This window comes from Benincasa hispida, chromosome 1 (assembly GCF_009727055.1).
Source record: "Benincasa hispida cultivar B227 chromosome 1, ASM972705v1, whole genome shotgun sequence".
NCBI lineage: Eukaryota > Viridiplantae > Streptophyta > Magnoliopsida > Cucurbitales > Cucurbitaceae > Benincasa > Benincasa hispida.
The window spans coordinates 30,908,817-30,980,323 of NC_052349.1; the positions used below are offsets into that span (position 1 = coordinate 30,908,817).

General features: G+C 34.2%; 6 protein-coding genes across 9 annotated transcripts; 5 read left to right on the forward strand and 1 right to left on the reverse strand.

The window, feature by feature from the left end:
* The first annotated feature begins 12,337 nt into the window (after positions 1-12,337).
* LOC120083979 (exonuclease mut-7 homolog) lies at positions 12,338-17,482 on the forward strand. Of its 2 annotated transcripts, none has more exons than XM_039039889.1 (8): positions 12,338-13,073; positions 13,215-13,301; positions 13,560-13,680; positions 14,767-15,209; positions 15,449-15,525; positions 15,634-15,769; positions 16,334-16,537; positions 17,023-17,482. In XM_039039889.1, exons 1-8 carry the CDS (start codon positions 12,666-12,668, stop codon positions 17,080-17,082), a joined length of 1,536 nt encoding a protein of 511 aa, XP_038895817.1. In that variant the 5' UTR covers positions 12,338-12,665; the 3' UTR covers positions 17,083-17,482. The 2 variants fall into 2 exon arrangements, with proteins under 2 accessions (XP_038895817.1, XP_038895816.1); XM_039039888.1 differs by having other exon boundaries at positions 12,345-13,073; positions 13,170-13,301.
* A 144-nt stretch (positions 17,483-17,626) lies between these two features.
* Positions 17,627-20,394, forward strand: LOC120083988 (dof zinc finger protein DOF4.6-like). The gene is made up of 2 exons (XM_039039895.1): positions 17,627-19,108; positions 19,205-20,394. Exons 1-2 carry the CDS (start codon positions 19,085-19,087, stop codon positions 19,853-19,855), a joined length of 675 nt encoding a protein of 224 aa, XP_038895823.1. The 5' UTR covers positions 17,627-19,084; the 3' UTR covers positions 19,856-20,394.
* Positions 20,395-38,430: 18,036 nt separating this feature from the next.
* On the forward strand, positions 38,431-43,650 carry LOC120085617 (RNA-binding protein 2-like). 3 transcript variants are annotated; one of them, XM_039041697.1, is made up of 7 exons: positions 38,437-38,768; positions 39,672-39,793; positions 39,888-40,122; positions 40,214-40,275; positions 40,370-40,451; positions 41,814-41,934; positions 42,054-42,428. In XM_039041697.1, the coding sequence occupies exons 1-6, from the start codon at positions 38,675-38,677 to the stop codon at positions 41,915-41,917; spliced, it is 699 nt and encodes a 232-aa protein (XP_038897625.1). In that variant the 5' UTR covers positions 38,437-38,674; the 3' UTR covers positions 41,918-41,934; positions 42,054-42,428. The 3 variants fall into 3 exon arrangements, with proteins under 3 accessions (XP_038897633.1, XP_038897644.1, XP_038897625.1); XM_039041705.1 differs by lacking the exons at positions 41,814-41,934; positions 42,054-42,428 and adding an exon at positions 40,539-41,807 and having other exon boundaries at positions 38,431-38,768; XM_039041716.1 differs by lacking the exons at positions 41,814-41,934; positions 42,054-42,428 and adding an exon at positions 42,936-43,650 and having other exon boundaries at positions 38,432-38,768.
* Positions 43,651-44,886: 1,236 nt separating this feature from the next.
* On the forward strand, positions 44,887-47,578 carry LOC120074048. Its single transcript, XM_039027029.1, has 3 exons — positions 44,887-45,175; positions 46,386-46,545; positions 46,889-47,578. The coding sequence occupies exons 1-3, from the start codon at positions 45,097-45,099 to the stop codon at positions 47,142-47,144; spliced, it is 495 nt and encodes a 164-aa protein (XP_038882957.1). The 5' UTR covers positions 44,887-45,096; the 3' UTR covers positions 47,145-47,578.
* A 248-nt stretch (positions 47,579-47,826) lies between these two features.
* Positions 47,827-50,071, forward strand: LOC120074038 (rhodanese-like domain-containing protein 14, chloroplastic). The gene is made up of 6 exons (XM_039027020.1): positions 47,827-48,184; positions 48,302-48,348; positions 48,639-48,731; positions 48,938-49,076; positions 49,172-49,274; positions 49,597-50,071. The coding sequence occupies exons 1-6, from the start codon at positions 47,968-47,970 to the stop codon at positions 49,709-49,711; spliced, it is 714 nt and encodes a 237-aa protein (XP_038882948.1). The 5' UTR covers positions 47,827-47,967; the 3' UTR covers positions 49,712-50,071.
* Positions 50,072-50,196: 125 nt separating this feature from the next.
* LOC120074030 (ATPase family AAA domain-containing protein 1-B-like) lies at positions 50,197-54,600 on the reverse strand. Its single transcript, XM_039027008.1, has 5 exons — positions 54,214-54,600; positions 53,451-53,751; positions 51,242-51,400; positions 50,768-51,063; positions 50,197-50,576 (listed from the first exon to the last, which is right to left on the reverse strand). Exons 1-5 carry the CDS (start codon positions 54,409-54,411, stop codon positions 50,376-50,378), a joined length of 1,155 nt encoding a protein of 384 aa, XP_038882936.1. The 5' UTR covers positions 54,412-54,600; the 3' UTR covers positions 50,197-50,375.
* Positions 54,601-71,507: the final 16,907 nt, after the last annotated feature.

Sequence of the window (71,507 nt, forward strand, 5' to 3'; positions counted from 1 at the left end):
GTAAATATACTCTCTCTTTTAATGTGGATAAATTGTTATTCATAAAGATGGTGTTTTTATTTGCATAGCAAATTTGGAATCGAATTTATATGTGCTAAGGTCGTTAGCCATTAATTCCCTCCATAATACTAAATTGTTCAGAACTGCTGTAAATCAATCAAAACGTCGATGAATTTCTCTAAAAGAAAATGCCTAACTTTGGTATCTTCGTTTAGGGCACATCAATCTCAATGGGATTGAGAGATTGGTGACTAATGGACTTCTAAGTTAATTAGAAGAAAATTCTTTACCAGCGTGCGAATCTTGCCTTGAGGGTAAGATGACTAGACAACCTTTTACTGGAAAAGGTCATAGAGCCAAGGATCCTCTTAAGTTAGTACATTCTGACCTTTGTGGTCCTATGAATGTGTGAGCTTGAGGTGGCTATGAGTATTTATCAGTTTCACTGATGATTACTCCAGGTACGGGTATGTTTATCTTATGCAACAGAAGTCTGAATCCTTTGAAAAGTTCAAAGAGTTCAAGGCTGAAGTGAAAATGCATTAGATAGACGGATTAAAACACTTCGATCGGATCGAGGTGGAGAGTTTTTGGACTCAGCATTCCAGGACAATTTGATAGAGCATGGAATCGTTTCCCAACTCTCAGCACCAGGTACACCTCAGCAGAATGGTGTGGCAAAGAGGAGAAATAGGACCTTGTTAGACATGGTTCGCTCAATGATGAGTACACTTCCTTATCGGACTCGTTTTGGGGTTTCGCAGAGGAGACTGCGGTATACATACTCAACTGTGTTCCCTCCAAGAGTGTTGCAAGAACACCTCTGGAGTTGTGGAATGGGAGTAAAGCTAGTTTACGTCACTTCCGCATTTGAGGTTACCCTGCACATGTGCTTGAGGCTAATCCCAAGAAGTTGGAACCACGGTCGAGGTTATGCCATTTTGTAGGATACCCCAAAGGTACACGAGGGGTTATTTTTATGATCCGACGGAAAATATGGTGTTTGTTTCAAAAAACGCTACTTTTCTAGAGGAGGATCATATAAGGGAGCACAGTCCACGAAGCAAAGTCGTGTTGCGTGAGCTTTCTAATGAAACTACTAAACTTCAACAAGAGTTGTTAAAGAGCCTGCTATATCAGTAAGAGTTGTTGATGGGAGTTCATCCAGTAGGTCAGTTCCACCTCAAAAGTTGAGGGAACCTCGACATAGTGGGAGGGTTGCGGACCCACCCGATCGCTATCTAGATTTCACAGAAATCCTTGCTATGGTAGCAGATGGCGACGTTGAGGATCCGTTGTCTTAAAAGAAGGAAATAGAGGATGTTGACTGGGGTGAATGGGTCAAGGCCATGGATCTTGAGATAAAGTCGATGTACTTCAACTCCGTATGTGATCTTGTAAATCAACGAACTGAATCGGTCCATTTATTGACTGAAACAGGCATCTCGATCTTGGAACATTCGAATTGATACTGCGATCAAGTCGTATGGCTTTGGCAAAAACGTTGATGAACCTTATATCTACAAGAAGATCATCAATGCTTCAGTAGTCTTCTTAATGTTGTATGTAGACGATATCCCACTCATTAGGAATGATGTAGGTCTACCGACTGCAGTTAAGAACCGGCTAGTGACCCAATTCCAAATGAAAGATTTGGGAGAGGCTCGGTTTGTTCTAGGTATACAGATCTTTCGGAGTCATAAGAACACAGTACTAGCACTGTCTTAGGCATCGTACATTGACAAGAAGTTGCTCAAGTACTCGATGCTAGCACTTTGTCTAAGGACATGTGTAATAAGACACCTCAAGAGGTTAAGAAGATGAGTCGGTAGGTATATGTCTAACCCATACCATTTTAATGTTGTTGACCCGTTTACGAAGGCTCTCACGACTATAGTGTTTGAGAGACACCTACGGAGCATGGATCTACAGGATTGTCTACGGGTGGACTAGGGCAAGTGGGAGATTTTCTTGTACTGGGCTTTTATGCCCTAGTTTATTGTTTTGTACTAGAATTTTGTACACCCCACTTCGCTTTAGGAAAAGTGGGAGATTTTTGGGGTTGATGCCCTAAAGTTTCGTGTCATGTAGTTTGTATACAATTTGTACGAATGCATGTTTTGTTAATATATGATATTTACTTCACATCTTGTATTTTTGATCATTTGCTTATTTTATTTGCTTTACCACAAAACAATAAACATAAAATCCCTGGTTATCTGTATGTGACTCAAGCATGTATGTGGTGACATACAAGTGGATCATGTCTTGAGTGATAACCAAAATAGTCTATAGTATATGGATATATAAGGGAAATCTTATCCTTGTAATGTTATGGATGCGGCCCACTTTATGGAATGGTCATAACTGTTGTGACTTGTCACAGATGGTCTGATCCTGATCATTCGTGTTAAGAACATACGAGCGGGGACGTCCTATACAAAAAGTTTGTATTAGACCTGACCATGAAGTGTCAACGTCTTGTTATATAACACCGTTCATGACAGAGACTTCACTTCACCGTTCATGACAGACACCGTTCATAACACCTCAATCCTAAGTGAGATAGGAACCCCTGCCATTGAGGGCGGTCCTTTGATTTGTGTGGGTGCGAGTGGCTAGGTCGCCGATTCAAAACTACCATTTTGGGGATTCGACTGATTTGGGAGTTGGGAACTCAGCTACACAAAATGAAATTCACTCCTTCCCTGAGGCAGAGGTAAGTAGATAGATTGCTCCCTTAAGGGCTGATTCCGGGGCTTAAACGATGTGATGCCACACACCTTCTCTTGGCCCGAGAGGTGTTCACACATAGTTGGACTATGTTGTATTGTTCATTAAAGAAATCAGTGGTACTTAAGGAGTGAGATGTAACTACTGGGACAAAACGATAATTTGGCCCAACTGTACTTACGAGCATCTGTGAAGGGTCATCGTACTCATGATTGGTTATATCCAATGGAGACATAAATATATCTGTCGTAAAAAAAGTTTAGTTGTTGGCTTTAGTTGAATGCCTAACAGTTAATGGATGGTAGAACTCATGGCTAAAGAGTTTAATCATCTATTCACGGACCGTTAGAGCTTCGAGCCATAGGTCCATTAGGTCCCCTGGGTAGCTTGGATAAAGTCGATAACCAGTGTTTTGGTTAATTTGAAATGTTCAAATTGACAAGAGAAAGTTCGATTATATATGATATAATTGGACTAGTTAATTATATATGATATAATTGGCTAAATGTATGAGATACATTATTTTGGAAGAAATTAGATATTAATATGATTTATATCAAGAAGAGGAGAAAATACTATAGTAGATATGTGATATCAAACTATATGATAAAAATATAATATGATTATATTTATTATTAATTAGTTGGTTAATTATATGATAATTAATAAAAAATTCACGTTCAGACGTGAGTTAATGGGGCAGCATTGGTTATTGTAACCGATTAATTAAAATGAAAATAGTTTTCATTTTGATCAATCGCCCAAAAGAATTCGCAAGCGCGCGCTGGTGAAAAGATAAAACGATCACTTAAGATTTTCGAGAGCCTATACGATAGTTGCCTCGTGCCGAAACGATCATCCACCTTGCGCCTAAACGATCGCATACTTGTTCTTACATGATCGCATAGCTTCTCTAAACGATCGTATAGTGGGTCGATTTATCTAAATGATCGTATACCTTTTCCTCAATGATCGTTCAGTAAATCCTACATGATCGTGTAGCTCCTCCTAAACGATAAGCATTTATGTTATGCGATAGCATCTTTTTCCCTCGCACTTGCTTATCGCCTACACGATTCGTGTTTCCTCCTTCCTCTACCAAATTCACCAAAGACCACGCTTTGGGTTCTCACTCCGAGAATACCCGAGGCTCTTTTCTGGTGGTGTCGTCTCTATGGCGTTCGTGTTCGTGCGGTTGTTCGTGTTGCTTTTGTTGATGTTGCTACTGGGCATTGGTAGATCACTTGGAGGTTTTCACTGCTTTGAGTGTTGAAGTTTGAAGAACATCTTCAACTGGTATGACACTCTTTCCCTTGTTATTTTGTTGTTCATAGCATGCCATTAATTAAGATTTGTTTGCATAACTGTATGATTTGAATATATAATATGTATTTTGGCCATTGTAAGATCAGAGCGATCCGAACGTGCTCATGGAACTCTTCGGTAAGAGATCCTTCAATTCACACACTGGCAAGGAGTTTTCTTCTAAACTCTTTAGAAGTCCACTATTCACCAATTGCTCAATCTTTGGTCTTTGGTCTTTTAGCTGTTGTTGTTGTCAATTCAATTCACACACTGGCAAGGAGTTTTCTTCAATTCACACTGCCATAGATGAGTTTTCCCTTGGGAGATACCTTTGGTCTTTTAGCTGTTGTTGTCGTATTGAACATTTTAGTGTTAAACAAGACTTTTATGCCTAACGATCTTAGTACATATAAGTTACTTTCCATTGAACCAAAACCAATCTCCAACCCATTCTTGAAAATAAACACTTTATTCTTAGAAAAGGAGACGGTATACCCTTGTTCATAGAGACAAGAAACCGAGATTAAGTTCCTCTTAATATGAGGAACTACAAAAATATTATCCAGTAACAGATAACAAATAACTTCAACCTGCCTACAGCAACAGCTGAAACAACCTCACCAGTACTAACTCGAAGAATCATCTCTTCTTGTGGCAACATTTGCCAGGAACTGAATCCTTAGTAAGAGGAACTGACATGGTTGGTGGCTCCCAAATCATGGATCCAGGCAGAAACATCATTCTCTACCAAACACGTCTCTAAGACCAATAAATCACATTTACTGTCTTTCCTCCTCTTTTGGAGAGTAGTGGGATCAGTATTGGACCAACTGACACGATTAGTTTTGTCATCCATCCCTTTGTGCTCGAAAAGTAAAAACTGACGTTCAAACAAATCTTGCAATGAGTATATGATCTCGCATGCAATGACCATGTTCTCAACCCTTTTGGCCAAAACATCAGGTATGCTAGCCAAAACGTGAAGTCAGGCCAATGAATTAGCCTTCACTCACACCTTATATGTATTACGAACACTTCACGGTGCATCAAGGGTCGGGACTTGAGGAAATTCCTCAATCATGGCAAATTCGAGGTCGTTTACCATGAAATATGTGTTACACGACTCTTTCCACTGTATGAAATCAATCATATTAAAGGCACTAAACGGAAATACAAACAAGTTGCTGAAAAACAAAAACACATTGACCTACATTAGGTTTTAAGCAAATACCCGTTGAAAAAAAATATACAACATCCAATAAGGTTAAGCAAAACTAACATGGACCCCATGTGACATCTAGTTTCACAATGATGCTTCAAAGGTTTAAGATAAAAACCGCCAAAGGGAGGTTGATTATCCCTCCTCTGAATTGAGAAATTCTCAACCAGTCATTAATACCAGAACAACTTTTGTTCCTATAACGACTAGCCATCATTGATTTGGTCAAGAGATCATTAACTTACTTAATAATCTTCTGTAAGTGTGACCCGCCATTTTAGGCCTAGAGATTCGCCCCAAACAGCCAATCCGAAGGGAAAAATCCAATTGGGGAAAAACGTAAAGCGACCCTATCCATTTCTGGAGTTCACCTGGATCTTGACCAATTGCACAAAATCCATTCGAAGGGGGATACTCCTAAGGCGCCATGAGGGAGTACAGAATGATCTCACGGTATGAACCAATGACAGAGACCGTAGGACATGTTGATACACATCCTTCACCTACTTACTATAAATACTCTCTCTATCCACCTTGATATTGACTCATGAAAACACCATTCGAAAGGGAATGCTCCCAGGGCACCACGAGGCCAAGCATGAATCTCACGGTATGAACATTCAGGGAGAAGTGTGAGTGGAATCATTGACATATCAGATACATCTTTTCCTCCCACTGAATATTTTATAACCTAGAGTTTAGTTTACATAGAAAAAAAAAACACGGCTAAGGATTTTAATTTAGTGACTTTTTAGGTTTGCCCAAGAGTAACGTTTACCTTGGATAGTTAAACAAATTTTGATCATCATCTATTAAACTCTTTAACGGATTCTTTGACCAATTTTCGCATGCTTGTAGAAAATCTATCTAATTCACCTTTCCAGGTAGGTTCCTAAGTAGAGGTGTTCCGTTTCTATCAGCTTAAGAACCCCAGCCTAGATAGAACCTTCCTTAGACAAAAGGCCCCTTATGGATAGATTTAAAACAATTTTAATCTTTTATGCTAATCAATTTAATCCTATTAAACCAATTTAAAAATATTAATGTAGGTTACTAATCTCATTTGAACCTTTGAACTTAGGTCTATCTCAATCCAATTTTAAAACCCTTTTAAAAACATGAGTGCACCTTAAGTCCGTATGCAACTCTTTCTTATTGATTTTGTTCTAATTTCCTTTATAACACTTATAACGGAAACAACCAAAACCACAACGTAAAGTTAACACATACAAGGCATTCATAACGCTTATAAATAGCCTAAGTATCATGTTCAATGCATTGTTCATTCATTGCTACCTTTTTATATAACTTTTATACAAACAAGCAATGAATCAAGCACAACATGCTTCCATTCACCCTTGTACTATAACACTTATAATATAAAGATGATGCATGATAATGCTCACTGCATGCACAAATATAACTCTTATACTTCATGATGCATGCACATGCTTTCATGTAATTTTTTCATGCTAGATTATAACACTTATAATACATGATGCATGAATAATTGCACAACCTAAGGTGTGTTTAAACTATATGTCAAACACTTTGCTATATAAACACCATGCATCACACATATAATAAAAAAATGTTGATGTACCGGGTAAAATTACCTCAAATCCTCAAAACTAAAGCTAACTATTACAAAACAAGGAGCCTCCGGTTCAAACAGGCGAACCGGGTCTTGAATCGTCTGGGCGAAGCAATGCGTCTCCACTCATCGTGCACCAAACACTTCGTGATCGTCTACACGAAAGAACAAACGCTTTGCTCAATCGTCTACCTACGCTTCCAGAGCTAAACAATTGTTTAGTAGCGATCGTGTACCTTTTACTATGCGATGAAGCACGAGGTACGCAATCATCTAGTGCACCGTGCACAATGCAAGCCTTATACAATCATCTAAATGACTACGATGCGATGAAGCATGATCGTTGAGCGAGCGCCTTTGTATAAACGATGAACATCATATGCTCCCACTACGATCGTCTACCTCCAGCGTCTATGTGATCGGGCAACCAATGCTATGTGGTAGAGTAAACGATTTACGCTAAACGATCTTTTAGTAATACTACATGATCGTATAGAAAAATCTACATGATCGTTTAGTTAAATCCCAACGATCATTTACATGTGGTTACACGACACGACCAACTTTTGGTCTTCTTCTTTGCTGAGAACCACATCTCCATGCTTCAAAACTTCATCATAAACGACTCGACTAACTCAAACTCTTTGAATTACAGACTCGATAGCATGTTAATTACGCCAAAAAACACAGGGGTCCTTACAAAATCAACACTTTGTAATTTAAAGAAAGCTTTAAATAGAGGCAATTAAACCCGTAAACATTCATCAACCCTATCCACAAACGCATTTAACAATTAAATACAAATGTAGAAAACTCACCACGACTGTAAAAGAAGTTCAAAATAGAAGTGAAATTTGGAATATCAGAACAACCTGGCTCTATTACCAATTGAAGCAAATCGAACATGAGGATTTCCCTGAGCAGCGGAAGGATCTTTCCAAATTTCATTCATATATGAACATACACAATTATATTCACAAATGGAAACAACAGGCTATGCGCAAAATAGAAATTACAGCATGCTCTACTAAATGATCAAGAGATAGAACTAACAAACCTTTGAAGATTCATCTTTAAGATCCCTTGATTACGAACGCTCGATCACAGCAACATGAAAACACACGAACGCTTGTACACTATGACTACTACACAACACGATCACAGAAAACTCGAACAAAATGATCTCCAAGATCACGAACACCCCGACCACCACGAACGGCCTCCACAGAACCTCGACTGTGTCGAGTTGAGTATGACACCACCAAAAAGGTTACCTTCGTATTCTCGGTGTGAGAATCTAGAATGTGGGCTCTGTGTGGACTTGGTTAGAGGCAAAGATCGGAGGAGAACAATCGTGTAAACGAGTGAGCAAGTGGGAGATGTCAAAGTCTATCGTATAGAACGATGCCCAATCATTTATCAAATGCTATGCGATCGTTTAGCTAATCGTCCAGCTGAGTGTCTATTATGTAGAAACACTTAACAATCGTCTAGTCTCTCCAAGCTGTCATTTAGTAAATCTGATTTACTTGACAACTTTTTCGTGAGAGCTTTCTGAGAATGGAATTCTCAAATCAATATTCACTAAATTTAGGAAAACATTTTTTTATTATCTACAGTTACCATGAAACCACCAATAACCTCCCACTCAATTAGTTATTAGAGAAAAAGAGATAATTATCCAATAATTAATATTATTATAAATATAAATGATAACCAACTTACCATATTATATTTATAACCTATAGTTTTAATATTTCATCTCATGAAACATATAAACCATAACTCTTGTTCTATTTTATGGCACTTAATGTAAATCTCATTTACATTAACCCTCCACTTGATGTATCTCATACACCACACCGATCATATCATATATAATTGAATTACCTCTTGCCAATTTGAACATTTCAAATCAACACCAAGAAGTGATCCTCAACATGAATCCATTGAGCTACCAAGGGGACCTTATGGATCTGTAGCTCGAAGCTCTAACGGTATGTGAATAACTAATTAAACTCTTTAGTCATGGGATTCACCATCCGTTAACTACCAGGCACTTCACTAAAGACCGACAGCTGAACTCTTCTTACTATAAATATATTATGTGCCCATCTTAACCAATCAACAGTGCGACAACCCTTCACAGATTGCTCGTAAGTATAGCTCGGCCAATAACTGTTATGTCCCTGTAGTTACATCTAACTCCTTAAGTCCCACTGATCCTTCTAATGAATATAAGTCATAGTCTTACTATGACTGAGTCATCTCTTGCAAAGAGAAGCTGTGGCCACTATGTTCAAGCCTCGAAATCAGCCCTTAAGGGAGCAATTTATCTACTTACCCCTGCTTCAGAGAAGAAGTAAATTCCATCTTGTATAACTGAGTTCCCAGCTCCCAAATCAGACAAGTCCCCAAAAAGGTAGGCATGTTGAGTTGGCAGTTTGGCCACTCTCACCCATATTAATCAAAGAACCGCCCTCAAAGGCAGGAGTCCTAAAACACTAAGGATTGAGGTCATATCACCTATGGTCATTTATGTGAGATGTAAGTCTCCAGTATCAATAGTGTTATATACAGAGACGAATCATTTCGTGGTCCGGTCTTATACAAACTCTTTGTATAGGACACTCCCGCTCGCATGTCTCCACATGAATGGTTAGGATCTACCATCTGTAGTAGTTTACAATACTTGTAAACTCCTACAAAGCGAGTCATATCCGTAGTTTCACAAGGATCAAGTATCCCACATTAATCCTTATACTACATGTTGGGTTTTATGTCCTAAAACTTATAGTTTTGTAAACATTAGAACTTATTCTGAGAATTTGTTATAGTTATTATTGAAAATATTGTTTTTTAGAAATCCAATAAATCTAAGTCCCTTGACTATTATATGTGTACTTGAACTTTATGTGGAGACATATAAGTGGATCAGGTTCGAGTGAATAGTTAAAATGATCTATAGTATATGAATAAGGTTGGGTACCTTATTCTGGTAACACTATTGGATGCGGCCTACTCTGTAGTTGTTACAAAGAGTTGTAAAGTGCTACACACGAAGTGATCCTAATTCGTACATGTTGAGACATGAGGAGTGTGGGTGTCCTGTGCAAATGAGTTTTGTGCAAGATCGGACCACGAAACCTGTCACTCTTACTTTATAACGTCGTTTACTGTTTGAGACTGACTATTTCAAAGCGATGACCTAGGTAACTTAATCTTAATCCTGAGCTAACTATGAACTCCTGTTTGTTCGGAATTATCCTTTGATCTGCAAACAGTGAGAGTAGACCAGTTTCCTCTACTCAATAAGCTTACCATTTTGGGGATAAGACCGGATGAATAACTGGGAACATAGGGTACAAGAGGGAATTCACTCCTACCTGATTAGGGTTAGTAGTGAGGTTATTCCCTTCAAGTTCTGATTCTGGGTCTTGAACAAGAGGTCTCACCCTCTCATTGGCCTGAGAGAGAATCAATTTGATGATTGGATCACAAATCAATTGTTCATTAGGGGATTGGTGGAATTTAAGGAACAAGGAAATTTCGGGAGTAAAACGGAGATTCGACCCAGCCATTATTACGAGCAACCTGTGAAGGGTTAACTTACTAATCATGGTTATATCGAGTCGACATAATATATCTACAGTGAGGGGAGTTCAGCTATGGGCTTTAGTGGAATCACCCATTAGTTAACGAATGAGGGTTAGATCGGTCTAATAAGTTCAACTGATTAATCTCGGATCGTTAGAGCCCATGATCTGTAGGTCCACGAGGTCCCCCTATTAGCTCATAAATGGATAAGCTCTAGAATAGCGTGATAAGTTAATTTGAAGTGTTCAAATTAGAATTAAATGAATTTGGAAAAATATGATTTAAATATTTGAAGATGGAATTGTGTTAAAAATTAATTTAATATTTGATATTAAATTAATTAGAATTATTTAAATTGTTTAAATGATTATTTATTAATTTTATTAAAGAAAATCAATTTTGTAAAATTAATAATATTTTCAGTTTTATTAAATAAAAATAATTTTTGATAAAATAGAAAAGAAAAGAAAAACACAAAGTTGGAAAAATTGTTTTTCCATTTACTTCATGAACTAGCTCACCAACAACCCACTTTAACTCTTCATTAACTTCAAGCATGAGGTGCATCTCATGTAGCAAACTTCTTTGCAAATGTCTGCAATATATAGAAGATTTTGGAGTTTTTTGAAGGGGAGCAACCGAACAGAAATTTTGAGAAAAATTTGAGAGAAGAAGGGTGTTATTCTACATGGTTATTGCTATGAGCTTCTTCAAATTCTCTTAATTCCAGCTTATTTTGAGTCTCACTACTCAATCTTGAGTTCCAAGAGGATAGTAGGGAAGATCTTGGGGTGGTTTACAACAAGATCCGTAGGAGATTTGCAGCTGAATCGAAGCTTAGAGGAAGTTCTTCAAAGGTATGTCATGAAACCCATTTTTTTCTGTTGAAGCATGTTTTCTTTTCTGCCAAAATTAATGAACTGAGTGCTAATGAATCCTAGTTTCTTCCGCTGCACATTAGTACCTTCCAACACTACATACCTATTTAGGTTATCGCTTAAGGCATGATCCACTTGTATATCTCATATACATACTTGAGTTTACATACAATAACCATAAAGCTTTGTTTATTGGATATGAGTAAATGCCAGAATGAAATAACATTTATTTTATTCATAAATAATGTGTTAATTACAAACAACGAGACTCTGGGAGAATTAGGACACCAATCCCAACACGCACATCTCACTCTCTCTTATCTTACTCTAGCCCATCTCGCTTTCGTTCATCTCGCTCTAGCCCATCTCACTCTCGCAAAATTCGTCCACTATCTTGTCTAACTCTAACTATATCTTCTTCATCCTCAACTAATGCAGAACACATTGAAACCCAAAATAAAAAATAGACTCGACTGATTAAACCTCAAAATTAGTTATGAACGTGACGACCGATCAAACGAAACCAACCTAAACACACGCATCACAACATGCAGGACAAAAATCAAATTCACTTACCCAGTAGAGAACTTCGATTACGGTAGTAGATGGACGATGGTTTTACAGAGCGAGATTGAACGATACTTGCACGAGAATTTTGAGTGTGGGACGACGGTTGAGTTTGAGCGCATGAGTATCATATAGACCAGAGAGGCATTTTTATAATCTCATACCGTGATGAGATAAGCAGAGGGTCAATTGACAGTTCTATAAAAAAAATGGGGTCATTTGGCATTATGGGCCGAAATATTAGGTCATCGACCTAAATTTCCCTCCTCCGAGTGGGTAGGAGTTGAATGTGGACGTATCTTGGAGTGATTCTCTCAACTCAAGAGGTCTTAGGTAGGTGGTTCGTGATTCCCTTCGATTTTCCTTTAGTGTTGGCTTCTTGAGAGTTCCATCCTTTCTGAACATATATGTTCTTGAAGCTTGAGCGGTCTATGAGGATTTTTGGTGATACTTTATGCTGTTTTCAAAGAGATCGAGTAAAATTGATTTTACTGGATTCGAATGCCCTCAACGTGATAAAGTTATTGAATGGAGAAGATTATGACTTTATTGAAATTTATAAAACCATGGATGATAATAATTCTATTGCGCATCGCCTTGTTTGGGTTGTTTTTGGGCTGGAGGGGATGTTGTTTTGTGTGAGTTTTCTTCTATGGAAGACTTTGGGAGGTTCTTTAGGTTTATGAGTTCCTAAGGTGTTCACGCGGTATCTCTTTGAAAAATAATAAAAAGAAAAAAAAAAAGTATAAAAGTAAGCCGAATTTGACGTTAGATGTGGCTTCTTATGGATTCCCAGAACGCCCGGCCTTCCTTTGAAATCCATATTGTCTCTTCTATCGACTCTCCCGAGTTCACTCAGCTAACTCACGCACTGACTCGCTCTCAGCTTATTGCCCTCGACGCCGAGTGGAAGCCCCTTCGAACTCCTGATCAACATTCTTCATTCCCCAGAGTCTCGCTTCTCCAGATAGCTTGCCAATTCTACTCCGAGCACCGGAATGATTCCGTGGTTTTTCTGCTCGACCTGCTCTCTGTTCCTTTATCCTCAGTTTGGGATTTGTTAAGGGATGTGTTTGTTTCTCCCCATGTTTTGAAACTGGGTTTTCGATTTAAGCAAGATTTGGTTTACCTGTCCACTACTTTCAGCTCCTATGGCGGCGGCCTCTCTGGTCTTGATCGTGTAAGTGTTTAAATCTGGATTAAAATTTTGTTTTGTTTGAGTTCCGGTGTTTCAAGTACAGGATTTTAAGTTTTCTCCTTAAATCTATTGTTTTAGATTGAACCCTTTATGGATATTACGAGCATTTATAATCATCTTCAGTATAAGCAAAAGGGAAGAAAGTTGCATAAGCAATCTAAGAGTCTTGCAGCTATCTGCAGTGAAGTACTGGGATTCTCTCTTTCGAAGGTTTGACGTTCTTTAACATACTTCAAATTACCTTTTCTATTACGTTTAGACTTTTTACACTTCCCATATATGGTCTTGTTTGTAAATTCAGTGATGTCCTATAACCAAATCATTCAATTGCTGTTCTAGTAGGCTGTTTTGGTGGGTTTTTTTTTTAGCTTTCTCTTGAATCTTTCCAATGAGCTAAGGCTCTTCCTCAAGTCAATATGACGAAGTACTTTTGTACTAATTGTGAACCTTGATTTATATCTTCTTTAGGAGCTTCAATGTAGTGATTGGTCATTTCGTCCCCTCACAGAAGAGCAGATAGCATACGCAGCCATGGATGCCCACTGCTTGCTTGAAATATTTAATGTCTTCTACTCCAAGGTTCTTAAAGGTCTGTCGTGTCTGAACCTTGGGATTTCTAGAAGTAGAACAAATGTTAGATTTCTTGGTGATCCATAATGCTTTTATCTATTAGAAAAACCTGAAAGAAAATGATTTCTTGAGTTTCCATGTTGATATTCCCCACTGAGCTCAGTGGACCTCTAACTCCGGAAAAAAATAATCTAGGAAGTCTATAGTGTCTGCGCCCTTCATGTCTATTGGATTCGATGGGCTTCTGGTTAGCAGTGTTTTGCTCTTTTTTCATGATTTTAAAATTAAAAAACACAAATGAAAGAAGAAAAGAGTCTTTTTTCCTCTTTGGTCCAAATTATATTAATAGCTATCAGTTCTCTCGAACATTTTCTTGTGCTTCAAAACTCCACTACCATTGGTGACCAATTATTTTGTTTTTGTCAAACTCTGAATTCATTGCCATAGACGTCTGCAAATTTGATTGTCAAATCTTGTGAATCATCCTTGCAATGCTCTCACGCCAATAGCCCATGTACGTCACGTAAAAGGAGCCAGATAGAAGATTCATATTGTTTACCATATTATAGGAAAACAGAAACATTATTTACTATATTAAACAAGTCAGTCTATTTGGAAACCTCTGTAGTTATAATACTAACCTGGTCAATTATTGTTTTGTAAGTCTATGACTGGCTCATGCATATAAATACCATATTCACGATGAGCTAAGGCTATTGAAGTATGACTCTACTATTTTCAGCTGTTCATTAACAAAAACAAAAATCTAAGGTTTTAGCTACAACTCTTACAAGTAGCCTTGGTTTCATTAAACCATTGGACTAGATTTACTGATGAAAGGAGTTGAAGGGTAGAGCAATCTTGGTAGTTACAGCTTAGTATGCGCATTGGTTCCCTTCAACTTCCTTCCTTGAGCAAACCTGTATATGAGAATTGGTTAGAATTTTCTACTATTTATTTTACTGCTTCCTAGATTTTGCAGGTTTTTACTCCCCCACCCGTCCCAAGTATAAATGATGACAAAGTAAATAACTTGTTATTGTTTGTTGGATCTTCAACTATCCTATTGATTATGAAATTTGTGATTCTTAATTCTAATTTCCAGGAGATGTTCTAAGGAATGTTTCTGCAGTTCCTTCCACTGAAATGAATATTGGGTTGAAAGTGATTCTGGAAAAGCAAGATGCGCATGAGAAGATATTAAGGACCAAAGTTTCTGAAGCCTCTAACATTATCAGAGCTACTGCATCTGATTTTCCACAGAGTATGGCTAATATAAGGGGAAATTGTTCTGCATCATCGAGTATAAATTGTATGCATATGGATGAAGATCTTCAGAAAATTGTCAAGAGCTACGGTGAAAAAATTATGTTGAAAGAGTCGGACAAAAAGCCTAGGACCTCCAAAAGAAAAGGCAAGAGATCATCGACTATGAAAGTGGTTTGCAGTGAAAAGAAAATTGTGTGTGTTGAAGATTGGCAGGGCCCTCCACCATGGGATTCATCCTTCGGGGGTGATGGATGCCCTAAATTTCTATGTGATGTTATGGTAAATATTTAGGTTTCCTCTTTTCTCCTTGAAGCTTGTAGGTTTTATTTTCTTAAATGCTATCAAGTTTGCAACACAAGCAGAAACTAAAAATTAGAGCTCTTATAAATTCTGAATCATCGAATAAAGCACTTCTAGTAAAAGGTGTTTGTGGTCAATATCTTGCTTTAGTGAGTGTTTGGTAGGCCAAAGTATAAGGGACAAGAACAATTCTAATAAATGATAAATGTTTACTCCAGGTTGAAGGTCTTGCAAAACACCTACGTTGTGTTGGGATTGATGCTGCAGTTCCATTTTCCAAAAAGCCGGACTCTAGGTTCAAAATTATTAACAGTTTTAATGGATTACATTTTGCAGATTAATTTGTTAGTTATCCATGTGGATATTGTCCATGCAGTCAATTGAAGTTCTTTATCATATGCAGGGAATTAATTGATCAAGCTTGCAAGGAGAAGAGAGTACTCTTGACTAGGGATGCTAAACTGTTGAGACATGAGTATTTGTTATGTAATCAAATATACAGAGTTAAAAGTCTTCTAAAGAACGAACAGTTACTCGAGGTATAGATGCTAATTATTTATAATTATGGGCTATGGGAGTCAAAAGCATTTGTTCATTAATGGACCAATCTTGGTGGAGATCTTGGAAACAATTTTAAGGAAGAACTAAGCCTTTTGAACGTTCCTTAAATTCCTGGATTACATTCTTTGAATAATAATTCAAATTGCCATATCACCATGTCTTTTTACGTCAAATGTGGGTTCCTACGTTTCAAATTTGGTGGAGATTTATAGGTTGAAAGAATTTTGGAGATGAGAATGAAAAAGGAACTTTTAATGAGATCAATGAAGTAATAAAAATTTCTTTAGAACCTAGGGACTTGGGAGTATCTATGTCTTAGCTGTAGCAGTTGAAAGCCTACGATACTTATTGCAAAACTTTGATTTCTATTCTAACCCTTTCTGAATTGATAATAGATATATTTTTCCCTTCTAGCGAATAGACACACTTATATAGCTCTGAACTGTTAATTTAGCTTTGCACTGTAAAACAAAATCAATTCTCCAGTTAGGTTATTTTGCAGAGGCCCATTCTAATTCCCCTATCATTTAAATCTGTTGTAGGTTATTGAAACTTTCAATTTGAAAATTAGTGAGGATCAGCTGATGTCTAGATGTACCAAATGCAATGGAAGGTTTATTCAAAAGTCCCTTACAACGGAGGAGGCTGTGCAGGCAGCGAAGGGTTTCCAAAAAATTCCGAGCTGTTTGTTTGACAGGAATTTAGAGTTCTGGCAGTGCATGGACTGTCACCAACTATACTGGGAGGTAATCTTTTACAGTGTGTTCTGCAATGAGGAAAACTTTTGAGTGGGGAGGTCTTCATGCACTAAGAAACTATTTGTAACATATTCTTTTTGAGGTTTAACAATTTTAGCTATGCAATACCAGCCGACAAAATATTGAACTTTCCATAAAGGGACCGATTGAGGCAAAGAAAAGAACACTAAGGGCAGAGAATGGGACTGCACTAAAAATACCCAAACAAAACAATAAAGTATAAGACTGACTTGGCTTATTTTTTGACTTAATGTCCCCAACTATTAATGTCTCACCGGATAAAGAGCTCATTCTGCATTCTTTAGTTGCATCCTACGCTTCTTTTACATTTAGAAGTGAAAAGGGTAATTGGAATTTCACTTCAATATGCACTTGGATAATTTGCATTTTGAAGTTATTAACTTATTAGCATTCTTATCATTTATTGTGGCCTGTGAGTTCTAGTATATCTAACGTCCTTCGTATTTTTACAGGGGATACAATATCGCAATGCAATCCAGAAGTTCATTGATGTTTGCAAATTGAATGACTAGTTTAAAGTGAATGATCATCATGAACAAAGAATCTAAGCCTTCAGCTTCATCATTCTGTATATGATCAACTATCACACCACTTGGCTATGGAGACATTGATAATTCCGTCAAGTACTCCTGGTGGGAAATGTCAGGTGCAGACAATGAGGATCAAGTGACTGGTTTTCTGGTAAATCATTGGACCATGAGTTTCTCCTTCTAGTTCCAAATTTTGATACCTCATCAGATTGTTTTTTGTTATTTATGTAATTCTTTTTCTTAATGTAATTAATTAGCTTTCGACTTTCTTCACTGGAATCTCTCTTTTCATGAGTTCTTGATGGTGAAGGCTGGATTGTATATTATACATTGCATATTACAGAAGGCATACTAGAAACCTTACTTCTTGACCAAGCCTAAATACAACCTACACATTGCTTACAACCACTTCCTTTTGGAAAAGAACATATCGCTTTATTTCCCATAAAAGCCAAAGTTTACTATTTCCTCTTCATTTGTTGTCATGATGGATGTAAGAGAAGATGATTGCCTCTATTACATAGGAAGTTGAATCATGAAAGCACATAGGTTTAACTTCATTGGTCTGCTTTTTCTACATTAATCAGAGTCTACAAGTTAGAAAGGCTAGATTATGATTTAAAAGATAGGGGGGTAATCTTTCATTTTCAATGGCTGATTTTCAGCACCTGATTGAGTGGGAAACTTAAAGCTGAAGTTTAAATCCTTCATTGTCAATGGTTGATTCTTGGAAGGGTCCCACCTGCTAATTCTGCTTAGTGGGTGGGTCCACTTATACTTGATTTTAGACTACAGAGTCTCTGTCTTGGAAAGATTGCAATGTTTATAAGGGGAATGGCTTCTGGGTTGAGCCACAGGAGGCCTAATAGTTGTGCCATATTTGTCAATAAGCTTTCTTATGTGACCATCTTTTTACTCTGTTGATCCTGCAACTAAAATTTTAGCCATGAAAAAGACTATTGACCTTTGTCACGGGCAATGACATGATCAACATTGCTCATTTTCACCCCTAGCAAACACCTATGAAACAAAACCACTCAATAAAAATTTCGATAGTTCTATTTTTTTCAAACTCTCATTAGATACTGACAGTATTGCTTTATGATAATATAATGTCACCTTATGTGCGTAGACGTTCCTCCATAAAATTCATATTGTGACAAGTACATTAGCTGATATAAATTGTCAAATGATCTATAGTTTTAATTGTCACGATTTTGCTCTTGGCAAAAATTTGGATTTTTAAATATTATGTAGTCTGGTTTTAATTATTGCAACCAATTATTAAACAGTAGACGAATCATTGCCCTCCCATATTATTATTACTTTAATTCCAAGTTACACTGTTTGATAGTTATGAAAACAACTATATGCAAAATAATACATACAAACAAACATCATAATTGCCAAAATGAGTATAGTTCAACTAACATAGTGTTTGTACCATGAACCTTGACGTTATAGGCTCGATTTCCGTCCCATATGTTGTAAAACAGAAGAACAGAAGAACAAAAGTCATAACTAATAAGGGCATGGTCATATATTTATAGGTTCAATACAATACTTAGGTACAAAATAACTAATACAATGAAGGGAAGTTTATTAATTATAAACATAACATTAAAACATATAGGTAAACCCCCTTTGTGAGAATATAATTTATTGTACAATCTCAAATGTATATACAAGAAGAAAATCCTTCAAGGGCTTTCTACTCTTGTAGTATGATGAAATGAAGACCAAAAAGAACTTTCCCTTGAGAAGAAAGAGTTTCCAGAACATAGTCTAAGCATATAATGACAAAGAAAGGTCACTTGAGACAATAATAAAAGCTCTCTACTTTCTGCCTCCTACTGTTGGCCGACACATAATAAAGAGCAGCACAAAGGGCTCTGCTGGATCTTGCTTTTGGACCATCTGCTAGAATTAAAGCAAGAAAACTGGTCTTTGCTCTTTGCTGATCTCCTTCATAACTCTTTCTCTAATGGATTCTTCTCACTGGCCTCAGGTATGTCTCATTGAACCCTTCTCTCTTTTTCTAGTCTCTCTCTCAATGGTCAGTTAGCTGTGTTTGTGTTGTTGTGATGAATATTGGAAGATGCAGGTTGAAGTTAAAAACATGGAATTAGAAGAAGAGGGAATAAAGGCAGTTGTGGAAAGAAAAGAAAAGGCTAGGAAAGACCAAATATTGAACTGTCCAAGATGCAATTCCAACAATACAAAGTTCTGTTACTACAACAATTACAGCCTCGCACAGCCAAGATACTTTTGCAAGTCTTGTAGAAGATATTGGACAGCAGGTGGGTCTTTGAGGAACATTCCAGTAGGTGGGGCTTCCAGGAAGAACAAGAGACCTTCAGCTAATTTTTCATCACCTCCTTCAAAGAACAATCAAAAGAATTATAATAATGGTGACGATGATGATCATCAGGACATCTCTCAATTAAATATCAATACTACTTCTTGTTCTTCAACTGCTGCTAATACTGCCACTTCTTGTTGTTGGCTGTCATCTGATGATACTCATGTGAATAATCAAATAATGCTGAGAAGTAGTGGAATAATGTCTCAAAGAGAGCTGATTCCTTTTATTCCAATGCCTACACCAGCTCCTCAACAGCCCACTGCTGCTGCTACTGCTTTGGAGGATTTTAAGCAACTTTCAACCATCATTTCTACTGATCAAAATGGAGGAACCAAATTGGGGGATGTTCCTGCTTTTTGGAATGGAATTTTTGGTGGAGGTTCATGGTAACTTCTTCACAAAAATAAGCTACAGGTGAATTAAATCTATATATGTATGTAAATTTGGGGTGATTTTATATTCTCATTGGATTTTTAGTAAAACACACCCACACACACAAATATCATCTGTTTACTTTTCATTTCTTGGCTTAAGAATTGAAAGGGAAAAGATATATAACTTTTTTTTATACTGGATTTTTAGAAACTAAAAAGGGGTCATTTTGAAGATGTTAATGATCATAGTGGGTGTGTTTTAATTATTTTGTTTTTATAGTACAGAAATCAAAACCAAAACAAAAGGGGTTTGAATATCCCTATAGACAGCCAAGGTTACCCATGATAGATGATCTTCTCTTCCTAAGAGGCCTTGATTCTCTCTTTAATTATGTGTGTTATATTTGTGTTTGGGGATACTTTTAATTTTTATTAAGCAGTTAATATTTGTGTCTAATTAGCTTCAAGAGATTGCTGTATGAAAATACATAAGGTTTGAAAAGAGAAAATAAAAAACAGAGAAATTAGAAAATAAAATCTTGTCCTTTTAATTAATAATCTACTTTTGATCTCCACCTATGGTATAATATTATGGTGTCAAACGTTTTTTTATTCCAAGTCATTTTGCAGAAAATTTGTATAACTATTGTACTTAACGAGTCTGCAATTAATTTTGAATTTCCATTTGTAGGCTTAACATCTCTCCCTCTATATACATAAATGGATAAAACAATTTCTTAGATATTTATGAAATTATGTTAGTTTGACATGTGAGAGGCTTCTGTCTGAAGAGATGATTATGAAATCATCTAAAATTTTGAGAGAATGTCTTTATTCTATTCCTTTGTCATATAGTAGAAATTGTTTAAAAATTGTCCCCAGTGTGGTGAAAAGTTATGATGTTTTGAAAATTGTTTCCACACGTTGCTTAAACTAATTTTTGTTTGAAGTACCCATGAGGGTGTCTTAACCATAATCTTAAATTTACATTTGATATGTCGTTATTTTCATTGATATTTTTATGTTTTTATGGATTTGATATCAACATGAAAGATTCGATATTTTGATTATATTGTAGAAAAGTCTACGAAGCATAAAAATAAACAACAGATTATCACTAATGTAAATATAATATAAATAAGGATTTTCAAATAAAGGAAAATGAACCAAATTATTTATAAATATAATAAAATATTACTATCTATCCGTGCAGTCTATAACTCATTAGGTGTCTATTACGGTCTTTCGTGGTCTATAACGGATAGATAGTGACATTTTGCTATATTTGAAAATATTTTTAGTAGTTTTATAATTTAAAACAATTATTCTATAAATAATAGACATGTTAACTTGTTTAAAGATTATAAAAATATGTATTTACAAATTTAAATTTATTTTTTGTTTTTAAAATTTTTCGAAAATATCCATTGATATTGATATCTTCATCAAAATTTTCGTAAAATTAAGAATCGATGTATTCGTCGATATCACCATTTTAAATTGTGGTCTTAACCACTAATCTCAAGAGAAGATATCTTAATATTGAGCTATGTTTATATATTGAGGATTAAAATAACAGTTTTAGTTTAATTTTGGAAGGAAAAAAAAACCGATCAATTTTTACCACTAAACTTATTAAGTTGTAATAATTTTCATCCTACATATTCAAGACTATCTATGACACTATGTTGGAATTAGAAACTTCGTGTTTCGGATGTAGGGGTTGTAAGATAGAATATCTCAATAAACGTGCAAAAGAGAGTGAAAAACAAAGTTTCTCGATAATTATGCCAACTTCATTAATGAATACTAGAGTTATTTAACATCCATCTACGAAATTGATGAGCCAAACACCCCTCACAATATTATTGTTAGTTTATAAAATTAACGCTTTTCACCTCTACTTTGTTAGTTATTTTTTATCAATATTTTCAAAAATCAAGCCAAATTCTAAAAATTAAAAAAATAATTTTTAAAATACTTAATTTTGTTTTTGGAGTTTGGCTAATAATTCAATTCTTGAATTAAGAAATATGAAAAACATTGTAAGGGATGGAGAGGAAATAGACTTTAACTTTTAAAAAGTAAAAAGTTACCAAAAGACTTAAGGGTCCGTTTGGATTTATACATTTGAAAAACTATTTTGAATGATTGTCAAATATTTCAGTTTTTTTCAAAATGATTTATTTTTTAAAATTAAACACGTAAAAATATATTTCAAACACACCCTAAGTTAATTAAATGTTTGATACTTTATCATAATTCATAACTACCTATGTATACATCCACTTGAAATCCATTATATATTTTAAAGTATGAATGGCATGAGCTCAAAGTTTTCCATCCTAGAAAAAAGAATCAAATTTTATAAACTCAGGAATGAAATGTAAAATATTTACTTCTTCCTTTCAAATGTCAACATGGCAAAAGTCCTTTCAACATTAACAAATCAAAACTATCAATGCTTCAAAATTCACTAGCTAGGCTTGAATGGCCACAAAATGATGATGGCAGGCGTAATAACACATAACCCCTTCAATCAAACATCATATGTTAGGCCTTTGCTTCAATGACTATGCCATCCAAGTATGTTCACACAAATATATTCAATTCAAACATTCTTATTTTTTTATTATAAATATGTTAAATTAGGTGTAATGTAGATGCTCATTATTAGTGTCCATTGGTCATATGTCACTTATCCATTACCTCATGTGTTGTCCATGTGTTTCAAGATTACACACTATTAGTGTCCATATAATTCACCTCCTACTTGTCAAATTGCCTATAAATAGTAACATTTTGTAGGTCCTAAAGACACACACATAATGGTGATCGATCCAATAAGATTGAGAAAGTGGAGAAATCTATACTTTGTTATTTTATTTACTTTTTGTTATTTCTTTATTTTATGTATTTATATATTATATTATATTTAACTTATCATATATTATTATTGTATCATATTTTCTCCATATTCATATTCTCGTTGTGCGTTGTTGTGCTCCTCAAATTCACAACATGTTATCAGCACGAGCTCCTATCGTTTTCCTCGTTAAAGGTATGTCGGTTGTTTCCTCTTCGTTGTAATTAATAAATTTAACGTTATTTTGCATATTTAATATCTATTAAATTTCAAATATAAATACAATACTTTATGATAGTGCTACCATGACAAATCTCACAAAATTAGAATTTATTGCCCTTGATATTAACGAAAATAGTTATTTGTCATGGGTACTTGATGCCAAAAATCCACTGGATGCTATGAATCTTGGAGAGGACATTAAAGAACAAAGTACAACATCCACTCAGGACAAAACAAAAGCTACGCTTTTCTTCGTCATCATTTCCGCGAGGGATTGAAAATGAAGTATCTTACGATAAAAGATTCTTGTATCTTGTGGAAAATTTTGAGATAGAGGTATGATTATAAAAAACAATTATTCTTCATATGGTGAGCGTGAAAAATTTTGAGAGAGACGTATGATCATACCAAGATAGTGACATATATGACACATCCCATATGACAAATTTGGATGTGGCAAGCTTATTTGAATCTCCTGAAGAGAAAATCAGCAGAATCGATGGAACATCAGGTGTTTCCTTTGACTTTGAAAGTATCTAAACTTGATGTTGTTTTTTTTATTCATCTCTATGTTTTTCTTCCTCTTAGTAGATGTTAACATTTGTATATTCCAAATGTTATTTTTCTTATCGTAATTATTTTCTTTTAATGAATAAACCTAGATCATTTTCATATGTTGGGTGACTAAAAAATGAATAAAGAAGATCTATGTTTAGTAGATAGTGCAACTACACATACAATATACAAGTAGAAAATATTTTTCCAAACGGACAATACTGAAAGCAAAACTCAATACAATATCAGGTTCTGCAAACCTAATTGAAGGGTTTGGAACAAAATTTTGCCTAGAGGAACAAAATTTACAATTGATAATGCATTGTTCTCTAGTCAATCAAAGAGAAGTCTACTTAGTTTTAATGATATATTTTGCAATAATTATCATATTGAGACCGATAGAAAGAATAATATGGGGTATCTTCATATCATATTTACTATCTCATGAAAAATATATACTAGAAGAGTTGTCTGCTTTATCTTTTGGATTATATTATACCCATACACGAGTAATTGAAACATATGCAATAATGAACCTAAAGTTCATGAATCCAGACATATTTACAATTTAGCATGACAAATTAGGTCATCCATGGTCTATAAAGATGAAAAGAATTATTGTGTATTCAAATGGACATCCATTGAAGAGCCAGATGATTCTTGAATCTAATGAATTATCATGTGATGCTTGCTCTCAAGGCAAATTAATCATTAGACCATTACCAGTCAAAGTGGGGACTAAATCCTCTACATTTTTAGAATGAATTTATGGTGATATTGTGGATCTATTAACTCACCAAGTGGATCATTTAGATATTTTATGGTATTAATAGACATATCCAGCAGATGGTCACATGTGTGCTTATTATCAAGTCAAAATCTTGCATTTGCAAGAATATTTGCTCAAATAATTGATTTAAAAGCACAATTTCCTGATTATACAATTAAGACCATTCGTCTTGATAATGTTAGTGAATTTACATCCCAAGCTTTTGATGATTATTGTATGTCAATTGGATTAAGTGTTGAACATCTTGTAGCTCATGTTCATACACAAAATGGTTTAACATAATCAATCATAAAACATTTGTAGTTAATTACTAGACCATTGCTTATGAGAGCTAAGCTTCCTACATCTCTATGGGGATGTTCTGTTTTGCATACGACGTCACTTGTACGCATTAGGCCAGTATCTTATCATAAGTACTCGCCATTACAATTAGCTATTGCCATGAGCCAAATATTTTCCATCTGAGAATTTTTGGATGTGCACTATATGTTCCAATTGCTCCACCGCAACATACTAAGATGGGTCATTAAAAGAGGTTAAGATTATATATTGGATACGATTCCCCATTAATTACCAAATATCTTGAATCCTTGACGGGTGATGTATTTACTGCACGATTTGCTAATTTTGATTTTAATGAAACAAATTTTCCAACATTAGGGGGAGGAATTAAGAAGTTGGAAAAAAATATTACATAGAATGCATCATTATTGTCTTATTTAGATCCCCTAAACTTGAAGTTCAAAAGCTAATTCATTTGCAAAATATAGCAAATGAGTTACCAAATGCATTTATAGGTGCAAAGAAAGTAACTAAGTCACACATATTAGCTGCAAATGTTCCATCAAAAAATGATATCCTAATATAGCAAATTGTCACTAATGAATCTGGAACACGCCAGAAGCGTGGTAGACCAGTGGGTCCCAAAGATAAAAATTCTCAAAAAAGAAAAATAATTAATAGTCAATAAGACTTAGTTGAGGATGTAAATACTCATGAAGAAATTCATGACATGACTAATGAGGAAGGTGAAATACATAAAGATAATAACGAGATTTCAATAAACTATGTCATGACAAGAAAAAGATGGAACGGAACTCATATAGTTATTGACAACATTTTTGCGTATAATGTTGCTCTTGATATTATATATGAAAATGAGAATTCTAAACCAAAATCTGCTGAAGAATGTCGACATAGAAAAGACTGGCTTCGGCAGAAAGAAGCAATTGAGGCAGAATTAAACTCACTTTCAAAATGTCAGATTTTTGGACCAGTAATCCAATACAAATGGTTATTTGTGAGGAAAAGAAATGAAAATAATGAGGTCATAAGATATAAAGTAAGACTAGTTGCACAAGGTTTTTCACAAAGACCTGATATTGATTATGAAGAGACGTATTCTTCAGTGGTGGATGCAATTACACTAAAGATATTTAATTGATCGGATTGTATATAAAAGTTTGGATATGCATCTTATGGATGTAGTCACAACATATTTATATAGATCTCTTGATAATGATATTTATATGAAAATCTCAAAAGGATTTAAGGTACCAGAAATATATAAATCAAATTCCCAGGAATTGTATTCAATAAAATTACAGAGGTCGCTATATGAATTGAAACAATCAAGACGAATGTAGTACAATCGCCTGAGTGGATACTTGTTGAAAGAAAGATATCAAAACAATCCAACATATCCATGTATTTTTATAAAAAATTCACAGTCAAGATTTGCTTTTATAACTGTATATGTTGATAACTTAAATATAATTGGAATTCCTGAAAAGCTTTCAAAAGAAATAGAACATCTTAAGAAAGAATTTGAGATGAAAGATCTCGAAAAAATAAAGAAATTTCTTGACTTGAAAATTGAGCATTTAATAGATGAGATATGTGTTTATCCAATGGAAGTTCGTTCATTAGATGTGAAGAAGGATATATTTTGACCTCGAGATGATAATGAAGAACTTCTTGGTCCTGAAGTACCATATCTTAGTGCAATTGAGCACTTATGTATCTTGCTAGTAATACAAGACCAGATATTGCATTTTTAGTCAATTTATTTGCTAGATATAATTCTTCTTCAACTAGAAGACATTGGAATGGAATTAAGCGAATACTCCATTATCTTCAAGGAATGACTGATATGGATTTTAAAAAAAAAAATAAAAAAAATCAAATTTTGATCTAGTTGGTTATGCAGATTTTGGATATTTATCTGAACTACACAGAGCTAAATCTGAAACGGGTTATCTATTCACATGTGGAGGTAGGGATGAATATCCATTTACCCCGTGGGGACCCGCCTCGAATGGGGCGGAGAATCTCCAATTAGACTGGGAATAGAAGAGAGAGCGGGGATGATTTATTCCCCTAATTGGCTAAACGAGGACGGGGATGGGGATTATATTCTCTGTCCCCGTCCCCGCTGATGTTCCTCGTCTCGCCTCGATGAATATATTATATAATTAATTTATATAAAATAATATTCTTATATTATTAGTATTTATTATTATTATTATTTTATCTATATACTTTTTACAAAAAGTTGTATAAAAAAATAGTTATTTTCTAATTTTCATTTCAACTTTTCGTACTTTAATACATTTATAAATTTGTTTTAACATTTAAGACTTTCTACCTTAAGTCATAAATGTTGTAGTATTTAAACGGAAAGTTTGACTATGATATTGTAATATTTAAATTTTAACAGAATTAAATTATATTTAACACAATATTTTTATAATTAATTTTTATATTATTTTCTTTGAATAAAAAATTTATTGAAATAACTTATTTAATATTTACAATTTTATTTGGTTGAGAAAACAAAATTGTCAAAAATGAATATATTAAGAAAACAAACAGTGAAGTTTTTCCCACAGGGAATCCCCGTCCCGATCCCCGTGGGGAATTTCGCGGGGATGGAGAATCAAATAGGGGGGCAAGGATGGGGACGGAGAAGCCTTCCCCATCCCCGTCCCGCTCCGTGGACATCTCTATGTGGAGGAACTGTTGTATTATGACGGTCAGTGAAACAGACCATAACGGCTACTTCCTCAAATCATGTTGAAATTCTTGCAATTCACGAGACTAGTTGAGAATGTGTATGACTAAGATCAATGATTCAGTAGATTTGCGAAACATGTGGCTTGTCTTCTAATAAAAAATTTCCAACGTTATTATATGAAGACAACACAACATGTATATCCCAAATCAAAGGAGGATATATTAAAGAAGATTGAACAAAACATATTTCACTAAAGCTTTTCTACACTCATGGTCTTGAAGAAAATGACGACATCATTATACAACAAATTTGTTTGAAAGATAACTGGCAAACCTATTTACAAAGGCATTACCTACCGCAACCTTTGAAAAACTGGTGCACAATATTGGAATGTGGCAACTCAGAGATCTCAAGTGATATTTCCATGAGATGGAGTAAATATACATTTTAAGAGTATCGGACTATATGAAATATGTATTTTTTTCCTTCACTAGGATTTTTTTCCTAGTGGGTTTTTTTTCCTAATAAAGTTTTAACGAGACATATTTCATATATAATGGGCATCTAAGAGGGACTATTATAAATAAGTTAAATTAGGTATGTCCATTATTAACATCCATTGTCATGTGTTACTTATCCATTACCTTATGTTGTCCATGTGTCTCAAGATTATGCACTATTAGTGTCCATGTAATCCACCTTCTACTTGCCAAATTGCCTATAAATAGTGATATTTGGTGGATTTTGAAAGGCAAATATATATTGATGATCAATCAAAAAAGATTGGAGAAAGTGGAGAAATCCATTCTTTGTTAGTTTATTTACTTTGGTTATTTACTTATTTTATATATTTATATATTATGTTATATTGGGAAATTATTTCAAATGGTAAAATTGTTGAAAATATTTATAAGATATGATAAAATTTTAGAACTATCAATGATAGACACAAATAGACTTCTATCAGTGTCTATCAATATCACTAATAGATAGTGCTAGAAGTCTATCAGTGTCTATCATTGATAGTTCTAAAATTTTACTATATTTTGTAAATATTTTAGTTTATTTTTTTATATTTAAAACAACCCTATTATATTTATTTATTTTATTATATATTATTATCATATCATATTTTCTCCATATTCATGTTCTCATTGTGCGCTTTTGTTCTTCAAATTCACAACAATTTTCAAATTTTAATTAATCTACTATTAAGGTTTTATAATAAATTATCTGCATTTATATATCTATTATGTTGAAGGAGTTCATCGTAAATCTGATTTAGTATTGATTTAGTTTTATACAGTTAGGGGTGTTTAGGACATTGATAGTTGATTTAGGAAGTCTGAAGTTAGTAAGTCTATGTTTGGGGTCAAAATTGGAAGATGAAATTTCTCGATAAATATGCAAACTTCAACAGTGAGTTGTAGGGTATTCAAATGACCCGATAACCAGAACAACTTGGGCCACTCAATTCAAACTATAAGAGTTAGGTTGGGTTAGGATAGTTTTGTGTTGAGTTGAGTTAAATTTTTCTATTTTTCTTGAGTTGGATTACGTCTAGACTTGACTCAACCCAACTCGAGTTGTATATATTAATAAAATATATACATATTTCTTTCAGAATTAATGAATTTGTGAATTTTTTTATGTTTTTCTTTTAAGAATATTTTTTTATATGAAATTTGTAATAGATATTATAGATATTTAGTATGTAAGAATTTAATTTTATGAGATTTTAGTTATTAGATATGCGTTGTAGATAAATTTAAGTATTTTAAATTAAGAAATAATAATAATAATAATCCGACAACCCAATCCAACCCAACCCAAATTTTGAGGGTTGGGGGTTGGAGACCATGTTTGGGTGATTTGGATTGTCAACTTGGCCAACCCGAATTTTCAGGTTAATCCAAAAAAAAAATGCCACAATCCAACCCAATCCATGTATATCCCTAGTGAGTTGAATTGAGTTGTTTAATACCGTCTTATGTAATTGGTGGACCAAACACCCATTATTAGTGATTAAATTTAAGAATACTATTTGTTTTTTTTTCTATTTTGTCCCTATCTTGTTGATTAGTTTTAGTTATACCTCAAACTTAGACTTTGTAGGCTTTAGAATGTGCCTATATCATTTCTTTCTTCTCTATGATCATCCTCTTATATCATTACTTTCATTAGATGACTTTATTTATCCTTGAAAAAGGACAAACCCCACCACAAGATTTGAATCCACTAATGCATTGCATGAATTTTAAGTAAAGAGATATCAATAACAAAAGACAAGTAGATTTATAGAGCAACACATTTTTGAGGAGGAGGGAATCTTAGGGTTTTTAATTGTTTTTTGTTTTAAAAAAAATGTTTTAATTAGGGTTTTGAGAATGGAGAAGGCCAAGACTATTTGCATGTCAAAGTTTGGTAGGTGGAATGTAATTTCAATGTGTGGTAACCCAATTTTCCTCTCAACTTGTCAATGAAATTTCAAGTGTTTACAACACTTGAAAAAGATTCCCTCTTGACAAATTGGAAAGGTTCTTGTTTAACTAGCTTGTAGCTTGTTGGTCAGTGGATGATAATTGAAAATACAATCTCAAAAGATCATAAAAAAAAATTGTCCAAACATTATTTTCTTACTATATTCATTTTTAAAATAAAGTTTGTTTAAAATCCAACTATAGTGTATGTTTGTGTTTAAAGTCATTATGCAATACACTTTTAATTACTTAAAATTAATTTAATATTTAATTTTAGGAGTATTTTCAAATATAGAAAAATGAAATATTTACAACTATAACAAAATGTAGTGTCTATTAATGTTTTTCATTGTCTATCACGGATAAATAATGATATTTTGCTATATTAGAAAATATTTTCAACATTTTTTTAATTTAAAAATAGTTACCATTAATTTTACACTTTTATATTATCAAATTTTGTTTTAAACAACTTGAAGCATGTTTTGGGATGTGTTTGGAATACACTTTCAAGTGTTTAATTTAAAAAATTGAAAGAAATTGAAGTGTTTGGTAACCACTCAAAATAGATTTTCAATTGTATTTTAATAAATTTTTATCAAAAGTGTTTAAATAAAAATGAGTTTTTTGAAAAAAAAAATTTCTCAAGTTAATCTAAATGAGCCCTTAGAATGATTTTAAAAATGACAAAAGTGACATTAATCATTTTGAAATGTGACAACAACATAAAATTTAAATATGCATTTTGAAATATGGCCATCCAATTTTTTATTTAAATAAATGGTCAAACGATTTTTTTCAGAATTTTTAATAGGATTTATCAAATGTCAAAATTGCCCCCTAATAAAATATCTAAATGAAATACTAAAATTATACAAAATCCTAAGAGTTGTTTTTAAATATAGAAAAAATGTACCAAAATATTTACAATATATAACAAAATTTGAGAACTATCAATGATAGAGACACGGATAGACTGTATCTATAAATGACATCAGCGTCTATCATGATTATATCTTGTAAATATTTTCAAGAGTTTTACCATTTGAAATAATTTTCTAAATCCTAAATAAAAACTAATTAATTGCTTAAATCTAGGAATCCTTGGTCATTTATTCTAGGAACCAACCACTGAAGGGGAAAAATCTTAAAAACGACTCCTAATCAAAATCAAGAAAAAAATGGTTATTAACAACTAATTTAAAAAATATATCATTTAACATAAAAGTTATGGATGATGTAAAAATTTCGAAAAACTAAAATGTGTGCGGCAAAAAAAATATAATATAATTTGGAATGAAAAATACTTGGTATGAAAAAAATAAAATCTAATTTAGAATTCTCCATCATAACCACGTAAATCAAGGCACGTGTCCACTCATTCCGCTTCTTTATCAGTGAATGTTCCCTCCATACTTCATTAATGTTTCCATAATTATAGTGAGGATATTTGTGCTTTGATATCTATTCTTCTAATATTTTATACTCTTAATTTTTTTACTTCATATCCATAGCTTGTGGGATGGTAACCTTAGAGGATGAATAGGGTTTCATTAAACTAATTAAATTTTTTTTTCTAATGTGAGCCCAATTAAGTGAATTAGCAAACTTTTTGTTGGGTTTTATGTCCTAACACTCGTGGTTTGTAAACAATAAACTTATTCTGAAATTCAATAAAGTTATTATTGAAGTTTGATTCAATCAAATTGTTATTGAATATATGATTGCTTATTTCGTTTCAGAAATAAATCTAATAAACTAAAAGATCCATGATTATTACATGAGTACTTGAACTTTATGTGGAGACATAAAAGTTGATCATGTTCGAGTAAATAGTCAAAATGATCTATAGTATAGGAATAAGGTTGAGTGCTTTATTCTGGTAACATTATCAAATGCGACCTACTCTATAGTTGTTACAAGGAGTTGTAAAGTGCTACAAACGAATTAATCCTTATTCGTTCATGTGGTGACATGAGGAGTAGGGGCGTCTAATGCAATGAGTTTGCACAAGATCGAACCAAGAATTAAGTCGCTCTTACTTTATAACGTTGTTTACTGTTTAAGACTGACTATTTCATAATGATGACCTAGTAACTTAACCTTAGTTCTAAGCTAACTATGAACTCCCATTTATTCGAGTTGTCTTTAGATTTGCATAAGTGTGGGTTGACTCAACAACGCTGGCTCAATAAAAGGTAAGACTAGGTAGATAGCTGAGGACATAAGGTGCATAATGGAATTCGCTCCTACCAAGTATAATAGAGAGGTTGTTCCCTTAAGTGCTAATTCTGGGTCTTGAACAAGGGGCCCACCATGTCATTGACCCGAAAGGAATTCTATTTGTTGATTGGATCACAAATAAAATTGTTCATTAGAGAATCAGTGAAACTTAAAGAACAAGAGGTAATCTCGGGGGTAAAACAGTCATTTGACCTAGCCGTTATTACGAACAACATGTGAAGGGTTAACTTACTAACCATGGTTATATCGAGTGGACACAATATATCTATCGTGAGAGGAGTGCAACTATTGAGCTTTAGTGGAGTGACCTAGTAGTTAACAAGTGGAGGTTAATTCGGTGTAAAGAGTTTAGCTAATTAATATCGAATCGTTAGAGCCATGATCTGTAGGTCCATTAGGTCTCCTACTAGCTCACAAACGGAATAAGCCTTAGAATAGCGTGATAAGTTAATTTGAATCGTTCAAATTCGAATTAAGGAAATTATTAATTATATGTGATATAATTACACGTTTAATTTTGGAATTAAACGAAATTGGAGAATTAATTAATCATTGAATATGATTTAAATATTAATTTCATGAATAGGGATTCATGATAGTGGAATTGGTGATAAATTAATTTAATATTTGATATTAAATTAATTAGAACTAATTAAATTGTTTAATTAATTATTAATTTTATTAGAAAAAATAATTATTAAATTAATTCTTGAAAAATTAATAAAATTTCAGTTTTAATTATAGAATTAAAAACTGAAATTTAATTTTAATTTTGAAAATAGTTTTCAAATAAAAAAGAAAAATGAAAATTGGAGAAATTGAAAAGTGGGATTTTCCCACTTTTCAAGCACACTCCTTAGTCACACTTCCACTCCCAAATTACAACTCAAATTGAAGTAAGAGCTGTAATTACTTAATGTAATCAGTTTGCATGAAAGTCATGCAATAAAGTACTCAATTTTTTTTTTATGGAAAATCCCATGCAAACATTGAGAATTTGCTGAGATTTGAAGTTGGAAGAAGATTTCTTCAAGTGTGATAACGAGTCACCTTCTCCTTCTAATTTCACAAAATCCAAGCTTGTTTTGAGTCCCACAACTCAACTTAAGGCTCCTAAAGGATAGTTGAGAAGCTCTAGTGGTGATCCACAACAAGAATTAGAAAAGATTGCAGCTGAATTTCAAGTTTGAAGAGGATCTTCAAAGGTAGGTAATGAAACCCTCTTGATACCCTATGAGAATGCTTAATTTGATGTCAAAATTGAGGAATTAGAATGCTTAATGTCTTCCACTGTTTGTTTCTAGAAGCTAACACTTTTTGCTAACAAGTAATTTAAACAATTAACTCATGGAAATAAATTCAATATCCAATTTAATTTTCATAAGATTGATAATATAAATGTGCAAAGATAAATTCAACCAAACTAAATAGAAAAATGTGAGCAATGAATTTCAAGGATAAATGATAGCAATAAATGTCATGAAAATAAATAATAATAATAAATTCATTGCAAAATTAAATAAGAGAATGATAGAGAAATCGACACCATGATTTATAGTAGTTCGGCACAACCGACCTACATCTACTTCTCAAGCCCCTCTTGGGTAGTTCAACTTGGCTCTTTCCACAATTTGTCGAACCGTACAACGTTCTTTTTTCGAGAACAAGAACAAACCCGATCATTTTTACAGTTGAAGATCAAACCATTACAACACTATTTTTTTGGGATCAAGAGCAACTTTTATAAATTATAGCTCACAACAAATTAATCCTTACAATACATAAAATATCTATCTCAAGAATTAGAAGAAAAAAAGAAAATTAAAGCTTTGAGAGATAATAATAATGGTAGTTTTGAGTTATGGAGGATTGAAAAAAAATGTAAAATTTTTGTTGAAATTTCAGAAAGAAGATATGTTTAAACATAGAAAAAAAATGTAGGAAACCACATCTAATTTTGGTCACGAATATTCATAAAAGAAAATTGAATGTTGGAGATTTAAACTCAACCCGTTAAATACACAAACAAAAAATAATAATAATGTAATAATATATATTTTTTTAAATCATTTCTTTTGATATCAAACAAAAAAAAAAAAAAATGTCTAACATGTGTCTAAAACTAACCTTTAGACACAAATATAAAATAATATTAAATTTATTTTCTTCTTAAATTCGTTTTCTTTTTAAAACCAATCCAAAAATAAAAACCCCACTATGTGTCCTTTCTCCATTGTTCCAAGTGGCACATTTCATTTGGTTCACTTTGATTATAAAAATTATGCCACATCATTAACTCAAGATTTTACCATTAAAGCTTGATTTGGTCATATTTTCTTTGTTTAAACTCCGATTTGAGTGATTCAAATTGTGTTGGAACCGTTGTTTCAAACTCTACACAATAGACACTTCAAAACACTCAAATTATTAATAAAGAAAAATAGGTTTGTTATCATCAAAATATTAATTAATTAATTTAATATTAAGGTCTAAAATGCCAACAACCTTGTGACAATTAAAAATATACAACTAAAAAAATTAAGGTGTGAGCCTTCTAAAAGTCATGTAAATACCTTGTATTAAAAATAACTAAAATCTTCATCAATTGAAGCACACAGATATCTTGTACTTTTAATTTAATAAATGTGTCACATGAAATCTAACCTCAAACCCGAACTCATCCATTTGCAGAATGAACTTCAATTCAATTCATCTCTCATTTTGAGTTCAAACCCTTGAACCGGTAGCTTTTGTATTGCTGTGATTTACCCTCCCATTTTCAGAGGATAACAGATTAAATGTATCGAGGGAAATTCAGTAACTTCATTGAATCTTGAAGGAGAGATACAAAAAGGTAAAATCAAGAAAGAAATTGTAAAATAAAAAAAATGAAAACCGATTTGAATCTATCTAAAGAATAAAACAAACTTGAGGAGATAAATACTAAATTTAAATTTAGAAAGAAATTTGGGGAAAATTGGTGTTTAGATACACCATTTGCATAAAAAAGAGATTTAATATAAGTTAAAAGAATAAAGAGATTTGAAAATTAAATTTACCTAAGATAACAATTCAAAATTTATATTAAAATTTAAAATAGAAAAATATTAGATATAATATTTTATAGTTCAAGATCATCATCTAAAAATAGTATAACGTATATCACACTGAGCAGCATGGGAAAAGGAAAAAAAAAATATTAAACTTGTTTTTTCCTATGTGGCCATAGATTAAAAAAAATTGTTTTTGAATATTTTTCAAAATCGACCTTTTATTTTGGTCATACAATATAATTTTCCTTTCAAAATCACTTTTAAACGTGCCCTTAAACGAACTTTCTTCAATTAAAAAAAAAGAAAAAAAAATTATCATTTTGGTCCTCAAGTTTTAAAGAATATCTATGTATGGTCTCAATTTAAAATTGTACTCTTTTAGTCTCCATGTTTAGAAAATAGACCAACTTGATCTCTAAAGTTTTTAAAATGTAGCTTTTTAGTCCCTAAATTTTTTAAAATATGTCTAAAAAGTTCTCCAAATACCTTTATACTATCATTTTGAATAATTATATTACATTTTAAATTGGAAGAATAATTTTTAAAAACCATTTCCTCTCTAAAACTATTTTTTTCTAATTTTAAATATCATATAATTATTTATAAAAAATCAATTTTTATAAACTTAGGGACTAAAAAATTACATTTTGAAAACTCAGGGACCAAATAAACCCTTTTTTTAAAAAAAAAAAAATAAATCTATAGATTAGAAAGGTACATTTTTAAAATTTGGGGATCAAATGCGCAGATTTTTCAAACTTGAGATAAAACGGTAAATTTTCTAAAAAAAAAAAAAGAAAATTAAAAGCATGGTGGACATAGTCTAATGTAATATGCTTCCACAATAAAATAAAAAGAGTTAGGTAGGAAAATATGTGACATTAACTAAACTCATGAATCAATCTCATCTGTTTTTGTCTCATAGGAACAATGAAATCATCATGAAAAAGACTTCGACATCATAGAGATTTTGTAGATCCTCCACGTAGTCATATTCAAGTAGTGAAATACCTTTAAGACAATCACTCCTTCCTAAAACCAACATTCTTTAAGATCAAAGTTCTTTATTTAATTTTGTTTTAAAGTATGCTTAGTTCTATTCACAACCAAGCTTCTAAACACAACTTTTGACGTTCTTTACAAAATGCAACTTTTTCAATAGTTTTGATTGAAAAAAAAAAAATCAGTTAAATTGGTTTAGTTACACATGTACCCAAACTTCTACGAATAAATATAAACCATTTAGGTGTAAAAGAGAAGTGAGTTTTAAACTTTTTTAAGTTGTTTTATTTTTATTTTAAATTTAAGTAAAAGTTAAAAGTTATTGATGGGTAAATTACATCTTTATTCTTTTAGATATCATTACCATAAAAAGAAAAAAAAAAAGTTAACCTACAAATTGGATTCATAATTGGGAGAAAGTTAAGAGTTAAAAGTCCTCTAATTTTGAAAGTTATAATTTAATTTCTATAGTTTGATAAAACCTCAAATAGTTTATGTGATTTAATAAAATTCTCATAAACATCTATTTAGAGACTATTTATGAATGTTTAATCAAACTATATGCACTAAAATTTAATTTTCTTCAAACTATAAAAACTAAATTCATAATTTAACCAAACGAATTACACTTATCGTGAGTTTTTTTTTTCAATTTTAAATTTAGTAATCAAATAGATAGACAACAATTACCAAAGTGAGCATAGCTCCATTGATGTCTTATACAATAAAAGACAAAGCGAATATAGCTCAATTGATATATGAGTGTGTTAGTAACCACGAGATATATGGTTCAAATCTTCCTACCTCCAATTGTACTAAAAAAAATATATTAATGTCTTATATATTACTCGAAGTTCGAATTAGTTTCTTTCTGAGAGAGATTTAAACCCTCGACTTTAATTGTGTGAATACTTAAAAATCTAGGATTTAGAAAATAATCGATCATGGTCTCACTCTTATTATGTGGATGATTTCTTGGTCACTGGCAATAATGCTAAGCATATCATGTCCTTCATCATGACATTGTGTGACCAATTTTCTCTCAAAGACTTGGGGTGCCTCTACTATTTTCTAGGCATACTCGGCATTCGCAGGAGAACCTTTAGCCAATCCAATCGAGTATTGTCGTGTTGTTAGTGCTCTTCAATATCTCACTTAAACTCACCTAGATATCAGTTTTATTGTAAACAGATTGAGTCAGTTTCTCTAACGCCCCATCGATCTTCATTGGCAAGCTCTTAAGAAGGTGCTTTAGTATCTTAAAGGAACTATTTATCATGATCTTTTTTTCTCCGATCAAGTAATGCACTGAACATCACTACCTATTGTAATATCGATTGAGCATCCAACCTAGATGATTGTCGGTCTGTCTCATCTTATTGCATTTTTCTTGGACCATCTTTGATTTCATGGTCTTCCAAGCACCAAGCAATCATTTCACGGTCTAGTACTGAAGCAAAATATCACTCCCTTGCTAATATGCTACAACCGAAGTTATATGGGTCCCATCGTTACTTCGTGAAATTCACTTGCTACCATCATCATGTTCGATGGCTTGGTGTGATAATCAAAGTGCAATCTCACTTGCCAAGAATGTTGTTTTTCATGCTTATTCCAAGCATATAGAATTAGATGCCTACTTCATTCTAGAAAAGATTGCGAATAAATATATAGATACCCCATATGTACCTTCTCGCAATCAACTTGTTGATTGTCTTACGAAGTCTTTGCCTGCCTCTCGATTATGTGACATGCGCTCCAAACTCAGGGTCATTCCATCACCCCTACGTTTGAGGGAAGATGTTAAGATATAAAAGTCACAGTAGCTAGAATCTTCTGTATAATTATGTGTTTATTCTCCTTGATTTGATTTATGCCAACATGTCATGTTTTGGATTATTTTCCATATGTAATAATTTCCAATCACTCGCCATTATCGTTGATCATTGGTAAAGAGTTACCAAGTTTGTATTCTTCTGGTTCATTATATAAGCATTCTCTTCTCTTGGCTTTTTACACAAGTTAGAGTAATCATTATCAGAAGCCTTGTATTGTCAATCTTCTCTTATATTACTCAAAGTTCGAGTTAGTTTCTTTGAAGAAAGATTTAAATCCTTGATTTTAATTGTGTGAAGACTAAAATTCTAAGATTTAGAATGATTATTGATGAATAGTTTGAATGTATTAAAAGAAACTAAATTTTTGTTTTAGTCTCAATACCTATTTTGGCTGAGATTGAACTATTAAAATAATTGATAAAAACGTAAAAAGTATTATTTTTGACAATTAGGAAGAAGACTTATGGTTGTAACATGTGAATAATTTACTCGAAATTATTCAATTTGATTTACCAAATTAAAAATCTAGGCCAGAAGTGGAAGAAAACCTAGCGAAGGATTATATTGTCATGTCTATGTGTTCCATGAAAGTAAAGTTATGAACTTTGCAAAGAAATCGTGAGAGAAAAAGGAAAAATATATAGAGAGTCCCATCAAATTGTAAATCAAATTCACCCAACCGAACGGCTTTCCTTTCCGAGCTTACCTACGTTCGACATTGAAGCGAGTCGCTGTTTCATCCTAAATTCATCGCCTTTTTTGTAGGAGCATGTCGGACGCTTATTGGAGGTATACCGACTCACAGCAGCAGCCCCCGTCGTCGGTTCCGGCCGTCGTCGGCAAGCGCCCTCGCGTCGATTACGGTAATAAAGGAACGACTCAATTCTTTACCCTTCTTTTTCTTTTTCCCGCTTGTTTCGTACATTTGGAATTAGGGTTTTCTTAAGGTGACTGAATTTGAGGTTTTCCCATGAGTTGCTAAATTGTGCAATCTTTGGGTTTTACCAACTTTTAGCGCATGTTGGGATTATTGTGAAACCGTAATCTGCAGTGATTTGTTTTTGTTAAGATGCGTTCTCTCTTTTATATGTTATCTTCATCCATTTGCTGTCGATTTGTTAGGAAATTTCCTGAATGATTGGAAGGAGGTTCTCTGCGTATTGTTTTACAACTTCCATTCTCATCAATTAGTGCGATTTGTGCATGATTCTATGATCCTTCAACATATTTTCTTGCTCCGTATATCAAAATTTTACTGATTTGCTGATCACGTTGTGGAACTAAGGGTCTCTTGAAGTCAAATAGCCAAACTTATTGGTTTTCATGAGTCTTGGGATCCCAGTGGCCAGTGGGTGTCCTTAATGCGCACTTTGAAGTTATCCGTTTTTCTATAATAGAGTTCTTACTTGTAGCATTTTGGTTTTAAGGCTTCAGAATATGCCACAAAAGGAATGCATATTTATCAACAATTTCATTTTTGTGGTTTCTATTCGGAGTATGACTCTTTAAGTATCTTTCCAGAAATAAAACAATTCATAAAAACTTGAAGGTAAAATGGTGGACTTCTGATCTTCATAACTGAAAGTTTAACATATTAATGTTCACATCATTTTTATGGTTTCTTGAATTAGTACTTCTATCTTTTTAAGTCATGATTTCACTGTTGATTGAAGCGATGCAATTCTTTGTGGATCAAGTCACTTTGTTCTGTTTTGTTTTTTCTCTTTGCTTTATTTGGCACATAATTCATTATTAATGGCTTGTAGATCCCACTGGTCTTCACGAGTTGCCCAACTATTACCATCGTCAAGATGATAGACCAGTGCTCCAAGGAATTAAAAGTGTTGATTCCATCAATGAGTCCTATGAACGTTACCTACGCAGCTCGGTACTTGTTTCTCTTTGAAGGTTCAATTCTGTTTTCTATATGTTTTCTCATGCAAGTTCATTCTAATTAACCATGCAACCTTTTTTTGTTTCAGCAAATTTCATCTTATGGTGGACAGTCTGCTAGACCTGTTGGAGGGGGTGTTCCTGGTCATTCGATCAATGATCCACCTATATTGGGGATTGGGGGTGTGGTTTCAGGGGCAAATGTTAATGATAGAAGTACGAGCTTTGGAGGTGGGAGGCCTAACATACCCCTTCCACCTGATGCTTCTAATACACTATTTGTGGAAGGCTTGCCTTCAAGCTGTACACGGCGTGAAGTAGCTCGTATCCTTTTAATTTTTCCCATTTCCCATCCTTGTATTGTTAAAGGCATTATTGTATTCTATTCTATTGTCTCCTTCACATCCACCCACAGACATATTTCGCCCTTTTGTTGGCTACAAAGAAGTGAGACTTGTTAACAAGGAATCCAGAAATGTAAGTTGATTTGTTGCAGTTCATCAACTCTGTTTACATTTAATATGAGACACCATTAACTAAAAAGTGGATTTCTTTAATCTAATTTGTGCAGCCAGGAAGAGATCCGGTGGTGCTCGGTTTTGTAGATTTTGTGAGTCCTGCCCATGCAGCTACGGCCATGGATGCCTTACAAGGTGTGCTTGCATCTGCTTTAATTATTAATTTCTTTGCCTTTGTTTTCTGGCTGGTAAACATTTGCACTTTTTTTTGTCTCCTAACAGAGGTCACCGTTGGAGAATTATGTGCCTTCAATTTATATATTTATTTTGGCTTGTCTTTATGGAAAATTTGTCTATTTGTCTTTCTTTTGCGTAATTCATGATTTCCTTCTTTTGGTGTCTTTACCCAAACATGGGTACACGTACATCTCTGTTTATATGTCTTTACATACTATTTTCCCAAGATGTGGATTCAGACATTTTGAGATAGTTAAGTAGAAAACAAAATGTAGGGTGGAATCACTTTGCCTTTAGTCCCACTCAATCTCCTTCATTGTAATGCCTCATTCAGCCACACGCTGAATATGGAAATGGAGGTTTGACTGCATGAGAACGTACGATTCAGCAAATAGCTATATAATTGTTAGATTTTTATTTATTTATTTATTTATTTTGGTTAGGAAACTAGGCTGTTGTGTTGGGCTTGTTAAAGGGTATAGGCATTATTATGGGCATTGAGCTCGCTCTAGTTTCCTGCCCCCTTGAATATGAGATTAAGTTTTAAAAGAGAGGATGACATACAACGAAACACTTAATAGGTTACATATCATTTTATTGACGTCAACAACAATATTGATGCCAAGTGGGAAATTTATCTAAAGTGGCTGCCACATCTCATATTGGGTGTATGGTTAAAAAACGTCTTTCAATCTCATGCATATGACAGTTTATGTAACATATTTGACGGCTAGATTAAGTCATTTCTTCATTGTTGGGGATGTACTTTTTATGTGTATTCATATGGCTCTGTTTTCTCCAAGGTGGGAATATGTTTGCATGTGTATCATAGGGCTCTTAGATTCCAAGTTGGGGCGCTTGTAAATTTGAGTTTGTCGATGCTATCCTGCATTCAGCCGGTAGGAAATCTGGTTAGCTTTGTACTTGGTGTCATAGATTATGCAATCCAGTACCTCATGATAAATTATGTTTAGTAGTTTAATTGCGTGATTAACTCTATGGTCTTTGACCTATACATTCTATATCCTTTCTAATTTTCACGTTAAAATTATTACTTGGAGTGGGGATTCGTACACCTCAATTGTTAGGAAGGCTAAATCACGGTTGCTGAACTCAACCATGAGATCAAACCTCCAAGCCTGTAATAAGGTCCTTTGTGATATGTCCTTTTGAATTAAGCATATAGTTGATTATGATAAATCATAAAGGTGAATATTAGACTATTTATGATTCAAATCATTTTACACGATATTTGTTCTTTTCCTACCTCGTCGTTCTACACGTAGCTACTGCATATATCAGTCGAGCTCGATTTTGCAGGTTATAAATTTGATGAGTTTGACCGTGACTCGGTCAATTTAAGGTTGCAATTTGCTCGCTTTCCTGGTGCAAGGTCAGGTGGCGGGCATCGTGGAAAGCGTTGAATTATGCGATTTCGCAGGTGATAAAATGCATTCTTCGATCCACTCGACCAATTATTTTCTTTGCCACATGGTAAACTCCAAGGAAAAGTTCATTTAAACGCTGAATCACTCTAAATCGTGGACGAATCTTGTGTAGGATTTGCACGTACGGTGAAGTACGAATTTGAGGCAATGTGACAGTCGGATATCAAAACTGGAGCGTATTAGTTAGGGCCGACTGAATTCGTAAACGATAGTTTGTGATGAAATCTGGTGATTTGGAGCGTTCTTTTATGTTTTACAATCTCACTGTTTTTATGTCTTGCTATGAACGTGTTGTTGAGCTGTGCTGTGGGATAGATTTTTCCGTTGGTCATTATTTTTGGCTAGTGAGAATCTCGACCCGACAATATCCAGACGTGAGTTTAGTGATGAAAAAAAGGTCGTATTTTAAGATTACACTTCATTGTTATTTTACTACAATTTTAAATTTATAAAACTATCATCCGAAGCTGTGCGTGTTATTTGAGAAGAGTTCTGTTTACTGCGATGTGATCAGCTAGAGAGAAAAACTGACTTCTTCCTATATTTACACCGGAAGAAAAGTCTTAGAAACCTGTCTCATATTTGAAACTGACTTCTGTTTACTGGGACTACCGAATGCTGTAAATTGGAGTATTCATTTTTGAGATTTTTCGTGGCTCCTTACAGCTTAGATCACCTATTATTCGTCATTTTTTAACCTCGAAATGCTCTAGATGTAGGATTAATGACACTTTTCTATCTCATATTTGTAGTGTTCTTTGTCTCGAGTTCATACAAACATTCAAGATGCGCAATTCCTATTGTGGAGTTGCTAAAGAATGCTAACAGATATGAATATTATCTCAACTTTTCCCCTTTTGAGTTTCTTGATATGATTGTCTCTTCTAGCAAGCACCTGATTTGCATACTGATTTGATTCCCGTGCCCCTTTTTACTTGTGAGTGATTGGAATGATTTAAGGGGTTCACCAACCAAAGTGCTGTTTTTTCTTCAGTCTCAATTTCCCCCAGTTGGGTTAGACCCTTTTGTTTTCTTTTGGCCCTGGAAAAAAAAGGTATATGAGAAGTTCAATAGCAACACGATCCTGGCAGTGCAGAAATGGATGACTCGACCTAGGCAGGAGCAAAGTGGTGTACTGAGATTCAGAAGAAATCATCATTTTGAGTTTGAGGCATCTGCAATTTCTTGTGGACAAGGAAAGGTACTTGCTGATACATCGCTTTATCTTGATGGATGAAGAGGACCATAGGCTTTTGTGATGTAAGAACTAAGATGGGAATAACCACATTTCCAGTTCTGTTCATGATTCAACATTTTTTTTATGGTCGAGTTAGGAGGGAAAGCGCTTGTATTAATTGATAACTGATATCCAAATTTGCGTCATTTTCCAAGTGTGAAATGAGCTTAATTGGTTGCATTTGGTCCGATGAGAGAGATGGAGATTGGATGGTGATGGGGAAGAAGTAGAACACATGGCCCTCCATTGAGTAATCTCTGTGATAGCTAGAGATGTCCCCTAGGTGGAGCTGGGATGGCTTTCTCGTTTCGTCTTTGCACTCTATTTCATTCCTCCTGAAATTCTTCATCTATTTTTACCGGGATTGGGGTGATGATTTTTTATGGGGATCGGATTTTTTGTGGGAATCGTTGCCCACTTTGTTTTGTTGTTTTGTTTTCTTTAAACAATTACTATTTAAAGGTTGTAATTAAAAAGTTAAATTTCTTAGATCATTTGAATTTAGAGAGAAATTAATCAAATTTTCTTGTAGAAGGAAATAATTACATATTAAATGATTCATATACATCATCTAAATTTGAATATTCAATTCAAACCTATATTTTAGGAGGCTCAAGAGTTTAATTAGAATTTGGAAGGCACTAAACGATGTAGGATCATATGCATTTTAGTAAAAGCGCCCATAAGCATTATAACTAATATTATATAGATTGATCCAACGAAAGTGCCACTTACCATGTTCTGGATTTTTGCCTTTTAGAATTAGAGACAGAGATGTGCGGTTGACCTTTTTTTGGCAACATGCTCTCATTCAAACTTACATAAACGAGTTATACTTTTAATTATTTCAAATTAATTAACAAAGACGAAAGGCGAAAAATGAATATTTAGTGAAAATCGAGGATAAAAGTGTAAATCTTGAAATTTAAGAAAAAATTAATTTAAAATAATTATTAAATAAAATTTTAATAATGATGAAAAATAGTGAAAAATAGTGACATAAGTTGTCCTATTTTTGGTAATTTTTTTATTACATCGTCAAAAAGGTATCCGACAACATGAACTTAGAGGTGTATAAGAGTTGGGTTGACTGAGTGTATTTTTTGGATCAACCCTTAAAATTTGGATTGAATTGTCAAGTTATAATTTATTTTTTTTTCTTATTAATTTAAAATACATAAATTTTTCTACAAGGGCTAATAACTAAAATCTCATGCAATTTAAATGTTAAAAACGAAATATCTATGATATTTATTACAAATTTTAAACAAATATAAACATCATAACAATTTTATAAGAAAAATATTATAAATTCATAAATTCATTTAACCAAGGTAGTCAAACTTTAAACAAAGAAATATATATCTATATATACTGTCTCTTATACACATCTAGATGTGTATAAGAGACAGACCTAAGACCTAACCCAACCTAATAGTAATAAAAAAATTTAACACAATCCAACCCAAGAACAAAACAATCTCAACCCTTATAGTTTAGATTAAGTAGTCCGGATTTTTTGAACATTCCTATTATTAACCTCAAAATCTGAAATTCGATCCCCTCCATATATTTGATCAAAATAATAATAATGAAAATAAAAAAAAAAAAAAAAAAAAAGGAGGAGAAAGCGAATAACTTACTTTTGTGTACTCTCAAGAAACACCGAATGAATTGGCTTTATTTCATGTTGTCTTTTTTTACAGTAATCTTGATTGTCCACCAACGTCGAAAACCATAGAAAATAAAGTAAAGAAAATGTAAAATCAGCTCGAAGACGAAGAGTTTATCCAGAAGGAATATCAAAACTCTTCCTCTCTCTCCCCCCCTCTCTCTCCCCTTCGGAATTTTCTGCAGAACAATTCTTAGTTTGGGTGAACAAGAAATTGTTTAACAAGAATATCTGATCCATCTGCAGATGGAAAAATTGCCAACCGAAATCTGCCTCAAGATATTCTGTTTGTTGGATTCCCAAAACCTCGCAACCGCACTTCAAGGTCAGCAACATATTTTCTCTAAATTCAATTCTTCTTGAATTGAATTGAATTACATGTATATTGATTTTTTTTTTTAGTTCAATTGTCTAGTTTTTTTTTTAGTTTCTGATCCAAAGATCTGCTATCGTATTCACAATTCTGCTATTAAGTCATGATGTATTCCTTGCTAATTTGTGTCAAATTTAACATTCTTCTCTTCATAATATATTGAACAGAAATGGGTTAAATTTGTTTCCCCTAGTCTCTTGCTCATTACTTGACTTGTTCCCCCCCAAAAATTTGATTGAAATATATGGAAGGTATTCATGGAAGTTAGAATACTTGGCATGAGTAAACCATTGTTCAACAAGTTTTACGAAGAATAGCTTGTTTAGAACTCACTCACTCTCCTAACTTAAATCACATCCAATATCTAAAGAAATTTATTAATGTCACCGGAACCTTAATAGATGGAAACGATCATATGTATCATCTGTTATGGAACTTAAGTAACTCCCTGCTAGATCTGACAGACTTTTAGAGAGATCACGTGGGGGTTTGGCACTCCCCCAATCTAATGGTTTAGATACCATATGAAGGTTGTATTTGATCGGTAGCAATGATATACCAAAGTTTCTGACCGATCGGTAGAATTTCATGGTTTTTTTCTTTTACTTTCTTTTTTGTGATATCCGTGAACTAATCTCACGAGACAACCCAGATCCTACAACATTTGGATGTCAAGGAAACTCGTAGGATATTAAATCTTAAAGTAGGTGGCCACCATCGATTAAACCTATGACTTCTTAGCCCTTTTATAAGGTCATATATGAGATATCTCTTAGTTAAAGAGGGTCTTCTCCTTCAACCCAGATAAAGAAGTAAAGAAGGGGGGGACCTTTAATATAGTAGGTGTCTGAAAACTAGTTTCTTCAGAGAGTAGAGAGACATAAGAAAATGAGGAACATCCTTTGCCTTCCCTTGTTACTCTCTATTAGGAACGATAAACTTCTGGCAGTTAACCAACTAAAAGTATAATTGAATTTCCAAGGGGAATTTTATAATGTTATTGAACACCAACACAGGGACCAAGATGAATAGATAAATAAATAAAATATAGGAATGAAAACTAGATTTACTCAAATTTTCCTCGATAGTTGATCCCCATCCTCTGTTGATTTTTTGCTTGAATTGACTATTAGCCATTAACACTGCAACCTGCTGCTTGAAGTTTGCAGGAAGTGGAACTCCTTAGCTTCAGACAATATCTTGTGGTCGAACTTATTCAAGGAGAGGTGGGGGGAAGACCATGCTGCATTTTATCACCCAGTTGATTCAAAGTCGTGGAAGGATTCATATGAGGTGCAAGATCGATGTGATCGATTTGGATTGTGAGTCATATTCTTCTTCGTATCACTCAATTCAAGGAGACCTACTTCAGTACTGGACATGTCTGGTTGCAAACACATCCACTATGATTCCTCAATTCTTTGATTGGTTATAATTTAAGACCTTACATACTGCAAATTTTAAAGTAACATATCGGTTAAAATTTACTTAAAGGCTAGCATATGATCCTCTTAGCGTTAACTCAAATATTGTGTTCTCTGGGTTAATGTTTAGCAAGAAAATCCATGTTTAATAATACTAACGTTAGAGTAGAGATTTGAATCATAATTTATGATTAAAGTTTATGTTTATTTGTGCTCCCTATGACATGGTAACTTTAACCAGGGGCCTAAGAATTATCCGAGAAGGGAATGACTACTACCTCATTCACCAAGGTGAAATCCAGAGGCACCTAGGTTCAAGAAGACAAAAGATTGGACAGACCAGCAGTTTTCTTCCTTTGAGTTCAAAAAGAGAGTTCCTATCAGAAGGACTTCTCGAAGAAGACAAATCCTGTCGAGGAATTCTGGACAGGATCCTTTTCTTCATTGGAGACTTGGAAGTTGCTTCAACAGATGCAAAGCGTAGCAGGTCTCTGTGAAGCCTCCTTCAGTCAGCAAAAATTATGTGAATTTAATGTATAATATTTATTTATGTTTATGTTGACATTGAATTCTGGCAAGTGTAGAATATACAACTCATATTCTTTGAAATGCCATAAATAAGCATCTTCTTCAACCACTTTGTTTTGGTACCTCGAAGCAAAGCCTCATCCCGGTAGCCTGAAACTGAAAACTCGACAAAGACAAAGCAATTTTTTACAAATGGAAGGCCTTGACAAGACAAGTGAAACCCTTATATTTACAACCATAAAAGACTTGTTGGATGCTCGGTAAAGACCAATGACTCTGGCAAGCTCCTCCTTAGACGTCTTACAGGATCATATAAGACTATCTTCTTGAATTTTCAAGATTATCAATTAAATTTCTGTACAAGACAGCCAAATATAATATATGTGATTGAAACCTTTCACTATGGGCAAGTTGTGGTAAATGTCTTTGAAGTTCATTCATTACAAATTGATGTCCTTTTGAAAAGACGAGTATGGCCTTCTGTTCAGTCTCTTTACCAAGGGTCTGTAAGTAAATTACAAAACACCTCAGAAATATTCAATAAAGTTTGCTAGAACTGCAATAAAGCCGAAAAGTTGAGGATGAAGGAAATCTACAAGGAAATGGCTTAGATAAAATATCCACCACAAACTCGGATTATGAGAAATCTAAATCCAAACTCACTTGCCCCACAAGCGCTCAAATATCTTGCAGTGTTGAACAGGTGGCAGAATACAATTATATAAAAGCTTAGACATCATATGTTGGACATTTTCTTTCAGCTGATTATTTCACTGGACGAAGCTCCAAAAGATGGCTGCTTTTGCCTCACTGCCCCTAACTTCGTCTTCTTTACATCCTGTTGTCCAATTCTCGCCTCTTGTATTCTCCTCAACATTTGTATATGACTCAAGTTCCTATCGCCTCACAGTCAGATCAATCAGATATGGGAAGCAAAAATTTTCCTCTCAGATCAACCCAAGGAGCCTGATAATTCTTGGTGCAGCAACAAAACAAGCAAAAACGCCAGGTATTCTCTTCTAGTTGATCTAATATTTTATCAGGTTTCGGGTACAAATTTCAATCTTTTTAGTCTTAATTCACTAATATAAAAGTGGGTTTATTCTGGTATATCTGGAGGATTCAGCTGAAGAGGATTGGAAGGTGAAGAGGGAACTTCTGCTGCAGAAAAGGGTTCGACTCTCTACCTACAACTTCACTGTATATTGGATGAGTGGTCAGTTTTTATTAATCTAAAACTACACGCAAATACATTGCACGTGTTTTCGTCGCAAAATGCATCCAAAAGTATATGAGAAAGGTTAAATTTTGGTCCATAACAAAGCCTGAAGCTTTGTGAAATGAAGTTCTAAAACCTAAAAGCATCATGAGGGCGAAATGGTTTTAATTCAGAACAAGTAATGCTCAAGTTGCTGAACAGAATATGAGAATTAAGACTCTCACCCTGGAGATCTTCACTGCAGGTAAGGAGTGTGGATGCTAATGAAGCTCTGCGCCTTCAGAAGGAAAATAACTTTGTGATTCTTGATGTCAGGCCAGAAGCAGAATTCAAAGAGGTTTGTGGATTAATGTGTGATGATATGCATTTTTCTCCGAAGTCTAAAACAACCAATTTTTTTCTTTTAGTACAACAACTACGAGGGAGGGGATCAAATCTCTTATCTCTAGTAAGGAAGGTCATGTCAATTACTGTTGAGCTAAGCTCAACATTGGTGAACGACCAATGAATTGTTACATTCTTATTTCAACTGTTTTGGTGTAGGGCCATCCACCAGGTGCCATCAACGTGCAAATCTACAGGCTTATAAAGGAGTGGACAGCATGGGATATAGCAAGGAGAGCTGCTTTTGCATTTTTTGGCATCTTTTCGGGCACAGAAGAAAACCCAGAATTCTTGCAAAGTAAGTTATTTACTTGCTTAGTTGCTTGTAAACACCTCTTCACTTCACTTCAATTCTTGTTCTCAAAAGTGTCTGAGTATCTTCTACTTCTACAGGCGTAGAATCTAAAATAGATAAAGATGCCAAAATAATAGTAGCATGCTCATCAGGTGGAACAATGAAACCTACCCAGAATCTTCCAGAAGGTCAACAATCAAGGTATTCGAGCTCTTGATAGTAACATTTATGTGTATTACATGTCCTTGTCATTCTATAAATATCACTCTTCATACGGTTAACACAGGGTAAAACAGTTAAAACAACAATGATTGTTTCATATTGTCAAAGAAATTTAGCTGCTGTTTAAGAATATGAAGAATCAATAACATGAATCTGAATGTTTGTAAGTAAGATGAATTTGCTATCAGCCATTATCTCTTCAACTCAACCGTTACGGTCTTCAGTTATGTGATTCGAGTCCAAAATCGCATAGAGAAATAAATGTTAGGCATCAAGTTTTAACTTTGGCCACTTTTAACAGGTCACTGATAGCAGCCTACTTGTTGGTTCTCAATGGCTACACCAACGTGTTTCACTTAGAAGGTGGTCTCTACAATTGGTTCAAAGAAGGATTGCCTGTAGTTTCTGAAGAGTAAGGTGGTCTCTACAAGATTTTCGGAAGTAAAATAGCTTATCATTTTTTGAGGGTATCCATTAAAGAGCAGAGCCAAGTGCTCTAGAAGACTTGGTTGCATTGAGTGTCAACTATGACAGCATCACCAGATTACAATCTTACCATTTGTGTGCTGAATCAGGACCCATTTTAAATGTACAATTTTAAGTTGGACAGTGTAGAAGACTAGATTTTGTTTCATAATAGAAATACCCACTCCCCCTCCCTTTTGATGTTTGGTTTGTAATGGAAAATGTGTATGCATAACTTTTGGCTGGATTGCTGGAACTGTTATGGATGTATTCGACTCTTAAATCAATAAATCGGTTCAGCTTATTGTAAACTAGAAGTTTGCTTGTCCTATGAATTATACAATCATCGACTTGGACTTGGGTATTGGGTATCGAGAGGCTTCCAGATGATGGTCGAAGAAGGGATTGGGTTCTGGTCCAAAGCAAATGTGTAAAATATTAGAAACATTTAGATGTATATTCCAAAGCTCAGCTATTCAAACTCGTTAACAAGATTTTGGAACTTCTGTGAATTTTCCCTATAACAATTATAGAAATCATCAATGTTAAAACTATTGCGTTACTGTGATAATGAAACACAAATCTCTCCCTCTCCACATTTGATGGGGTTCTCCCTCAAGGGTCGTCTTCTTCTGATCCAACATTTGATGGGGAAATGCCAAACTTAGAGAGTTCACTTAAAACTGCTTGAATTCGAGGATCGCTGGTCTCTGTCCGATGTGACCCTAATCCAGCATATTCTTTAGCTACAACCTTTGTCTTCCTTGATGAGAGGAAAGCAGTCTCCAAATCTGACTGTGACAGCGGCCTCGGGAACTGAAAAGTAACAATGTGAAAGAAACTGAGAAACATAAAGGGAGGAAAAGGAAGAAATGTCACGTCCACGAAAAGCTCAAGTAAGTGTATTATTGCAAGGCCTCCCAATCTAGAATCTAAATGACACTTCCAATCCAAGGGCAGGCAGGTAAAACATCAGAACAAGGAAAATGATGCTGACGATAACTTACATTAGACTGTTTTCCCATCTTCTCTTCATCCAATAGATCCCTGATTGGGAAATATGCAGCTTTCTTGCAGAGCTCGAGAATATCTGAACCAGTATACCCCTCACATAAGCTAGCTATGCGATGGTAGTCAATGTTGTCTTCAACCCTCTCACCCTTCAGAATCACCTTTAGTATCTCAGCCCTCTCCCTTGTGTTGGGTATCCCAATTTCGAAAGCCTGAGGAAGTCTTCTTAGAATTGCTTCATCAAGTTCTGACGGACGGTTGGTAGCAGCAAGGACCATAACACGTGCGTTCTCTGTAGAAACAGAATAGAATTCATCAAGCAAAAGCTTATCCAAAAGGACCAAAACTAAATTACTAATGAATACAGCAAATTAAATCTTTAAAAAATAAAATCCTGGTTATGGACAAGATATTAAGAGACAAATATTTCTTAATGCCATGAACTCAGTAGACTGAAGTCAGAAACTCACGATCTGTGGTAAATCCATCCCATAAGGCCATAAACTCAGTTTTCATGTTTGATAAAGCTTCATGATCACTAGAGCGCCGTTGACTCAAGAAACTATCAACCTCATCGATAAAAATAATAGAAGGCTGAAGTTTATAAGCCAAGCTAAACACAGCAGCCACTGCAAAATGGTAGTTCATATCAGTTAAAATATATAGGCAAAAAAGGGACAAGATAGCATTTGTGTTGGAATATGGTCAGTTACATGATTTCTTAATGCAATGACCAGTTAGAAGCAGACCCTAGTGTTATAATGTACTTAATTTCTATATTATCGCTGAAGAACATTGTTATAAATATATTCTACTTTTACACAGAGCAGAAGCAAGACAACCCCGGTGGGTTTCTTCCTGTTTATAGGATGACATGAAAAGAGCCTCCTATATTCCATTGATTGGTCGCATCCCCAACCATCAACATATGACAGTTTTTTCATGCCTTTTTTTTAATTTAATGCGTGCCTCCCTTCACTTTAAGTGAAAACCCTCATTTCTTCTTGGCAATCAAAAATCATGATGCAGAAGGGTCTGTTTCAAGCCTTTAAAGCTTTCTCAGCACTTGAATATTGAATACTTCCATAACACTTGCAATAACCATCAGAAGGATGGTTGGTCAAGCATCTAAATAACATAAAACCTCTGAAATTAAAATAAAATCCACCACCAATGTCATTCAGCAAACCAGAACAGAAAACTGGCAATACATAACAATTAACGGGATAAAATAACCTCCAGTTAGCAACAAAGTTGCTAGTATAGCCTATTCTCGAAATTTTCCTATATGTCTTAGTCTTTGCAATATGATTGCTACTTTGACATGCCATTGTGTTAGAATTGCTATTCAGTGTAACTCAAACTTCAGAAGTCATTTTATTCAGGAAGTACTGGCTTCTCAAATTCTTGAACATTGTAATTTTCCTTCCTCATACAACAACATTTTCAATTTTCCTTTAAATTCTGGTTCCTATTAAATAGGTATCAGAGCATTGATCCAAGCCATAGACTTTGACATGGAAATTATATTAGATACAAAGAGTACTGCTAAAAATGAAGAACACTGGGGAACTAATGCATCCAGGTAATAAAAGAGATTTAAAAATAGGTTCAAGAAGTTTCTGATATGCTGGAACAATCAGGTCCTAAAGAACGATGGGTGTAAGCAACAAATAAAAGTAATCCACGCCAAAGAACAATGATGAAAGAACAGAAATTAAAACAAAAAATAAAATCCAATCTGGACATAACCGGGGCAAAATGAGTTAGAAAGAAAGTAGGACCAAACCCATACAGAAGATATTAGCAATCTGAGGTAGAGGGTGGTTGCAAGGTGGCAATCATTCCAAAGAATTCTCACAAAAGCACGAAAGGCTATATAAATAGGTCTGGAAATTTTTTCGTGGAGGGTGGTTGGCAAATAGAGGAGATATATGAACAAGATTTAGTGAGGGTGCTAAGGCCTTGCATGTACAAGATGATAGATTACCAGGAGTGAGAAAAACAGTCAGCAAAATGATAGTGTGTCTTAGGGAAAGAACTGCCATAATAAAGTAGAGGGCGATGACGATGCAAACTATTTCCTAGCTCATTTAATTCCCATTTTTTGTTCCTATCACACTGCAAGAGAGTGAGGAAACTTTTAGTTCTATCACATAATGCCTAATTTCCTAATATATTCAGCAATAGGCTACAATCTCTGAGCTGCTCCTATGATTCTTTGCCATGACATATAAGGCCATCAAATCTTCAAACTTTGCAAGATGATTACAATTGTTATCGCAACAATCACAACCTAACGAGTAATACAATATTGAATAAAGAACCAAAAGATAAAATAAGAAAATCTATAATAAGTTGAAATGTAGAAAAGGATGAAAGAACCATTTTAGAATTATAATTGATCCCCGGTTCTAATTTTATTTGACACCAATATTTCAACCAGACTATACTCCACATCACTTAGACACTTACATGGGATTTTTTACCATATCAGCTAGATTGTAGTTCATAGACCTTGAATAATTCAATAATGCAAAAGTAATGATCCAGATGCAATGAGTCGGAAGACCTTATTAAATCATTACTCGCATAACCACAAATATTTTTTCCAGAATGAGCTAGGAAAACCTTGTGTCAAGAATGTGTTAAAGAATGATCTAAAAGTTTTGACCTTACCAAGCTTCTGTGCATCACCAAACCACTTGCTCATCAGATTTGAAATCCTAACATTAATAAAAACTGCCCCAGACTCCCTTGCAATGGCTTTTGCAAGCATGGTTTTTCCTGTACCAGGTGGCCCATAAAGCAATACGCCTTTCTGGGGACCCAAAAGCTTCCCATGTGAAAATAACTCAGGTCTCCGCAGAGGAAGTATCACAAGTTCATATAATGCTTGTTTGATCGTCTCCAATCCTCCAATTGAGTTAAATTCTACATCAATGTGATCAGGATTTATAACATCACAGGCAATGACATCCTGTAGAACGATAATGATCCACAGATTCAATCAAAACGAATGGTGGGTTATGAAGTTCAATTCTAGAAGAAAAATTCGAGCATCAAGAATCCATGGGCGGTTAAGCTCAAGCAATACACGTTTTAATACGTTACTCAGCACCTTTTCGTACACTTTTTATCAATACCATGAACAAGTATATGTAAGAAAACAAACATCTTATGCACATAATATAGTTGAAGACATTTAATAGATGTGAGATTATCATCCAAACCCACAAAACACACTAAAATATACTCTTCTCCATTCTCCACCATCCGCAAAGCCCATGCATCATTTGCAAACAATAAAATAAGAACCTCGAATGATAAACAGAAGCGATCAGAAAACATTTAAAACAAAGTAGAAATAGCAGACATGGAGCATTTCGTCTATTTTTCGTCATTAGAGAGAGAGAGAGAGAGAGAGAGAGGAAAAGGGTACCTCGTAAGGATTAGTCTGAATGAGGGGGCGGCCAAGGCGTTTGGCTATCTCCTTCTTGTGCTCCAGAGCCTTCTTTGAGGCCTCGCGATTGGGGTCAAGGTGGCGAAGACCTGCGAATAATACCAAGCAACTTAAAGCAGCACTGGCAGCGTAGAGTATGAGTTCCTGCAAGAACTTGGTCTCTGATGAAACCCCCATGGAGGGATTCTGTCCCACCAAATACAAGCAGGAAGGAACCAGGGGAAAGCTTAAGATGAAATTCAATGGCAATCAATCAAAGCTTTGATTTGTCGTTGGAATTATACATAAACCCAAATGATGAAGAGAATTGGTGAGAGAGAGACGCAGAGTCGGGGAAGTGGAAGACGGGCGGTAGAAGGAACGGCGGAAATGGAGAATGAGAAGACGAAGGGAGTTGGGCTCTTTGATTTTGGGCCAAATAATTGGGCTCAACAAATGGTCCAATAAGGGTGTCCTAAGTAAATAGCCTTCGTATTGGAAGTTGGAAGTATCTAACAAAAAGACAATTTTATCCTTGTATACTTTTCTATTATCTAAATTAACTCCCTAAGATCCACGTTTCTCTCTCTTCACCACTCCAACATTTTACTCTCTCCCATTACTTCTCTCATTAACTATCTCCCCTCTTGTCTCTCTCCTAACCCATGAAATTCCTCTCTCTCTCTCTCTAAACCCCTTATTATAAATATCTCATGAAATTCTTCCCTTCATGCCCACATCTTCTCATTTTTTAAAAAAATTTGTAAGTCACAACTAAAAGCTGGAGGAGACGAAAACAATCATAGTTCTAGCAAACGTAGTTTTGAAAATCTTCCATTTCAAAAGTGGTTAGACAATCATTGCTATTAGATCAAAGAGATATCAAGAGGAATGATGGTAAAACTGTTGGGATAAACACTATATTCTTCGGATCAATTATCCCACTCTTGTGTGAATCTAATAGAATACTAATCAATTAGCAATAACAATAATAATCAAGTAAGGACACAAGCAATTTTAACATGAAAAACCCTCCTCAATGTGAGAAATAAAAAAACCACGGATCGAAGTCAAAATCTCCACTATAATCAATAATGGGTTACAATGAGTTCTCCCTAGCCATAACTAAAGGCATACTCATTAAATATCTCAAGATAACAATCTTGGTAACAAAACGGCAACAAATTGAGAAGAATAAAATCGGAAACGTCTCATTTGAAGTGACAACCAATTGTCCACGGTATCTGACTGTAGGTAGCTCCCAACGAAATCTCCACCACCCAGATTGAAGACTCTCATGTCAAGAACACGTTCGATCGGACTATGGATCGATCCCTAAATGGCTAAAGAATGTTACTGGTCAGATTGTAAAGAAACTTCAATTTTCTGTCATTTTCTTAACTCTCGATTTACATGCATTCACATGTTGACTGACGGTTGCTGAATCATTTTAAGAAAACAAAACCTATAAAAAGTCTGGGGCATTTATTGGGCTTTTACTAAAGATGAAATAACCTAACAGAAAGACACATGGAGCTTAACAAATCACTTCAAATTGTAGGTTTGTTTTTTTCTTGCAAAATTGAAGGTTATGTTATCTAGATGGCTAAGAAAATCTCTTCAAATTGAAGAATTGTTTTCTTCTTGCAAAATTAAAGCTCATGTTATCTAGACAGACTTAGAAGAGTGTGTTTTGTTTGGATAAAATATTGATAGAATGAAGGATACTTTCTTTTTGTATTTAATTACTGATAAATGAAAAATATAATTTTATGTTTTATTATTATCATTTATTTTCTTTTTTATTTTATTTGCATTTTATCTCTCTCAATGCTACCTTTAAAATTTCACTTTTCTCCATCTTGAAATATTACATCTCACTTCGTCTAAATAAGCAACGTTTTAATAGTAAAAATATTTATTATAAAAATTATAAAAGTACAGCTCAATTAAGGTTTTTTTTTTTCCCTTCTTATTCTTATTGACCTTTTTCATTGTTTTTATACATTTCTCTATTTTTGTTTTATTTTTTGAGTTAAACTTCTCAATTATCACTAACATGTCAATTTTACAAGCAATATTTAGTAATCTTCAACTTCGTGAAAGGTAAATCTATTTTTTAGAAAGTTATATTATACACAAACCATAACTTTGTACTTATAAAGAAATTAAAAACAAATCATCTTTTTTAGAAAAACAAAAACAAATCAGGCTTAAATTTCTCTCATTTCAATTTTCACCAACAATTTAATTAAATTTAATGATTAATTCACTTAACAAGTTCAAAAATTAATTAGTAATGGTTTATATTCTATAAAGTTAGTAACTAAATATATTTTCAATCACATTTGGAAAAATGTGTTTAAATTGGAATTTAATTTCGGAATCTTCTATCAAACACATATATGAAAACATGAAATACAACTATGTTTTAATTGAATCCCTTGTTTTCAAATTGTCTACCAAATAGTTCTTTAATTTTTTTTTAATTAAAAATGTACAAATTAAAAAAGTTCTTTATACACTAACGTTAATTAAAAATTATTTATGAGCATTTTTAGGGCTTAAATACATTAATAATCACTTACAAATAAATGAAAAATAGAACGGAACAGTGTGAACAGTTTTTTATTCTATTTATTTTAAAGAAGTCAATGATACTTTATGAAATTTAATATAGGGTTTGACATAAAAAGTTTTGTAACTCAATTTCCTACAACTATTAAAAAATAAAATATTTATTTTTCATGTATTGGATTACAAATACATACATTTTCTATGATTTTAAGGTCTTTCTCGTTGATATTTTAAATTTTTAGTTTTTTCTTTTATAATTGATGTTTTTAAATAATAGTAAAGAAGACACCCTTCAAAGAGACTGACAACTCAAAAAGATAATGTAGTCTTCTTCATTGCAAATGCATCAATAAAAATACTCTTAAACTTTCAAAAAGAGTTCAAAAATACCATTTTCATTAGTTTTGAATGGAAATTGTTAGTGTTTTGTTTTAAAAAAATACTTCTAAACTTTCAAAATATCTAAAATATAAAATGTTTTGTTTATTACATAATAAAAATTACTTTTTTAAAAAATAAAAACTAAAAGATTACAAGTCTTGACTAGTTAAAATGAAATGAAAATTCAAGTGAGATTCTAATTTTTAATATTTGAATTATAGGGGCTGTTTGGGGTGCTGAATTGAGATAGGATATTTGTAGTTTATATATATGTGGAGTTCATATATTTGTGTTTGGTGTGCAGAGTTATTTGGTTTGAGTTCATATATTTGTATTTTGAGTGCAGAGTTAGTTTATATGTGTGGGTATCTAATGCAGCTTTTTGAACTCTAAATAATATGCTTTTATGATTACTATTTTTGTTTTGAAACTTTTTTATTCAATAATTCTATCCATCATCTTTGTTTGAATACAATATAAATTACAATTTTTTTCTTTTAATTTTTAAAATTTTTCTTTATTTTTTTAATTTTTTTTTGGCATAAACAACAATTAACCTATTACATTTCTGGTAGAAATATGGTTAAATAAAACGAGAAACTAAAGTGAAATCAACACTTTTGGTTCTAGCTAATTTTCTCCATAAACTTCATTATCCTTTTCTTTTTCTTCTTCTTCCTCTTGTTACTCTACATCTCCCCATTATCGTAACAACCAATGGAATGTCACCACATTTCTTCAACAGTTTCACTTTCATTTCCTCTAAATTTGGAGGATCATCAGAGAATAAATCTTTATTTTTCACTAATTCTTGTTGGAAAATGTTCCAAAAAAAAAATTCATTTTATGATTTTTTTTTGTTATATGTTACATACTTTTCATCTAAATATTCTTAACTGTTTGATATGTGAGTTCATTATGTATAAATATTGCACTTAATGTAGATAAAATAATACTTTTTCAACAACCCTTAACAGTCATCAGTCTTATAATAGTCGGAAATGGTTGTCGAAGTTGATTATCGAAGGTGATTTTTACTGGAGTTTATAGTCAGAGGTGGTTGTTGGAGCTTGAAGTTGGTCACATGAAGGTGTATTGGTGTTGGTTGTTGAAGTTTGTCATCGGAGGTGGTTTTCGAATCCCAGAGTTGGTCGGGTGAAAGTGGTCGTCGAAGTTGATCATCAAATATGATTTTCAATGGAGATTGTAGTAGGAGGTGACTATCAGAGTCCAAAGTTGGTCGCGTGAAGGTGGTATTAGAATTGGTTGCCGGAGTTTGTCGTCGAAGGTGGTTGTCGAAACCTCGAGTCGGCCGTCAAAGTTGCTTACTCAAAGGTGATCATCAAAAGTGATTTTCATTGAAGTTTGTAGTCAGAGGTGGTTGTCGGAGTTGGTCATCAGAGTTTGTTGTCGGAGCCAATTAGTCGTTGGAGTTAGTAGCGCGAAGTTGTTCGTCGGAGTTGGGTCATCAGAGGTGGTTGTCGAAGGGCAGTATTGGTTGTTAGAGTTGGTCACACGAAGATTGTCGGAACTCGAAGTTGGTCGTTAGAGCTGTCATTGGAAGTGGTTGTCGGAGTCTGAATTTTTGTCATTGGAATTGTCATCGAAGGTGGTTGTCGGAGCCCGAGATGGTCGCCGGAATTATCGTCGAAGGTGGTTGTCAGAGCTCGAAATTAGTTCTTGGAGTGTGACAATGGGCGATAGGTTGAGCCATTAAAAACATGGGAAGAAGGGAGAGTTTGGTGAACTGGGGTGAGTTAGGGTGAGTTGGGGTGAGTTAGGGTGAGTTGGTAAAATAAACCAACTTCAACTCCACCAATATTTAAAGTTGGAGGGTCAAATAATGAGTTGGTATATTATACCAACTTAACTTAACTCAGTTGGGTGAATCAAACACTCCCTTAGGAATATAAATAAAATATAGAGTCAGTGTACAAAATTAAATATTAAAAGAAACATTTAGCCAAATTGATCATTCTACAACAATAAACAAATTATCGCAATTTTCATAAATAAAATCTTCTACGTAATACACATTACAAATCAAAACTTTTTGTAGCTATTTAAATAGTTGCAACTATTTGAAGAATGATAAGATAGTATATTATGGAAAAAAAAAATTAAAAAATGGATCGAAAGACACGGATACTCTCTATAACCCATAAAATCTTGTAGTTTTAATTTATAGTAACTAAAAAGTGTTTAGTTTTTATCTTTTTACGATTATTTTGTCATAATTAAATATTATTTGAAATTTGTTTTAATCATCATCAAATTTGTGAATTTTTTTAATACAATATATTCAAAAATTAAAATTATATTTAATTTTAAAAAACCAATATAATACATTTAAATTTTAAATTTGAAAACTAATTTGGAGTTTAGTGATCCTAACTTTTTTTTTCTAATTGAAATTTGGATTGTAAGTAAAAATTTAAGATTGATAATTATTTTAGGCACATATTTATAATTTAAGCTCCAAATCTTTTTATATATAAACTCACTTTTCTTTCAAAGTTCTCTCTGGGAAGATTTTGTAACTTTTTCTAAATTTTGATTATATGAAATTATTTTTTAATTAAGAGTATAAACACATTTTTTTAACTTTTATATAAATCTCATACATACGTGAAAGGGAGTGTTTGTTCGATGTGTAACTACCCCATCCACACAACCACATTCCATTAGCATCAATTGATCATGTTGGTACTCATCAAACTCATACATATGAAAATGGTTGCATCTTGCCAACACCAATTACACCTATTCAATCTAGAACTTTAATGTTGAAATATATAAATATATTTTGAAATTAAAAATTAGAAGTGATACATGTATTGTCTTTTGAATGGACGTGTACATCTTGTCAACAAAAGGGTTAGATAGAAATTTATTAAAAATATAAGGACAAAATGGGTATTTGAAAATTTCTCCCTTATAGTCCATTTTATATATACTAGTTTCCTACACGTGTGTTACACATGTTTTTTTATTGATGCATTTGCAATGAAGAAGGCTACATTATCTTTTTTGAGTTGTCAGTCTTTGTGTGAAAGGTGTCTTTTTTGCTATTTTTTTAAAAACATCAATTATAAAAAAAACTAAAAAGAAATAATATCAATGAGAAAGACCTTAATATCATAGAAAACTTATGTATTTGTGATCCAATACATGAAAAATAAATATTTTTAATACTCATAGGAAATTAAGAGTTATAAAACTTTTATGTCAAACCCTATATTAAATTTCATGAAGTATCATTAATTCCTTTAAAATAAATAGAATCAAAATTATTCACACTACACCATTCTATTTTTCATTTATTCGTCAGTGATTATAAATGTATTTAAGCCCTAAAAATGTTCATAAATAATTTTTAGTTAATGTTAGTGTATAAAGATCTTTTTTTTTTATTTGTACGTTTTTAGTAAAAAAAAAAAAGAAGATATTTAAGGATCTGTTTGGTAGGCAATCTGAAAACAAAAATTTTAAAAGAAGGGATTCAAAAATTAACTGTATTTCATGTTTTCAGATATGTGTTTGGTAGTAAATTCAAAAATTAAATTTCAATTTAAAAAAATTTTCAAAATGTGATTAAAAATATATTTAGTTACTAACTAAATACTAGGTTGAATATAAACCATTACTTTTTGAACTTGTTAGTGTTATTAAATTTAATTAAATTATTGGTGAAAATTGGAATGATATATAAGCATGATTTGTTTTTATTTTTCTAAAAAAGACGATTTTTTTTAAGTTTAATTTTTTTTCAATACAAAGTTATGGTTTGTGTATAATATAACATTTTAAAAAATAGATTTACCTCTAAGATTACTAAATGTTTATTTTAAAATTCAAATGGTTAGTGGTCTACTACAATAATTGAGAAGTTTAACTTAAAAAATAAAACAAAAGTAGAGAAATGTATAAAAACAATGAAGAAGATCGATAACAATAAGACGAAAAAAAAAACCTTAATTGAACAATATTTTTATAATTTTTAAAATAAATATTTTTACGATTAAAATTTTGCTAATTTAGAAGAAGTGAGATGTAGTATTTCAAGATAGAGAAATGTGAAATTTTAAAGGTAGCATTGAGAGAGATAAAATGCAAAGAAAATAAAAAAGAAAATAAATGATAATAATAAAACATAAAATTATATATTTAATTTATCAGTAATTAAATACAAAAAGAAAGTATCCTTCATTCTATCAATATTTTATCCAAACAAAACACACCTTCTCTAACTCTGTCTAGATAACATGAGCTTCAACTTTGCAAGAAGAAAACAAATCTTCAATTTGAAGAGATTTTCTTAGTCATCTAGATAACATAACCTTCAATTTGGCAAGAAGAAAACAAACCTTCAATTTGAAGAGATTTGTTAAGCTCCATGTGTCTTGCACCATCATTCCTCTTGATTATCTCTTTAATCCAATAACGATGATTGTTTAACCACTTTTGAAATTGAAGGTTTTCAAAACTACTTTTGCGAGAACTATGTTTTTTTTCCCCCTCAAGCTTTTAGTTGTGACTTATAAACACATAAAAAAGCAAATAAGGAGATGTGGGCATGAAGGGAAGAATTTCATGAGATATTTATACTAATGAATTTAGAGAGAGAGAGAGAGAAATTTCATGGGTTAGGAGAGAGAGTGAAGAGTTAATGAGAGAGAAAGGGAAATTTTCCAAAATAACCTTCTTTAGTTTTCACATTTAACAAATAGCACGCTTTTTGAAATCTCGTAGATTTGGTTTTTCTTGGGTCTTCTCGGACAAGATCGGAACATTGTATTTGGAATATAATGAATTCAAATTATCCAATCGTGAAATGACGAATACCTCTACTTTTAGAAAACCCTTTCATATACACGAAAACCTTTTAGACGATCCAACTCCCCCGAGATATCTCTACTTTCCCTGTGAAAATTTCCTTCTCTATGGTTATTTGCGTCCTTAAGCTTACTTATTTTAGAGGTATTTCCTTCTTTAAGTATATTGTTTCATTTTTTTAATTAGAGGTTTTCTAGGGTTTTTGAATGTATCTAAAGGATATGGATCAATACTCCTAACTCTTTCATAAACAATGAAATATGGCTTGATGATTGTGTATGTTGCAATATTTGTTCTTTTTTTGTTTATGTAGTATGTTATTGATGATTTTCTGGAATTTTTCCATGCTATTTCGATTGAATTTGTTTGAATCTTGGTTGAGATTTGATGTAGTTGGCTCGAGATCATTTGGATGTGTACAGAGATTAGGTTTAACACCTTTGAGTTTTGGAAAATTTGTATACGAACTCGGGTTAAATGTAGCCCGAGTTCATCCTTGAGATTTTATACAAAATGGGACCAAAACCCTAATCTCGTGGCATGCCGGTGTAAATAGCCCGAGTTCTTCATTATTAAGGCACGATCTTGGGTGAGGTTTCCACCGAGTTCTTCGTCATGATTTAAGCCATATTCCAGATTTATGTGTGTTGTTTTGTTGTTATTTTGCCTACTTGATCGTTAAGTTGAATGTATGGCTTGTGGTTTATGTGATAGATGACATTGGTGACTGAGATCCGTACTTTTGATCATTTTTGGGAAAATCTAACTTGTTGTTCTCATCTGGCGAAAACAGTCTTGAATATTAAGAAGAAGTTAATGTTGAGGTTGATGCCCTAAAGTCTCGTGTCCTATAGTTTGTAAACAGTTTGTACCAATGCTTGTGATGTATAATATATGATATTTACTTCACTTCATGAGTTTATATAAGACCTGACCACGAAGTGTTAATGTCTCGTTATATAACACCGTTCATGACAGAGACTTTACTTCACTAGGATGACCATAGGTAACATAACCTCAATCCTGAGTGAGTTGGGAACTCCTGTTTTTTAGGGCGGTCCTTTGATTTGCATGGGTGCAAGTGGCAAGATTGTCGACTCAAACCTACCACTTTGGGGATTCGTCTGATTTGGGAGCTGGGAACTCAGCTACACAAGATGGAATTCACTTCTTCCCGAAGTAGGGGTAAGTAGATAGACTACTCCTTTAAGGGTTGATTCTAGGGCTTGAACGATGTGGCACCACACACCTTCTCATGGCCCGAGATGTGTTCACACATAGTTGGACTATGTTGTATTGTTCATTAGAGGGATCAGTGGTACTTAAGGAGTGAGATGTAACTACAGGGGCAAAACGGTAAATTGGTCCAACTGTACTTATGAGCATCTGTGAAGGGTTATCGTACTCATGTTGGTTATATCTGATGGACACATAAATATATCTGTGGTAAGAAGAGTTCAACTATCGGTCTTTAGTGGAATGCCTGGCAGTTAACGGATGGTGGATCTCGTGACTAAAGAGTTTAGTCAGCTATTCACATACTGTTGGAGCTTCGAGCCATAGGTCTATAAGGTCTCCTTAGTAGCTTGGATACAAGTTGAGAATCAGTTTTTGGGTCAGTTTGAAATGTTCAAATTGACAAGAGGAAGTTCGATTATATATGATATAATTGAACTGGTTAATTATATATGATATGATTGACTAAATGTATGCGATACATTAATTTGGAGGAAATTGGATATAAATATGATTTATATCAAGGATTTATATCAAGTAGAGGAGAAAACACTATAGTTGATATATGATATCAAACTATAGGTTAAGAATATAATATGATTATATTCATTATTTTATTAATTGAACGGTTATAAGATAATTGGCCAGCACTTTCTCCGAATTAGTGCGTTAGTGGGAAGTTCAATTCAGTTTTAGTAACTGAAGAATAAAATGAAAATTGTTTTCATTTTGCACGAGACACAAATAATCGCTCACGGTCTGAAAAGCCTTTTATCACTTAGTGTTGAAAACCTATACGATAACGCCCCCTCACTAAACGATCGCACACCCACGCCTGCGCTTTCCTAAACGATCACTCGCACTTTTCTAAACAATCGCTTACCTTTTCATAGATGATCGCTTAGCGCCTGAGCGTAAATAAACAATCGATTACCTTTTTTATAAATGATTGCTTATCTTTTATTACACGATCGTGTACCCCGCACTAAATGATCAAGCACCCGACTATACGATAGTCTTCCCATTCTCCCATTTGCTTGATCGTAGTACACAATAGCCTTTCCTCCTCCCCTCTACCAATTCCATCAAAAGCCCACCCTTTGGATTCTCACTCCGAGAATATTGAGGGCTCCGAGTGGTGGTGTCATCTTCGTTGCCTATTGTTCGTGTGAAGCTATCCGTGTGACGAACGAGGTGCTGTTGGGCACTTACTTGCTGGACTAGTGGGAGCGAGAGACGTGTGTTCATGTGAAGAAAGTCTTCAACTGGTATGTTCTCTCGGTCTTTTGTTTTTATCTTTTAAAGCATGCCAGTAATTTAGTGTTATCAATGCATATCTTATGTTCGAATGTATATGTGAAAATTCTGTCATAATAAATTGGAAAGATCTGCTTCCGCTCATAGGTACTCAATAAGAGTTCCTTCAATTGGTATCAGAGCCAGGTTTCTGATATTCCAATTTCATTGCTACAAAGAATTACATTTATATTCTCGGTGGGTGCAACATGTCTACTCTCTGTTTTAATTGTTAATTTTTTTGTGGATATGTGGATTAATGGAGTTTTCTGGGATGAAACCTCGGTTTGTTAAATTTTTTTACATTTCCAGTTAATTATAAAGGCCCCTACTCTTTGGGCATAATTAATTGCTATCGAGTATGTATTTTCAAAGTTAGTTTGAGTTTCGAGCCGTTTGTGAAGAAATTCAGAGCAGGGGTTGTTGTTCTTTGAGGAAGAAGATGACCAAACATTGGTCGGGTCGTGTAGACGATGGTAGATGATCGCTGAGTATCGGATACTCAGTGTCGTTTAACACGCGTGCACACTAGACGATCGTATAACTCAGCAAGCCTCATCGCTTAGTTACTGATTATACGATCTTGGAGTAAGGCGTGGTAAATCGTTTACCTTTTCGCGTGTTAAGCGATCGTCTAGATAATCAGGCTTCGCAGCCTCGTTGTTGTCTAAGCGATCGTTTAGCTTTTTGTGCTATCGTCTAGTGTGCGCTATACGATCATTTACCTGGAGGCGTTTACTAAATGATGGAGCTTCGCCCGATGGTTCAAGACCCTGTTCGCCTGTGAACTGATTTTCTCGATGGAAAAATGTAATAGATAGACTTTTTCATTCTGATTTTGCGTTGGTTCATCCAGTCAATTAATCTGTGGTTTTAATACATGAGATGTATGTTTATTATATATCATATGGTATGCACATATAGAAAAATCCTACCTTAGGATATGCATTGGTCATGCATCATCTCTTTATTATAAATGTTATGATTTAGAGAAGCATGATTTAAATTACGTAAGCGCATGCTCATGCATTATATAATATAAGAGTTATATTTATGCATGTATAAAAAGCATTGACATGCATCATCTTTATATTATAATTGTTATAATATAAGGGTGTATGGAAAGCATGTTTGCTTGGTTGTTACATGTATATAAAAGTTATGTATAGTAATGATCGGACATTGCATGAAGCATGACACATAGGTTACTTTATAAGCGTTATAAATACCTTGTTATGTGGCAATGTGTTTTAGTTGTTTCTTTTTAAATGTTAAAGAGAAATTAAGACTAAAATCCATAAGAAAGATATGCATGCTCACTTAGGTTTAATTCATGGTTTTAAAATGTTTAAAACTTGGATGACATAGACCTAAGATCGCAGTTCTAATATGATTAGCAACCTTTAGGTTTCAATACTTTAATAAGTTTAATAAGATTAAAATGAATAATAAAATGATAAAGTATAGTAAATCTATCTATAAGGGACCTTTTATCTAAGGTGGGTTCTGTCTAGGCTGGGGTATTTAAGTTGACGGAAATGTAACAGTCCTACCTGGGAACCTACCTAGAAAGGTGAATTAGATAGATTTGATGCATGCATATAAGTTAAGAACAATCCATTAAAGTGTTTAAATGTGACTACTTGAACTTGTTCATATTTCATAGACAAAAATTGTTTATGAGCATACTTAAAAGATGACTTAGACTAAAATTAATAGCCAGATTGTCTAGGTTAATGAACCCCTAGGTAGAACATTCAATGGAGGTACCTGGGGTATATGACGCTTCATTTAAACCTTTCACGTTTCTCCCTTATAGTCCACACCGTGAGATCTACCCTCGACCTTGTGGCACCATGGGAGTGTCCCCTTAAAGGATGGTGCTTGGGTAGGTCCATATCAAGGTGGATGGAGAGAATGTTCATAGTAAGTGGGAGCGGGAAGTGCGACATCATATCCCCAGTCTCCCTCGTTGGATTGAATAAAGTTTCTGTGCATCGCCTCGAGGCACCCTGGGAGTGTCCCCCTATAGGATGGCAGTTTTACGCGTTTCTTTATTTGATCTGCTGCAAGAGGATAAGGTTACTTAGTCTCTTGTCCTAATCTGCTTTTTCCCTACGGTGGGCTCATTAGGGCGGGACTCTGGTGCCGAAAGCGAGGGGTCACACTTACACAGAATTGTTAAGGGTTAACAGTTCTGAACCAAATGAATGGTGGCTATTAGGTTCAGTTCTAAGAGTTGGTTCAGCCTGATGGTTGAGAATGTCTCATCCCAGTGAAGGGATATCTGATCACCCTACCGGTGACGTTTGTCCTGCCTCGCTGGGGCATCATTGAAAAATAGAAGTCTTAAACACTTAGGGTACTTGGAAATTGTTTTGCTAAAATTAATTGGTTAAAATGTGGTTTAGCAAAATCTTATAAAAGTAAGTTTGTTTTTCAGCAATAAGTTTTAAAATGGCTACAGCCACTATAGCCTTGCTTAGTGGTGACAAACATACTGGCGATAACTTTTCTACTTAGAAACATATGATCACAACGATACTAATCATCGAGGATCTCATGTTTGCCCTTACGGAGGTATGTCCTCCTATTCTAGCTCTTAACGCTGCTCAAAATGTTTAGGAGGCGTACGAGCGATGGACACGGCCAAATGAGAAGGCCCGAGCCTATATCTTGGCCAGTCTTAATGACGTGTTGGCTAAGAAGCATGAGCCCATGGTCTTAGCGCGTGAGATAATGGAGTCCCTGTGGGAACTATTTGGATAACCGTCTGAATAGCTGCTAATGAGCAGAAATGCACGTTATCATAGTGCTAAGTTCTTGAACAATATTGGATTGCGTTGATGAAATATGTTAACTTGCGTCCATTAAGCATCGTTTTCATGATATTACGGTCGCATGCATTCAGCACATTAGAATAGTTGATTTTTGTATTTTTGTGCAGAATATGTGTTAACGCAATGCAAAGATTGCGATCATAGGAATTCATTGGTTGAGCGCAACTTTGCAATGCTTTGCGTTAATCATGCTCGCAAACATTCGCCCGAGAAGGATCGTCGCAACTTGGTCAATAAAACATGGTGGGCACATCTGAGTGAAAGGCCAATTAAGTGCGATGGGATAGAAAGCTGATGATAGTCGAATCCAAATTAAGTTGACAGCCGATAACGGCCACAAAGTACATTCAGCTTTATCGATGACAATTATTCGGCGCATCAGTCAGGAATTAAAGCTATCCCATCTGTACAACCAGGAGATTGAAGCTGCCTTTCACCATGGATACTCTATAAATAACAAGGGCATTCTTCAGAGAAGAGGGTTGATCAGTTCACGAGTTTAGTTTTTAGAGATTTCATACTTCAGCTCGCACGCTTTATAGTTTTCTTTCATTTTAAGGCGAACGCGAGGGAGAAAGTTGTACTGGCAGATCATTCCAGTAAGCTTGGGAGAGCACCAAAAGCTTCAAGGACAGAGAGAGGGCCGAGCTTGCAGAAGCGAGATCATCTTTAGATTAGAATAGAGATTTCAGTGTAAAAAGCCTCGGTTAGCAAGGAATTGCTACCAGGCTCTCTACCTTTAACTTCCATTGACATTTTGTACTCAACTCATTTATAAGAATGGAATTTCTTTCTCTATATCTGTTCACTCTCTGTTATTCACATATGAGTAGCTAAATTAGTTGAATGGGTTGAGAAGCATTTAGCTAGCACAACTAGGGAATCTTCATTCTTTGCAATTATCTTGTTTATGTATGCTTCATTCGTCCATTAGAGATACTCGGGAGGGTAGTCTAAGGATAGGATCTAGACTTGGGAAGGTCAGGTTAGAATAAACTCGGAAGAGCCAGATTAGAACGTACAAACAAGAGATAGGCACTTAGGAATGAGCATTATTTGTTACCAACGCATCGCATGTATCCTAGAGATAGAATATGATTGTATGCGGTCACCTTGCTTTCATGCATTTTGCATCATCACATAGGACAAGAGTAGAGGCTTAGAGATAAGCTCTATGGACACTTTCACATTCAACATATGCGTCCTAGACTTAGGAGCATCACATTTACATTGGAAAATGACTTGCTGTGCATGGTTGTAACATGATCGCATGGTCTGATGCATTCCTGAGTAACACTAGCTAAAGATTTTCTCAACTTGTTCATCGCATACTCATTGCATCTATCAATGCAACTGTCTTTTCTCAAATCTGCCGCCTTGATTTATTTATTTTTTCATCAACGCAAACAACAAACCCAACACTTATTTATTTACTTGGTTACCGCAAAGTTTTCATAAAAATTACCAATGCAATCTCTTTTCACAAGTCCCTATGTTCGACCCTGGACTTACCAGGAAACTCAGAGGAATTTACACTTGGATTCCGCTGGGAAACTTGAGTGCACAATGCAATTCCATCAACGAATAGCATCCATATTTTCACTTCATAAAAATACAAGCATCAAGTTTTTGGCGCCGTTGTCGGGGACTTCGGCAAGATAGTTTGCTAATGGTAATTTTTTGATTTCTTTGTAGACTTTCAATCTCTGGCGAATTACGACCCGGAGATCGAGAGGACTTTTAGATGAAGATTGAGAGACCGCCAATAACAACCACAATCAAATAAAGAAGAGATGGCGGAGCAGCCTGGAAATGGAGCACCAAATGATAATAATGTCATAGCGAATCCAATTTTGTTGGCAAACGATCGCAATAGGCCCATTAGGGACTATACATTGCCAAACCTATATGATTTCTCTCCGGGAATCATGAGCCCTGCCCTCAACGGAAGCAGATTCAAAATGAAACCGGTAATGCTGCAGATAATCCAGACTGCAGGTCAATTCGGAGGAAGGCGTGGCGAGGACCCACATGCCCACCTTCGAAGTTTTATTGAAATCTGCAATACTTTTGTGTTCCCGAACATCTTTGCTTAAGAAGTTCGACTAACGTTGTTCCCATTTTCTCTCTGTGATCAGGCTATGAAATGGGCGTATTCTCTCGAGCAGGGAGAGATCACTTCTTGGGAACAGATAGTGAAAAAATTTATGAAGAAGTATTTTCCACCTACCGAAAACGCCAGACGAAGGAAACTTATCACAAATTTTGAGCAAGAAGATGATGAATCGCTCAGCGATGCTTGGGCGAGGTTTAAACGGCTGGTAAGAGACTGTCCACACATGGCTTACTAGATTGCCTGCAAATGGAGATTTTCTACCAAGTATTGAATCCCTCTTCGTAGACTGCTGCCAATGCAGCAGCCGCTGATGGTCTGCTTGACAAAACATATGAGGAGGCAAAGAGTATACTTGATCGCATTTCCAAAAATCACGAAGATTAGAGGGAAAGCGATCAGAGATTAAGAATCAAAGAAAATGACGCAAACAATGGGGCCATCGCATCCCTGCAAAATCAAATGACTGCGATGATGAGTTTAATACAAGGCATCGCAATTAATAATACGGGAGCGAAGAAAGGGCAGGTCAGCGCAATCACTCAAATGACCGCAAGTTGTGTCATTTGTGGTGGTTCTCACCTGATGGAGGAATGCCCAACAAACCCGCAATCGGTATGCTTCATGAGTGATAATCCCTATTCCAATACATATAACCCCGGGTGGTGAAACCACCCAAATTTTGCATGGAAAAATCAACAACCAAGCTTTCAACCTGTGGCACAAAAAGAAAGGCCACCCGGATTTTTCCCGCAAAACAACGATCTAGCGTAAAGCCAAGCTAGCAGCTCACAACCACTGCAATCTTCATCCTTAAAAAGCTTGCTGAATAAATACATTGAGAAACAATGCTTAGCAATCTCCTTGCTAAGCGACAACATGACTGCGGAAGTAGGGGAAAAGCACATTGCGACCGACTTGAATGCGGCGAAAACCAAAGACCTGTTGACCTATAGTTTGGAGAAGCCCGAGAAAATAGACCCTGAAGTTGCGTCCACCCTTAAGCCTCTAGATCTTGGAATAGAAGAAGTCCAACCACCAGCAACTCCGCAAAGACTGAAAGAGGAATAAAATAAGGAAGGAAAGATTGCAATAGTGGCTGCAGCGCAAAATTCCATGATCACCCCATAAATGGGCGACCCAGGAATCTTCACGATCCCATGCTCTATTGGAGGGACCTTCAGTGGCCAAGCACTATGCGATCTTGGGGCACGTATAATCATAATGCCGCTATCAGTCTTCAAACAATTGAATATCGGTACAGTTATGCCCATAAAGGAAACTCTCCTGCTCGCGAACAGATCTCGAATACAACCTAAAGGGGAGTTGAAAAATGGCGCAATTTCAATTGATAAATTCATCCTACCAGCAAACTTCCTCATTTTGGATTATAAAGCGGACGAAGATGCACCCATCATATTGGGACGACTATTCCGAGTATGATTTCAATGATGAAAAATATGCTTCAGAAGTTAGGGGTTTGCTAGCTTTCTTTCAAACTCTCTTTCCAACGTATTCTAGAACATCGCATGACTTATTTTAATCTTTTGCAATGAGGGAATTACTGCATTTTAAATTTGGGGTGAGGTATCTATTTTCGACCTTGCTATTTTCTAAAATAAATAAAATAAAATAAAATAAAAAAATATATATTGAGAATAACAATTCCACTGTCAATGCAATAGGAAACCCATGTTGATAAGAGTTAAGTTGTGAAAGGAACTCATCCGTAGTTGGATGTCCGCATGACACATGTGGGGCAAGCCAAAACGAAAGTAAGTCACCAGGATCAATGCATAAAGAAATGACCGCAACTCCACTGCCAAATAGGTATGAGTTTAGTCTGAGAAAGAGTGCATTGCTTTGAGTTGGATGTCCGCATGACACTCGTGGGGGCAAGCCAAAATGAAGGCAAGGCACTTGGATTAATGCAAGGTCAGAAAAAAAAATATCAATGAAGAAAATTTTTGTGCAAGGATAAAATCATTTGACACCCCGGTAGAAAATTTTCTTTT

What these genes read in the sequence shown, in the direction of transcription:
- LOC120083979 (XM_039039888.1), top strand. Translation starts at nt 12,666, where the DNA reads ATGTGGCTTCTTATGGATTCCCAGAACGCCCGGCCTTCCTTTGAAATC. An exon ending in CTACTCCAAGGTTCTTAAAG is followed by an intron (nt 13,681 to 14,766) that starts GTCTGTCGTGTC and finishes TCTAATTTCCAG; the next exon opens with GAGATGTTCTAAGGAATGTT. An exon ending in TCCAAAAAGCCGGACTCTAG is followed by an intron (nt 15,526 to 15,633) that starts GTTCAAAATTAT and finishes TATCATATGCAG; the next exon opens with GGAATTAATTGATCAAGCTT.
- LOC120083988 (XM_039039895.1), top strand. Translation starts at nt 19,085, where the DNA reads ATGGATTCTTCTCACTGGCCTCAG. An exon ending in ATTCTTCTCACTGGCCTCAG is followed by an intron (nt 19,109 to 19,204) that starts GTATGTCTCATT and finishes TGGAAGATGCAG; the next exon opens with GTTGAAGTTAAAAACATGGA.
- LOC120085617 (XM_039041697.1), top strand. Translation starts at nt 38,675, where the DNA reads ATGTCGGACGCTTATTGGAGGTATACCGACTCACAGCAGCAGCCCCCG. An exon ending in AACGTTACCTACGCAGCTCG is followed by an intron (nt 39,794 to 39,887) that starts GTACTTGTTTCT and finishes TTTTTGTTTCAG; the next exon opens with CAAATTTCATCTTATGGTGG. An exon ending in TTAACAAGGAATCCAGAAAT is followed by an intron (nt 40,276 to 40,369) that starts GTAAGTTGATTT and finishes TAATTTGTGCAG; the next exon opens with CCAGGAAGAGATCCGGTGGT.
- LOC120074048 (XM_039027029.1), top strand. Translation starts at nt 45,097, where the DNA reads ATGGAAAAATTGCCAACCGAAATCTGCCTCAAGATATTCTGTTTGTTG. An exon ending in CCTCGCAACCGCACTTCAAG is followed by an intron (nt 45,176 to 46,385) that starts GTCAGCAACATA and finishes TGCTGCTTGAAG; the next exon opens with TTTGCAGGAAGTGGAACTCC. An exon ending in CGATGTGATCGATTTGGATT is followed by an intron (nt 46,546 to 46,888) that starts GTGAGTCATATT and finishes AACTTTAACCAG; the next exon opens with GGGCCTAAGAATTATCCGAG.
- LOC120074038 (XM_039027020.1), top strand. Translation starts at nt 47,968, where the DNA reads ATGGCTGCTTTTGCCTCACTGCCCCTAACTTCGTCTTCTTTACATCCT. An exon ending in AAACCCAGAATTCTTGCAAA is followed by an intron (nt 49,077 to 49,171) that starts GTAAGTTATTTA and finishes CTACTTCTACAG; the next exon opens with GCGTAGAATCTAAAATAGAT. An exon ending in CCAGAAGGTCAACAATCAAG is followed by an intron (nt 49,275 to 49,596) that starts GTATTCGAGCTC and finishes CACTTTTAACAG; the next exon opens with GTCACTGATAGCAGCCTACT.
- LOC120074030 (XM_039027008.1), bottom strand. Translation starts at nt 54,411, where the DNA reads ATGGGGGTTTCATCAGAGACCAAGTTCTTGCAGGAACTCATACTCTAC. An exon ending in TTCAGACTAATCCTTACGAG is followed by an intron (nt 53,752 to 54,213) that starts GTACCCTTTTCC and finishes ATCGTTCTACAG; the next exon opens with GATGTCATTGCCTGTGATGT. An exon ending in GGATGGATTTACCACAGATC is followed by an intron (nt 51,064 to 51,241) that starts GTGAGTTTCTGA and finishes CTGTTTCTACAG; the next exon opens with AGAACGCACGTGTTATGGTC.